General features: G+C 34.8%; 6 protein-coding genes and 2 pseudogenes across 7 annotated transcripts; 4 read left to right on the forward strand and 4 right to left on the reverse strand.

Moving 5' to 3' along the window:
• Positions 1-7,276: 7,276 nt before the first annotated feature.
• On the forward strand, positions 7,277-19,835 carry LOC143559272 (wall-associated receptor kinase 2-like; annotated as a pseudogene).
• Positions 19,836-22,069: 2,234 nt separating this feature from the next.
• LOC143559282 (laccase-13-like) lies at positions 22,070-24,243 on the reverse strand (annotated as a pseudogene). Its single transcript, XR_013139907.1, has 5 exons — positions 24,151-24,243; positions 23,606-24,072; positions 23,326-23,454; positions 22,301-23,249; positions 22,070-22,200 (listed from the first exon to the last, which is right to left on the reverse strand). The product of XR_013139907.1 is annotated as a laccase-13-like (transcript).
• Positions 24,244-26,004: 1,761 nt separating this feature from the next.
• LOC143559281 (laccase-3-like) lies at positions 26,005-28,342 on the forward strand. Its single transcript, XM_077047910.1, has 6 exons — positions 26,005-26,106; positions 26,197-26,348; positions 26,429-26,673; positions 27,023-27,151; positions 27,224-28,150; positions 28,212-28,342. The coding sequence occupies exons 1-6, from the start codon at positions 26,017-26,019 to the stop codon at positions 28,340-28,342; spliced, it is 1,674 nt and encodes a 557-aa protein (XP_076904025.1). The 5' UTR covers positions 26,005-26,016.
• A 2,256-nt stretch (positions 28,343-30,598) lies between these two features.
• LOC143559256 (laccase-3-like) lies at positions 30,599-32,731 on the reverse strand. Its single transcript, XM_077047892.1, has 4 exons — positions 32,645-32,731; positions 32,407-32,558; positions 31,020-32,320; positions 30,599-30,909 (listed from the first exon to the last, which is right to left on the reverse strand). Exons 1-4 carry the CDS (start codon positions 32,729-32,731, stop codon positions 30,779-30,781), a joined length of 1,671 nt encoding a protein of 556 aa, XP_076904007.1. The 3' UTR covers positions 30,599-30,778.
• Positions 32,732-35,067: 2,336 nt separating this feature from the next.
• LOC143559257 (N-terminal acetyltransferase B complex auxiliary subunit NAA25-like) lies at positions 35,068-42,044 on the reverse strand. Its single transcript, XM_077047893.1, has 18 exons — positions 41,883-42,044; positions 39,792-39,948; positions 39,577-39,695; positions 39,409-39,483; positions 39,215-39,308; positions 39,009-39,127; positions 38,841-38,911; positions 38,594-38,708; positions 38,330-38,505; positions 38,047-38,249; positions 37,408-37,538; positions 37,240-37,316; positions 37,078-37,152; positions 36,819-37,011; positions 36,626-36,745; positions 36,359-36,538; positions 35,994-36,248; positions 35,068-35,905 (listed from the first exon to the last, which is right to left on the reverse strand). Exons 1-18 carry the CDS (start codon positions 42,027-42,029, stop codon positions 35,207-35,209), a joined length of 3,006 nt encoding a protein of 1,001 aa, XP_076904008.1. The 5' UTR covers positions 42,030-42,044; the 3' UTR covers positions 35,068-35,206.
• Positions 42,045-51,915: 9,871 nt separating this feature from the next.
• LOC143559283 (exocyst complex component EXO70B1-like) lies at positions 51,916-54,005 on the forward strand. The gene has a single exon (XM_077047911.1). It carries the CDS (start codon positions 51,917-51,919, stop codon positions 53,792-53,794), a length of 1,878 nt encoding a protein of 625 aa, XP_076904026.1. The 5' UTR covers position 51,916; the 3' UTR covers positions 53,795-54,005.
• A 72-nt stretch (positions 54,006-54,077) lies between these two features.
• Positions 54,078-55,243, reverse strand: LOC143559258 (GDSL esterase/lipase At2g30310-like). Its single transcript, XM_077047894.1, has 3 exons — positions 54,653-55,243; positions 54,304-54,562; positions 54,078-54,232 (listed from the first exon to the last, which is right to left on the reverse strand). Exons 1-3 carry the CDS (start codon positions 55,241-55,243, stop codon positions 54,078-54,080), a joined length of 1,005 nt encoding a protein of 334 aa, XP_076904009.1.
• Positions 55,244-70,446: 15,203 nt separating this feature from the next.
• LOC143559273 (uncharacterized) lies at positions 70,447-70,923 on the forward strand. Its single transcript, XM_077047903.1, has one exon. It carries the CDS (start codon positions 70,447-70,449, stop codon positions 70,921-70,923), a length of 477 nt encoding a protein of 158 aa, XP_076904018.1.
• The last annotated feature ends 1,166 nt before the right edge of the window (positions 70,924-72,089 follow it).

The following is a 72,089-nucleotide window of genomic DNA, read 5'->3' on the forward strand; positions in this document are numbered from 1 at the left end:
TATTAGATCTCCCATTATCAGGTTTAATATTAGTAAAATAACACATGGTTCTTTTGTTTTACTGAGCTTTTCAGGTGCAATTTCTACGAGTCGCTCCAACTTCACGAGGTGCATTTGTTGTTGTTCGATTTAAAGGCACGACTAATCATAAATGTCGTTGTTTAGTTATGTTTTATAGTTTTCGGATATATATAATATAATGCAATTTGTATATCACTGAATGCTAATTTTTTAACTTATTATAATTTTGTTTGTATGTAGGGTGCCGTTGCATACATTATGAATGATAGTAAAGATAATCGTGGTAGTGGTGGTGCTGATGGTGATGGTAATGGTTTTTGTGGTGCACGTGGCGAACAGATTGTGGTGTTGAGTCTCAGGAGCCAATCCTAGTAGAGCTGCACATGATAAAGAGCGGAGTTGGAATGAAAAGATAGATGACTTGGAATAAGAATAAAGAGCGGGTTGGAACGAAAAGAAGAAAAAAAATGTAACGTTGGAGAAAATTACAGAAAATAAGAGATCATGTACTCAAATTAATGAGAAAGTTTAACTATTGTCATGAAACCAGCTAGAAAAATTTTCATCAAGCTAAGATATATGGGTTTATATTGTAAAACTAAATTTCAGTTTTTATTTTAGTACTGTTGGATATCTTATGCTATTTGGTTTGGATTTTTATCTTTGGTATGTGTAAGGCCCCGAACCCGGTAGCCCTACTTTAACGTCGGATTTACTCATAAACACAGTTCTTGCAATCAGAGTTAATTAAAACTTCCGCGGAAACGTTTACTTGAAGCATTCGATACAAAACATTCAATCTCTTCTTTGATACTATAAAACAAATCATTATATTTAAAACATCTTTTCTTCCATCTTAAGATGCCAGCCGTTCAATCCATGCCATGTGCCATCCTCATGCTAGTTCTTTGGTCTGATCACCTGCGTGCATACTAAAAGTCAGCTACGCTGAGTGAGTTCTAGTTAATCAAGCAACTTATCATACAACCACTACATGCATCATATACGTATCCGCAGACACGTAGTCCACTATCTAACCTGCTTACATTACCACTTAACCTCTTATTTACGCCTACCACTTTGCCACCTTGCCACTTTAATAACGTATAACGTTATGCCACTTTGCCACTTTAATAACGTAAAACGTTATGCCACTTTGCCACTTTAATAACGTATAACGTTATGCCACTTTGCCACTTTAATAACGAAGGAACGTATAGGCTTACCCTACCACGTACTATCGTTATGCCACTAACACTCTTACTAGACTCTTGCCACTTCTAACACGCTCTACCTCTACCTGTCTACAACACGCTTCATATCATTTACATAATAAGCAGTTCACATCAACAATCATACACACATAATAACTACGGCACGTACAGGCTTTCCCTATCACGCGCTCACGTTATGCCACTAACACCCTTACTAGACTCTTGCCACTTCTAACACACTCTACCTCTACTTGCCTATATCACACTTCATATCAGTTCAGTATTTACGTAATAAACAAGTCACATCATAACATTCATACACGCTATCAACCACTTGGAATTTACTATCCTTGGCGATACGTGCAATATCCGAAGATCGTTCACGTACCGACAAGCATTATAAAATATATACCTCGTATAACATCTATAGCATACACTTACCACTTAAGGTAAGTGTATTCACACTTCACATCGAGTATGCACACAGCCCCGAAAACATAACAAGGAAATGGGGCTAGAAACTCACCTGAACTCTGCTTCTTCCTCCGATAGTTGTAAATCCCTTCTTTAACTGAGCTCGGCTGACTGTATAAGTTACACGTATCAATACTCGCCTGATTTAATCTGGTGGCCTGGTATTAGATTACTTTTACTTATCGTTTTAATTTATTTTCTAATCGAACTTGACTCTAGGCAAAGTTAAACCTTAGGCGAACTTAGCTTTAGGCGAAGTTAAACCTTAGGCGAACTTAGCTTTAGGCGAAGTTGTCATCAGGCGAACTTAGCTTTCAGGCGAAGTTGTCATCAGGCTAACTTAGCTTTCAGGCGAAGTTGTCATCAGGCGAACTTAGCTTTGCAGGCGAAGTTCATTAGGCGAACTTAGCTTGCAGGCGAAGTTGTCGGCTACAGCTACTGTTCGTTCTTAAATCCTTCGTTTCTTAACCAAATAACTCGATTTAGGTATCCACGGAATCGTCTGACCAGCGCCTACAAACCCCAACCATCAAATCGACCTAACATCGATGTTTAAAGGGTGCGATTTAGGCATATAGGTTACGGGTTCTTTTATCAATCGATTAACCCATCAAATCATAACCATTTTCAGTAAGTTTAGCTTTGTAGGATTCGTTTTTACCATACAAACGCCGATCTATCATTTCTATACTAATCCAAACCTAAACGAACATGTTCTCGATATAAACGTACCGTAAATGAGTCGAACTACGAACATGAGCTGGTCTTGTTGCTTTGGTTCGTCACGACGATCCAGCACCAACGAGCTCGGGTCCTTGCCTTTGGATCTTGGTTCGGGTCGTGTGTGTTTTGGAGTGTGTAGAGATTAGGATGGATAAATGGATGGAATGGAAAGGATTGGGGTTTAAGGGGGTATTTATACTCCCTTAAGCCCATGGACCGAAGGCCCATATTTCCTTTTGGTCCATATCTAATCCCATCTAATTATCCTACTAAGTCTTCATATTTTGCTATTATTATTATTATCATTCCACTAACTCGTTTATTTCACCCGACAAAATAATATATTAAATATTACTTTAGAAATTTCGGGATGTTACAGTATGATATTTTATAAACTTTGAATATATTGTTTATAGGGAAAAGTGGAAAAGAATATAAAAAAAATATTGAAAATTCTATACAAAATCTATAGCCAAATCCGTAGCTAAAACCTTGATCAATCCGTAGCGAAAGCATGTGAATTTCTGTAGCTACATTTGTAGCAAAACTCATTCAAAATTTGTAGCTAAATTTCATAGCAAAAAGCATAGCCAATTCCCGTAGCCAAAGTTGTTGCTGAAAGTTGGTAGCAAACTTCGTAGCTAAAAAATTTATGTAGCAAAATTACGTAGTTATATTTCGTAGCAAAATTTAGTAGCTAAAAGTTCGTAGCCAAAAAAACGTAGCAAAATTTTGTAGGTAATAATTTGTAGCTAACAATCCGTAGTCAACAGTTTTTTAGCAAAAATCTGTAGTTAATGTAACTAAAATAACGACGTCTCTTTTGGTATCTAAGATCGTTGCAAAATTCTAATTCCGTAGCAAATAAGTTAGCTACGAGACTTGTACCTATGGACCAAGTCCGTTGCGTTTAGCTACAGATTTGGCCGTAGCAAATACCTCTTTAGTCTAGATGATAAATAAAAGTAAATAAACTAAACTTGGGTTTCAAATTTAGGGTTTAGTTCATAAGCGTAAAGGAATTATTACGCATAAAATCTTAAAAGCAAAAAACCAAGAAAATACGGCGCTAATTATTTAGTCTAGATGGTTTCATTTGATATTTATAACTCTAATTGAGTATTGGGCTCAGTTCTTTGCATGCTGCCGAAATCCGAAAGAGAAACCACTAACTTTATAAGTTAAGAGAGTTTTCAGTTTAATCGGTCTGACACTCGATATTAGATCGAGTTCGGTTCTGATTTATCCATGTCTTAACCGAATACAACTTAGTGTAGACGTCAAAACGGGTTTAAACGAGTGTTCGGTCCCGTCGGACTTGGAACATGATATTTGACCAGGTTCGTTGCAATCTGCCTTTAATATGAAAAATAATTATGAAATTTTAGCTAAGAATGGTTAAGCAAACAATATACCATATCTAAGCTGTGAAAACAAGTAAAAGTATTTTAATCAATTTTGGACAGAACTTGTCCTTGCTTTGAATAACACTAAAAAATATAAATAAATTTCTAAAAGTAATAAAAATCTCCACTCTATTGAATTAGGATGTTATGAACATCTTTCATTTATAAACTTTCCCCAAATTAGGACTCGAGATTGGCTGAAGCACCCATTTTCTTAATCGGTTCAGATCTATGTACTAAAACTAAAACAATGATTGTGAAGCCAAAAGAACGAATTAAACAAAAATTAAATAGCCATTGGCACCACAACTCAAGGAAGTTTATCATATGCTTTGGCCTTGCACCATTTCAGTTTGTTATGACAAAGTTATGGTCGAATCTTTGACAACCAAACTTCTGTCCAGAATTGAAATACCATTAGAACCTAAGTTCTTGGTGTTTTTGGAATGGTTTTTTATGATGAAAAATTATGCCACTCGTTGTGTGATGTTAGTACATGTTTACCATATTATTACACAAATCCTCATGGTCCAATAATCAACAAAAAAGTCAAATAAAAATCAGCAACTTTAAATGAGTAAAAATTCCAAATTTGACCAAAATAGTCTTGTAACACTAAAATGTGTAAATGGAAGGTGAAACCCCCTAATCAAATGAAGTTGAAGAAAGAAAATCATTCCAAAAATGTTATAAGAAGTCAATAAACAGAAAACACAATAAAAATCTACCTGAATCATAATGAAAAGTAAGCAAAGAATCTGTTTAACTTTTAAAGTCAACTTAGGCAAGAGCACTCTAATTTGCTTCCACAAATCCAAATATTAGAGAGAAGGGAAGAGATGAGCTGCTAAAAAATGTTGAGAAGTGTTGGTATTTATAGGCAAAAAGAAGGGGACAAGTTTGAGAGAGTGACAAGGCACCACCAATAGAATCTCATGCAAAAATGTCTATTGGTTGCTTTTAAATTAAAGTAAAACCTTTAATTTAAATAACATAAATAACAAGAAATATGGAGAAAAATATGTTTTATAGTTGATAAAATGTTTATGGGATAAATCTTGGTTGGTTTGGATGGAAAAGACTCAAAGTTTGGATGCTTAAACGATCAAAACAAACTGATTTTGTTGATCTGAGCCATGGCTCTCGCCACGCGGCCGGCGTGAAGCTTACCCTTGCACTGTGCAGGGTATTGGGTTCGGTCAGACTTTGGTTTTTGGCAACTTTGGTCCATGCGGTTCGTTTTAGGTCGTTTCTAGCATAAGATAAGTGGATTTAAACACCGTTAAAGATATTAAAACAACACAGCAAGTATGGGACATGATTATCACATGAAAAACATTCCTTTAAAGGATTCAAAATATAACAAAGTTAACAGGTCGGGTTTTCGGGTTTAGAAAATGATGAATGTCACAATGAAAGACAAGATTTAGATTTTAAATTTTGAATTCATACGGATAGCGGGTTTTGAGTTTTGAACGATCGGTGTGTTGAAGAAGTTGGGGATTGGGGCTTGTACATGCTGCATCTGGGTTGTAACATATGCAAAACCATTTGTACAACTCTTAAATTTCAACATCTCCCCTGTCTCTCTCTTATCTCTATTATATATGGTAATAGATAATAGATGTAGGATTTGAATACTATGAGAAATTTTTTAAAATTAGAAACATTTGATAACTATTTTGGACCACTCAAAAAACCCTTTAAAAAATTTATATAAAAAGGGTTAAAAATAAAAATAGTAAAAAATACCTAAATGTTTATCTACCATCCCTCGTTTCGGGTATAGTTTAGCTTAGCTTTTAGTTTAAATTTTTGGAGGGTTTAGGGTATTTTTAAGGTGGCGGAGGGGTGTTTCCTGTTTAGGCTTTTGGGAGGTGGTGGATGGGTATAGTTTTTAGGGACATATTTAGAAGGATCCTACTAAGTATATATGAAATTTTGAAAACTTGTAAAAGATAATTAGAAACAATTAAATATTCTTCTAAATGTTTGATTCTTCTCGAGGAAAATGGATTTTAATAATCCCAACTTTCTGTTATTGGCCGATAATAATCTCAACTTAGTTTATTATCACCAGTGATCCCAAATATAAAAAAGTTGGCTCTCAATAGTCCTCCGTTAAAAAATAACCTAACGGTGTTAAATTTTTCCCGAATTTCAAACTGATTTTTTAGGGCTTTTGATCGGAAGGAGGATACGAGTCGATTAGCGTAAAACTTAGCTCGAAATGATGCTTCAAATGGCTTGATTAGTTTTCAAATCGGGTGTTTGAACTTCAAATCAACAAAAATTAAGTTGTTTGGAGTATCGTTTCAAGCTAAGTTTTACATCAATCGACTCGTATCCTTCTTCCAATCAAAAGTCCTAAAAAATCAGTTTGAAATTTGGAATAAACTTAACCCCGTTAGGTTTTTTTTAACGGGGGACCATTGAGAGCCAGTTTTTTTTAAATTTGGGACCACTGGTTGGAATAAACTAGGTTGGGATTATTATCGGCCAATAACATAAAATTGAGATTATTAAATTCCAATTTTGCTCTTCTCAATTCCATCTTTTGAAAAATCTTTGTTTGATTTTTGCTTTGATAAATGTCTATAACCCGTCTCTTATAGGATAAGCTTAGGGTTCTCAAAGTGATTTTAAGTTTGCCAATAACCGGTGTTTATTACAAAAGCTTGATTTGGGATAGAGTGAAAAATGATTCTCCCCTAATCACTAAGGTTTGTGGTGCGTGCGGTCAAGTGGTCGATGACCTGGCCCAATATTACAAAAAAATATTACAATAACCTGACCGGTAAAAAGTGATTCAAATTGATAAAAGATAAAAGCATGAACCGAAAATTATTTTAGTAAACAGTGAAAAAATAACTTAGCTCCGTCAGTAGAGTCAACCTTATTTAAGAATTGGAACTAAAAGACGTTTTATCTCAATGACATCATCTTTGCCTTGAAAATCATTGTTAATAAAATTTCCAAATTATGATTTCAGTAGTTGATATACCTACCGTAGGTATATCAACTGCGTAACGTACTACCCATTGATCCCCTGATAGAAATTTATTTGGAATTAATCAACTGGAATCTTCTCAGGAAATTTTAAATTTTGATAGTCTTATATAGACGACAAGGTCAACCAAAGTCTAATCTGTATTCTATACCATGAAATCTTAAACCATAACACAAGTTCCTTGATAGAGAATTATTTGGACAAACAGGAATCTTTTTTCGTTATTATTCTCACAGCATTTTAATAGTCTACTCTAGAGGACAAGATCAACTTTGGTCTTTCTTCGACGTATCTCATTCAATCAAATCAACCAATGCTATTCGACCATGAGTGACACAGCTTATAGTCAAGACCTTGGATTAGCTCCAACTCTGTAAATTGATATGATAATTGTGTTAGTAAGTCACACACACACACAAAAAGGAAGCATGCTTCGTTATTTCCTTATTTTTCTTTTTATCTTTCCTCTTACAATGGCCCTCCATGGTGCTATCGAAAACAACACAGCAAAACCAAACTGTCCAATCCAGTGCGGGAACATTACAGTGCGGTACCCTTTTGGTATTGGCACAGATTGTTCCCTAGACCAATCGTTTAACCTGACATGCAACACTTCTGATCATGAAAACCCAAAGCTCTTTCTTGGAAAAACGAACTTCAGAATATACAACATTTCAGATTCAGAGTTGCGTGTCTTTACTAAAGTCACTTACAGATGCTACAACAAAAGTGGGTTTGTACGCTTGGCGGTCCAACACAACCGGCCTTTTTCCTTTCTCAACAAAGAACAAGTTCACAGTCATTGGTTGTGACGATTATGCTTTGATAGAAGGGACAGAGGGAAGCGACTTTACTAGTGGTTGTTTTGGGCTATGTCGCCATGCACATAATGCGCATGATGGGCAATGCTCTGGAATCGGTTGTTGTCAAATATCTATACCCAAGGGTCTCTCATTTTACCGTGTTAGACTTCACACCACGCAATTTCACTCAGATGTTTGGTCTTTAATAAATGTGGATATGGCTTTCTTGTTGAGGAAGGCAGTTTTCGGTTTGGCGGTGCCACTGATTTAACCTTAAATCACTCGGACTTTGTGAATAGGATAGAGTCGACTATGCCCCGTGTTCTTGACTGGGCAATCGCACCTAATAAAACTTATGCTTGTAAGACTAACGAATGCAAAGGAAACAGTTCATGCTATGACGTACACGGTGGTGGCTGTCGTTGTAAATGCAATAAAGGTTACGAGGGTAACCCTTATCTTCATCCAGGTTGCCAAGGTATGACATTCACTCAATTTTTATTATTCAAAAATCATTTTCTATTGAAACCTAACAATCCGCATCTCGTGTAACAGTTCTGTAAGCCCACCTTATTTCATCTCTTCGTCATGTATAGACTTTATAGCTTGTAAATTGAAGAAAATTGATTTTAACTTAGAATACGGGTTTCTTTTATTTAACTTCCACAATATACTTGTTTCTGACATATTTAAAGTATACAATAATATAACACCCCGATCTTGGGCAGAATACGTCGGAGTGATGCTTACAGATGCTCAAAACTCGTAAAACTATTTAAAGTGACAACAATTATATTTATTTCATTTCAAATATTAGTTAGTGCACAATTGTTATAAAAACAAATACATTGATATAAAAATAACGACTTATTTAAATAATCTTAAAGTCCAAACTAGTTATCTTCCTTCCACATCATCGTATCATGTAGCATGTTGAAAATAAAATAATAATTTTGTCAACAATAATGTTGGTGAGAATTCATAAAGTTTTGCATATGTATATAATACGAAAAGTAGAAAATTCACAAGTCAAAGTGTAGGGTCTCGATCATAAAGTAAAAGAAAAGCAAATGCATGATATTCTCGTTCGCTTAATCAACAATTTTGGAAACCTCAGGAACGAATGTCTTTGGTTTTGGTACATGCCTAATTCCATGGACCATTTCGTCTTCTGGATGGGCATTGAAACTAAAATGGGGTAGGCTAGTATAGTTGTCATTGAACAGTGGAGGGACTGCAGCATAATCATAATCTAATGCCATCTTTTGTTTCACCCCAATTTGTGCCCCAATGATCCCATTCAGTTTATCATACGCCATTTCAAACCTATCTACGGTTATTTTTCTTTGCGCAAGATCTAATTCTAGTTCCTCAATCTTAGCGTTTAACTCAACTATGACGTTTCATGAAATTCAACTAGCTTATTAGACTGAAACAATTTTAGATGTAGGCTTGCCATGTCGTCGTGATGAGTAGTGAATACCTTTTTAGCATTTTTGTATTCATTATTCTGACTTTTAATGTCTAAATTTTCATTGATCAAAGCGGCATTATGAGTTCTATAACTCTACCTTATTAATACATGCTTGAGAGCACAAGTGTGTGTACCTTGGGAGGGATAGGACTTGCTTGACTGCTTCCACATGCAGCAATTGTCTAAACTTTATTTTCTTTGGAATGATTGTTCATTCGGAGTTTGTCATCTATTTCCAAATACTTGATGGTAGAAGTCAACTCTAGTATTTAGGTCTATGGTTCTCTTGATGGTAGCCACATTGTTGTATCATGTGTAAGGCAGTGAATCCAACAGCTTCTTGTTGATCTCAGACAGATTATTGATAATACCGACACATCTCATTTTAGTGATAAGTAACTCAAATTTGTTGATGAGAGGGGAAACCGATTCTACTTGAATTTGTTTAAACATGTCGAATTCTCCTTTTAGAATTTCCTTTTGGTTTTCCCCCATATCATTTCCTTCAAGCTCGGGAAAGTGAGACATTTTTTTAATTTAAAAAAAAATTGATTTAAATCTAATCGAGTCGGTTTTTTTTAAATCAATTTAAAAATTCGATTTAAATTTAATCGAGTCGATTTTTTTTTTAAATTCGAGTTGGATGTTTTTTTTTTGCTACCATAACGCTACAATAATTTGCTATAGTAGTGATGCAGTAATTTGACTCAAGTTGCTACAGTAACTCGACTCGACTCGATTTGCTACGTTACTCGAGTCGACTTCTACAGGACTCGACTTGATTTGCTAGTCTTTTTTTTTAAGATAACACATAAACCAACAATAAAGTAAAAAAGAATTTAGTCTAAAAACCACTAAATTGGGGCCTAAATATGAGTTTTTCAACCGAATCTGAACCTGGACATAAAAACTCAAAACACCAAAAACATAGATTTGATGATTTTCGTGTATTTCTAAGTTGTAAAATACCCCAAAAGAAGTTGATAACACGAAAAACGACATCAAATCCAACAAAAAACTAAGATCAAAATCCAAAAAGTTTGATCCGAAAACCACAAAACGTCAAGCCAAAAGCTCTTATACCACTTGTAGGTCCTCTAGATGGATCTCACAACTTAACTCGGATCAATCCGTGTTGTTAGTTAGCGGAAATCACCAACAACACTCGGATCTTGGATCTTAGTTTGTAAATAAAGCGAGAGGTTTTGTAGAGAGAAGTTTTATTTCCAAGGGAGTTGTGAATTTTGACTTGTGTGGAGAAATGGGTAAAGTGACCCTTTTATAGGGTCCTCATTTCTCCAAGACTTATAAAATAAACATATTGAGTACGTAATACACCGACTAAAAGCAAAACAGAAAGACATACACAATCCTAATACTAATATAGAATAACCCTACACGGGTATTGGCATACCCAATCGGGTTCGAGTCTGGGTATGGTCTCTAAAAACCATACCTTATCATCAGGCTCGGGTCGGGTATATATCCAGGCATTCTAAACCGGGTATTTGAATACCCTATTTCTGAGTATTGAAAAAAACCCTATTTTCGGGTTTTTTTGGGCTTTTTTTGGGGATATTTTTCAGGTATAGATTGGAATTTTTAAGTGGTTGCACTTTTTAGGGATATTTTCAAAAATTTTTCAGGTATTTTTGGGTAATTTCGGATATAGATCAGGTATTTGAAAAAGCCGGTTCCGGGTATTGGAGAAACCCGATTCCGGGTATGGAACCAGTTCTAGTTTTCTCCAGTACCAAAACTCGTACCCGGAATCGGGTCCGGTTCCGGGTACGAGTTTTGGTACTGAAATGCATACCCTATATGTACCCTACGGGTAGGTCGGTACGGGTTCGGGTATTAAAAACCCCGGCACCAAAAAAACCTGTTCCAGGTATTTTTTCGGGATCGGGTTTTTTTTCACCTCTAACATCATGCATTAATCCATTAATTATTACCCAAACGAAATTTTAGAACCAAACCTTGGATAATTGGCTAACGAATGAGCACACTTGTTTTCTTCATTTAGTTACGTTTTTTGTATGTATTTTAATTGTTGTACACTAACATTCATGTATATGCTTCATTTACGTTTGTTTATGTTCATTTAGTATAACAAAGTAACATAACACACACGGGCACTCTCATTTACGTTTGTTCGTGTTCTTGTTAGACATCGATGAATGCAAATATAAAGGAACCAGCCCTTGCCACGGTATTTGCACTAATACCATAGGGAGTTACAATTATACCTGTGAGAAAGGATTCATTGGTGATGCAAAGATGCTCAATGGTTGTCAACCTGTTGTTGCTAAAGATTCAAATTTTTCATCGACCATATTCGTTATAGGTAATTCTTTTCATACGTATTTAAGTATGTCTAAATCCCCTATAACCAGGCCTTGAAAATCCGTAAGTTCAACATGTTTGCTTTCAGTTACGTACCTTGTTCATTCATTGAAAAAAGAAAGAACGAAAACAAAACATTGATCCAAAATTAACTTTTTTTCTCATTTCCATGCACATATGTAGTAATGGTATCTGGCATGTTAGCAATACTATCTGGAATAGCGGGGATTTGCTGTTGTATAAATTGCGTACCTGGATGATGAATTCAATCAATGATGCAAACCTGTAAACTTGATTTCAATCTTGGTTTCTTGAACAATTGCCTGGATTAATCTCTGAATCATGAATCACTTTCAGATAAACCTATTTGCGGGTTACACGCAATGATTTATCGGATAAGACAGAGATTTCTGTTGATGGAATTTGATTTTGATTGTTCTTGATAAAGATCCAAAGAGAACCAAGTAACCGTCGTTCTTTTTGTTCTATCTTTTTGCGATCGAGAGTTATCAGGAAATATCGATCAATTTATTTGATCAATTATCACATGAGCCCAAACATTAATTAAGCCCACTTCACATACCACTTAAGCCCAAGTGAATAAATAACAAACCCAATACATTATAAAGCCCAAATAACCTATAGGATTAAATCGAGCCCGCACTCCCGCGTCACCTAACTTGTTTAATCTCTAAAGTTATTTCCTCGATCGACAAGTTAATCCAATAACACTAAAATAACCAACAATCCTCCCCCATTTCAGTGATATCCATGATTAACTTAACCGTCCTCACATAAACACAAACACTATGCATAAATGAAAATGTCCTATGGATTGAATTTTCATCTTAGTATTTACACGTTACAAATATTAGAATATCTTGGGTGTCGCTATGGATTGAACCCAAGTTATCCATTTTTAATACTTGTAGGTAAATACACATGTGTTTCAAATCCAAATTCCACTTGACACTATATTTTACTAGCCTGTGTCCCAATCCTTCAAAGAATATATCAAAGCTCAAGTCCAAAGCTTCTTGAAGCGGCTAAACTTCATATTCTTATAGGTAGTTCATTATTCTCGCACCCGCAATGCAATTTATCAATGAACTATTAAGAAGCTATACTTCAACCTACTTTATTTTGCGGTCCGAACACATACCTTGGGATGATTATAATAATGTGTTCCAATATCGTTATGACAAGCTTGCCACATTGAATTCAGCATCTAACGTTGTATTAGATGGGAATTGGGTGTCTTGACATAGGATATTAAAGTATCACTACTACAATAACAAGTATTAGGTACAAATTTTTTGCTAGGAAAAATATTCGTTGCAACTTTGCAACATATTAGCTACGGATTAGCTACGAACATATTTTGATACGATTTAGCTACGGATATTTCGTTGCAAATTAGAGTCATAGCAAAATAATCCGTAGCAAAATCAAGAAAAATAAAAATTATAAAAGCAATATAATAAGATCCGTAGCAAGTCCACAGCAAAACTAGGTAATAATTTTTAGAAAAAAAGTAACTAAATGTACTCTAGCAAATTCCGTAGCAATTTCGTAGCAACATGAAAGAAAAAGAAATATCAAAAATACAGTCTGATAAAAACCATAGCTAATCCGTAGCAAAATCAAGAAAACTAAAAATTATACAAATAATTTAATTAAAGTCCTAGCGAGTTTGTTGCAAAATCTTAAATAAATATATATAACGCATTAAAAAAAGAAGTAAAAATAATGTAGCAAAATCATAAAACAAGTACTAATTTTTTTTCCCGTGAATTGCGAGTGAAATATCTTGCAAATTAAAAACATACAAATTTGAAAACAACTTTTTTTGAAAATAATTTAATAAGCCCACAGCTAGTAAATTTCGTGGTTATCTCAGAATTCAAATGTATATTAAAATCTAGATTTATGATAAAATAATAAGTTTGATTTTTCTAAGAAGGCTAGGAAGGAAGATATTTTTGTCTTAATACTTTTATTTTAAAACCCACTTACTTTAATCTCAAAACCCACTTACATAAAACCCAAGTACATATTCACTCATCTCCTACATCCACCACCACTCCACCGCCCACCGCCACCACACCCGTCATCCACCGCCACCACCTCGCCGGAAAAGTCCGAAAAAACACTATGAAAAACATAATGCAAAAAACATAATGGAAAAAAACACAATAAAAAGCACAATTGTATGACACAATGTAAAAAACACAATAAAAAAAACACAATGAAAAATACTATTGTATAACACAATTTGGTAAAACACAATTTGTAAAAATCCCACTAATTTTTTTAAAAAATTTTATATTACAATATGGTAGTCATATTAAAGATAAAAAGACACTCGTTATTATGATGAATTTGATTTTCAATAAAAAGTAGTAAAAAAAAAGTTATGGACGTTTTAAAATGATGGAAGAATTTGGCATGTGCCTTGCATGTGGAGAGAGAAAGTCAACAAATGTGTTATTTCTTTTATGTCTTCCCCCTTCTTTCACACTTGATTTCCCCCTGAACTAATCTCAACTCTCCATATTCAAAATCAATGGACAAGATTACTTCTTATCCTTCCTACAAAAACTATACTTCTTATTATAACCTAACCCTTCAAATCTAACTAAAAATATTTTAATATAATGAAAAGCAAAACTAGAAAAAAAATATTTAAAATAGTTGAACCATACTTTAATTAAAATATGTAGGCAAGTGACACGAAACCAAAAAACAAAATATTTTAAATAAAATATTTTAATTTAATAAAAAATAACATAGTGCAAACGGAAATATATACATTAGACCAGTTGGTTATTGCAATGAAAATAAAACTAGTTTCACTTCGGAAGGTCGGCAGTTCAAATTACTGTCACAAACAAGGGTTTTATCCCGCCTTTGTTATGTCAAAGGGCTTAGATTCTTGTGGCATCCCAACTTGTATCAGGTGACATCAGAGGAGAGGATGAGAGGAGGACGCGGGAACCAGAGGTTATGCCATTCGAAAGAAACTCTACGGGGTTCCAAACTAGGTTGGTCATAGAAGTTGCGACCCCTTGTCATAACGTAGACAGTACCATTCTAAAAAAATAATAAATAAATAAAATTTGTGCATATCCGAATATAATATAATATACATATTTAATAAATCTCGTAATAAAATTCTCGTTGGCGTAATTTACCAAATCCAATACACTAATACCAAATCTGTCAATACAACTCATCAAGATATGTATGACTGGTTTTAAACTTTGGCACAAATGATCAATCAATAACAGTTATGGATGTAGATTATCAAATATGACTTACTAAATCTAGTATGACTTATCGGTGTCTATCTTGTTCTATAAATATGAACTATTATGACTCTTAATATTCACAATATGACGCATTAAGATATGCATTATTTTGTATGTTACTATGACCTATCTTCGTTAGTGATAGCCAAAAGGTTAATCAAAGTCAAACTTGATCATATAAGCATAGTTTTAGTCATTCGCGGTTAACCATGGATATATCTGATCAAATCTAACACATTAAGACATGTACTGTCCACTAAATTTACAACGATCTAATATTACCCTTTACAACATGTTTATACCTATTAAGGCACATTGATAAGAGTTATCATAACTCTTAAGACCCAATATAATCGTTAATTGTTATGACATGTATAGCCAGTAGACATGATATATTAATAGTAAGCGATTAGAATTCTTCAATAGCTAATATGACTAGTTGTAAACTAGTATAACCCACCCATCATGCCTATTAAGAGATTTCATGGCTCGTAAGACTCAATTTGGCCTATTAAGATGAATATGACACGTTATAATATTACACCATAATTTTATAGTTCAATTAAATTAATAACTGCTAGGAGAAATGACTAATTAAAGTTTATATTGTAACTTGTATATATGAAAGATTCATGATTAAGATATAAACGGAGTGGTTGCTAGGTGGGTTTGGTACTTGCGGTAACACCTCCCACCCATCTTGTCACCGAAAAATTTTATTCCCGAGCGGCTTAGAGAACCCAATGAGAAGACATGGTTACACTAAATATTTGTTGTGCATAACTCTTATACTAAATATTTTTTAGCTTATTTTAACAAAAAGTTATGATCTTGTATTTTGTATAATTTTTAAAAAACTAAAAGTACCTGTTCCCTCCGCTTCTAACCCAAATTATCAATTCCCTCTTCCCCTCAAATTATCAATTTTCCTAACAATTAAATTATTTTGGTTGTCAAAACACTAATTTCCCGCTGTTACCCCCAATTTTTCATGCTTATTCGAGCCGTCAGATCCCTCTTTTGTGTTCTTTTTCATCGCCGCTGCCAATTATCACCTGATGGAGGTCAACTTATCATCGACCGGAATCCATAACCACTTTGGAGTACCACAAAAATCGTCAGCCATCAATGGGTTTCGAGTTTAGTCAAATTGAGGGTAAACTAATTCCTTGTTCAATATTAATTATGTATGTAGGATATATCGATTTGCTAAGTTTTAAGTATATACTTATCACCATCACTGATTTGTATGAGAGTGCAGCCTGTGCGTTAGCTGGAAACACTCGTGAGAAGTATATTAGGGCTCCAACGGATTGAAAGCTGGTGAGTTTTTTTTTTCTGAGTTCAATTTGGTCTATATGCATATTTTGTATCTTAAGGCATTTTTATCACTCTTGATTTGAGCATATTAACATGTATTCTCAGTTAGATTGTGATGAGAAGTTGTTAGTAAAAAGCAATATGCTGCTACAACGAAGGTAATTTTCTTTTTCCCCTTCTATGATTCACTTTTTTTATGTAAATTTCATTTTTATTTACTAGATTTGTGATTATATCATACCACATTTTGATGTCCTTTGTGAAAGTAGTGATGGTATTTGTTTTAGTAGGGCCGGACAGCTCTATGTCCAGTTGGAAAATGGTTAAATTGGGCCACTTTAGCAAATTCCTACAACTATATTTGATGATTATATTAATATATATGTTGAAATCAAGTTTATGCCATTAATGGTGAAAAAAAGCAGGAACCAATTTAATTAACTGCTGGTGAAATTTTTTGGTCATGGTGTGATATTTGTTGATTATTTTTGCAGTTTGGTTTGGGCTAGACAATTCATATGACTTTTCTATATTTACAATATTTCATCACTTACCAGCCATTGAATTGTATACTTGATCATTCAAGAAAATTTGACATGTTTTGGTTTATATTGTACACAATTAGTCTTACACACTGAGATTGAAAAGTTAAATTCTTTTATACACGGGCTCCACATCATTGTGTTTTAGGTGACGTGGTTGACTTAATCAAAGGAGTAGCAATGTGTTTGCTATAATCTTGGATTTTTAATATGTTTTAGTGTCCTCACATTATTCAATCAATAACTTAGTTGAGTATGCTATGGTATGATTGCAGATTTGCAGCTGCTAGATACATCAATGCAACGCAAAATTTGCTAAATCATCAGTATGAGTTGATCTGGGGTAAGTTCACCATTATATATATATATATATATACTTATTAGCATAACAATACATGAAATCTTATTTTTTATTTTGAATTTATGATCTGCATTAGTTAGTAAACTGGTACAATACTACAAATTTGATTTTTAGTTCGTGTAGAAGTCGCCCATTAGCTTTTTATGGTTTGGATTTTTTTTCTTTATTATATGTAACTAGAATACCATCTCTCACTTAATGCTTAACATGATTTAATGATTAAATTAAATATTCTTGTTAGGTGATTATTTTGAGTGTTTGAAAGATCTATAATTGTTAGAAAGCATGTGGATCTTTGGGGACAATTTTGATGTGTGTCTTATATTGAGTTATTGTTTGTAATTTGTTAACATATAGTATTAAGAGTTGATAATGTATCTGATATTCATGCATTATTAACAGTCCAAGGACAAATAGCAAAGTTGGAACAAGATAAACTAAAGAAGCATGATATGATATTACGATGGAGAAATTTGAAGACATTGTGCGGGCTTTACACAAATGATTGAAAGATTTCAATTGTTGTTAAAGTCAAGTAAACTACGAGTTTATGTTAGTTAACATAATAATTTGAATATTTATGTATCGTTTTTCTGGATAATTTGGAACTTTATTGTGTTGCATGTGAATAAGCAAGGTATTTTGTTCAATTTGGTTGTGTATCTATATTTGGTGTGATTTGTATGTATTTATTGAAATATGAATGTAGTGTTTTAAAAAATAAAAAATAAAAAATAAAAACAAAAATTGTGAAAATAAAAACGAAACTGGTAGCAAAAATATGTAGCGAAAACCTCTCAAAACGCGTAGCTAGATTTGTAGCAAAATCCGTAGCCTAATAGGTAGCAAAAACCATAGCAAAACCAAAGCTCTATAACAAATGCTTTTGTAGCAAAATCCATAGCAAACGTTTTCGTAGCTAAAATCCATAGCAAACATTTCTGTAGCTAAAATCGGTAGCAAATATTTCTGTAGCAAAAAATTCGTAGCAAACATTTTCATAACTTAAAACCCGTAGCAAACACTTCCCTATCAACATTCATAGCTAAAATAGCAATGGTTTTTTTAGTAGCTAAATTCGTTGCAAAATAAAATTCCGTAACAAAAGTCATAGCAATGTAAATTAGCTACGAGACTTGTAAGTACGGACCAGGTCTGTAGCAAATTCTTAGCAAAACATGTATTTGCTACGAATTTGCTACGGATATGACCGTAGCAAATACCTATTTTTGTAGTAGTGTATGGACTTTAAATCCATCCCCATGACTGATATGTTCTCGAGATCTCTTCCTAACTCTTTAGTTAGATCATCAGCCAAATTATACTCGTATATTACAAACTCAACAGATATCACATCTTGCATGATGAGCTCATGAATCATGCTACGTATAATATATAACCATCTAGACCTTTCATTATACATCTAACTATAGCCCATAGTCAGCACTATCCCATATGATAGATTTTGATGATATCGGTTTGACCACAATGGAATTTTGTACTAACAGTTTCTTAGTCATTCAACCATTTTTATGAGTTATTGCACATGCTAGAAACTTACATTCCATTTTCAAGTGATGCAAATTCATTCCTTAATTACCCAAGAAAGGAAACCTCCCCGTAAGAGATAATACACATCCACTTAGTTATATAACTTGTATCAGAATACTCCTAAAACTGAAGTAAAATTTGAATAACACGAATATCTAAATTCAAAAGATTCATGTCGAGATAAGATAAACTTATCCGTCTCAATAACCTGTTTAAAGCCATAACTAGTTAAAACAAAATCCCAAACACGAGACTCTTTCAAATCCTTGGAACATACAACACATAATCCAAAACAAATGTTTTACAGGATTAAATACAAGTTTAACTTTTACATTTCCCATCCTAAGTACAGATCTATTTGCGGATTACACGCAATTATTTATCGGATAAGACAGAGATTTCTGTTGATGGAATTTGATTTTGATTGTTCTTGATAAAGATCCAAAGAGAACCAAGTAACCGTCGTTCTTTTTGTTCTATCTTTTTGCGATCGAGAGTTATAAGGAAACATCGATCAATTTATTTGATCAATTATCACATGAGCCCAAACATTAATTAAGCCCACTTCACATACCACTTAAGCCCAAGTGAATAAATAACAAACCCAATACATTATAAAGCCCAAATAACCTATAGGATTAAATCGAGCCCGCACTCCCGCGTCACCTAACTCGTTTAATCTCTAATGTTATTTCCTCGATTGACAAGTTAATCCAATAACACTAAAATAACCAACATTTGCTTGGGTGTAAGGAGAAGGAAGCTAATAAGGCTCCGAGAAAAGTTCTTTGAGCAAAATGGGGGTGTGCTACTAAAACAAAAGATTAAATCACAAGGATCTCATGATGCAATGACTTTGTTTAGCACTGAACAATTTCGAAAGGCCACTGGTAATTATTCTCAAGAGAAAATTATTGGTAAAGGTGCATATGGTGTAGTGTACAAGGGAGTTTTGTCGGATAAACGTGTAGTTGCAATAAAGAAGTCTAAACTAGTGGATGCAACACAAGCAGAGCAATTCATCAATGAAGTCATGATCCTTACACAAGTTATACATCAAAATGTGGTAAAGCTTTTGGGTTGTTGCTTGGAAGAGGAAGTTCCGGTACTAGTTTATGAATTCATCTCCAATAACAATCTTTTCCATCACATTCATCATAGACTTGGTGGAATGAATTGGTTATCTTGGGAGAATCGGTTGAGAATAGCCTCTGAAGCTGCGAGTGCACTTGGGTACCTTCATTCGGACATTACAATGCCAATTGTACACAGAGGTTGAAATTGTGGAACCTAGGCTTTTACATGAAGGGAATTTTGAGCAGTTACAAACAGTAGGTGACCTAGTGAAAAGATGTCTTAGTTTAGTAGGTTGTGATAGACCTACAATGAAAGAGGTTGCAATAGAGCTAGATGGCTTGAGGAAGTTCACAACTCACCCTTGGGCTCAGCAACAAACATGTAGCGAGACTAAAAGTTTAGTATTAGAAGTTGAACAATCTGATCTTTACGAAGTCCCATTAATGAATGGTACAAATGAATGGGAATCATTTTCTGGTATTACAGATATGACGCTTGAAGAAAACAATCCACGTTAGCTTTGTTGGTGCTTCTTGTAGTACTATCCATTGTGTGAGCGTCACCACCATGCTTCCATTACTTTGTTATGAACGGTACTGTTGTTGTGTTTTATGTTTCGTATGATGTTATTTGTTTGGTTATGAGATCACTTATTATATTTTAGCTTCCTTGTAGTTGAAGATATGTACTGCAATATGGCATGACATTCTTGTAATCACTTGTTAAAGATCTTTTTTGGCCATTATAATGAATATGAGTTTCGTTCCGACCCGACACTGTTCTAATCTGAAACATGTTCTGACATGTCCCCTTTCGACTCAAAACCGTAATGACACGAACCGAACTGGGTTACCCATTTTTGTATCGACTTGGTCTTACACATTGCCAGAGCTCGCCTAATTCGACTTGTTGTTTAGGGATTAGTGTTTAGGGTTTAGGGTTTGTCGATCCTAACCGGTAATCACGAAATATGTTAATTTTTTAAGTTAAAGAAGTATAGCAATATTATACGAAAATTAAAGAATATAAAATGCTCGTTTTTATGATGTAAATTTAAAAAAATATATATATTAACGTGCGAAAAAATTATGGCCTCTTAAAAATCGTGGGGTAGTTGGTTTTGAATAAGGGTTAACTAAGTAGCTATTATATGTTCAAGTACCAAACTTATAAAATTACAAATATAAAAGTTACAAGCTTTTTCTCAAACGCCTAATAGTTGGAGCTTTTAGCTTTTAAGTTTTTTCCCCTAAACAAAAAACTTCAAGCTACTTCAGCCAAACAAGAAGAGGCATATTTTTTTCTAACTCGGCCAGGGCACTTGAATTCCCTGGGACACCATTGCTTAGACAGGACGAGGTGCATGCAATCCATTAACCACTAGCTAGGAAATAGGATTCAAGCAGAGGAATCATACCGGTGATCCCTCTTCGGCGACAAGCAACATAATTCCATGATTTACTTAGTTTATTCGATCACTTATTGAAAGAAACATGTCTTATATATCCGCCGGACCGTTCTTTCTTTTGATAAGGTGTTCACCTTATAAAATATTTATATTAAAATTTCGAAACTCATGGGTCCCATGAACCCGTGAGAATAACAATGTATGTAGCTTCCGCCCCTGCCTGAGTTTGATCCCCCATCCTCAGCAGTTTTAAGTGTTTTCTGTTCCTTGATCTCTTTTATTTTCCTAACTATTTTTTGTTGTTTTAGTTCTTCTTTTATATTTGTATCCCAGTGACATGTTTATTTTTACTTAAGTTTCACTGTTAATTTTATTCAAAATCGATTATCAGCAACTAGAGGTGAGCAACAACTAAATTAACCGGCTTAGCCGAAGAATTAACCGATTCGGTTAACCCATAACTGATTGACCGAAAGTTATGGTCCGGTTTCTGTAATTTTGTGTGTGGCGTAACCGAATTAACAGAACCGATTATACGTATAACTAATTAAAATAGGGGATGCTCATCAAAAATAATTGCAAGCAGCGTTTGTTAAGAAATTCTGGAAGTGTGGTAGTTGTGCTTGAATGTGTTAGAATGCGAAGCCAACTTCATTCCAAGATGTATAGTCAAAGTTATTCCATTGAATCCGCTACTGAGTATATATCATGAACAGTACAAAACTAGGTAGGGAAAGGATTAAAGGATATTTACATTATATGTTAAAATCTGAACTTAATAATTTAGTTAATTAGCTAGCTGCTAGTATTTTGTTGCCTTATAAGTTGATGATAAAATGAAGTTGTTGGGGCCTAAACACCATAGAAAACAATTTGGATTTGACACTTCAGCCTAAAATCTTGAGCTTAACACAACCAAAAATTGCATGTTTAGATTGAATAACGTCATCTAATCATTCATTATGAATCTGAGATCACTATACTTAAGATATATATTAACCATTGATCAGTTTTCGGTCTCATATGCATCAACATGGAGGTAGATCTAACGGTGGGGCTCGGACTGACTGTTGTATTTCGGGCCCATTCTCGACCAAGAAGCTCATAGCAAAACCCCAAGTGAGATGTGAATCTATGTGACAGTGCATTAACCAGACACCTGTTGTAAACCATATAACTTAGCTTAGAATTAATTAATAATCTAGATCATATATCAACTGAGTTAAAATATATATATAAGTTTTTTATCCACATAATACCTGGATTATCCGCAACGAATCGAAGCACAGACCATCCACCAACGGGCACATTAACTGTGTTTCTTTGTGGTGGATCATAGAGGTTAAAAACCCGAGTGTCTGTTTCTGGATCAAGTTACCAAAGCCCTCACCAATAAGGTAAAATTGGTACCCGTGAAGATGAACCGGGTGGTTTTCAGTTGACACGATCGCGGTATCTTGTAACACGATTTGCACTTGAGCACCGAATTTAAGTTTATACAGTTTAGTCCGGAAATCGGCTGCCAAAGTGCACGAGGAACGTTCCCAGTGTAGTCAAATGGCGTTATTGGAACCGGAGGGAAGTCAGTGGTGAAAACATTTGGTATGTTTTGGTAATAAGCTTGCAATAGTGAGGTTGTTTGAGGTAACACGAACGATACGTTGTTCATGCTAGCCGTGAAGCGTGTGTTATTCGGGCCTTGACAAGTTGGTCCAGGGCTGCAGTTTATTAGACCTAACCCGATTGTAAAAAACAAGTCATCGGTTATATCAGTTGGAACCGAGACCTTACTAGGACTTCTTAGTTGACTTGTGAAGGTGGTTACAGTAGCTGTATCGTTGTAGTTTGGTAACTGTGGTAATATGGGTTTTAACCGCAGCCCTGTTTGGCCACTGCACGGTGCATATTTATATGCAAGGATTGCAGTGGTGGTGGTGTTGTCGAATGGTGCATTTTGGGCACTTTCATATGCACGGGCTGCAATGTAGTAGTAGCCTGGAGCCTGGTCCGCCACTAGAATAACATCGCTTGTTTGACCGGGGCCAAGCATTAGTGTTGTGGTTGTAAATGGCTTCGTGTAGAGTGCATCGACTGCAACGACGATTAGTTTGTGGTTTGCGATTGTGAGGAAAAGTTGCTGAAGGAGGGCCGAGTTGATTATCCTCAAGAGAATCCTATCTCCGCTTTCTACATAGAATTTCATCGTATCTGTGATCATAAATATTATGTGGTTATAGGTTAGACTAATGATGTTTGAATAATATCAAGACATGAACTTTGTAACCTTTGCTCGAGCATCTGTAGAGGTCGCCTGGTTGCCCGTTGATGGTATATGCATCAGAAACGTTCGGGGCGCCACCAGAAAACAATGCCTGGTTCATGATATTGATAATATTGCCATTCCACCATTGGCCTGTACGTATATCGATCAAAGCAAGATTTTAGAATTGCAACCGGCCAATTACTTGATTTTGTTTCTAAAAACATGCGTTCGTGTTGTGGGCTCGTTGGCATATATACTTCAGTGACGTTATATGATCTTAGCTTTTGTGCGGTTTAATTACCAAGTAGAATTGGTATTTCTAGTTTAGGCAGCTCAAACGGGTAAGCAGATCCAAGTTTCGGGCGAATAATTAGAGCTCCATAAACTGTAGCTCGTAGCCATCCGCTATGAGCGTGCCACCACAATGTCCCCTCCTGATCCATTATAGTAAACCGGTACGTATAACTATTCCCTGGTTGGATCGAGCATTGAGTAATCTGGTCTGGACCATCTGTCCATGGCGTCCCAAGCTGCCGAATCCCATGCCTAACTAATAAAAAGGTCATCACAAGTTCACAACTAGTAAAACATAAAGCATCTTGTAGAAATCACTCACCAATGGATTGTGACATTGTAACGCGCACTATTCAAGACATTAATAACAAGCGTGTCTCCATTCCGAACCTCTAATGTTGGGCCCGGAAACTGCCCGTTAACTGTAATAATGTTATTCGTTTTGCAAAGTCTCTTTACGGGTGTTTCTTGAACCTGTTTTCGCAATTGTATTAACGAAATCAAGACTAAATTAAAATCGTCACAAAGGTGATAAAATACAAGATTACTTACAACAAAATCATGATACTGAGTTTCTGCATTAGCAGTTAAAGATAGAACATAAAGAATGCTAGTGAGAAGAGCTAATAAAGATGTACCCATTGGGTCCAAACTCATTGTGAGTGTTCATAAGTCTTGATATATAGGTAAGATTAAGTGTAACTTGCTAAAAATGGTCTAACCAAAATAATATTTGGTGCACCCACGGCCCACCTTCTCACGTGGATTTAAGAAAATAATATATTCGATTATGCATAGTCCAATCTACTTGAACTAACTTTAATAATATTACTGAAAAGTATATACAAAATGTAGATCGGATAATCATCTAAGACGGCGAATCCATTAGTATATGGCGGGTGATAGTCTCCCACAAGTTGATAAAAAGTTTTTATGTAGTTAACGAACTTTCTAGATAGTTATTAATTATTATTATTATTTTTTGAACGGCGTTTAAAACTACCCGCAATACGCGAGTGATCTTTCCTGATCTCAACACATTAAACTGAAAAAAACAGTTAATGTAAAAACGCTATGTGCAAAATAACTATAATTAGTTTAAAATAGGGGTGAGCAACTTAACCGTCATAACCGTTTAACAGAATCATAACCAACATAACCGAACCGATTTTAACCGATAGCCGACGTAACCGGTGGGTCGGTTTAGTGAATTTTTAAAAACCCAACAAATACGGTTCGCTTTTGTTTAAAGATAATTCCAAATCCACCATAACCGAACCGACCCATTTATTTAACCAACAATATGTTCAAGACTAACTTCCACCAAACATATGGTCGAATTATACCATTTTATAGTTTTAGTTCAACATTTGTTATTGAATTAACTTGGATTATATGTTGCGTTTTTTTTTTATATTTGCTATTAGTATTATGGAATATTATATATATTTTTCGACTATGTAAAGTCAATTTTTTTGTGATATTTGGTAGCAAACTTTTAGGCGCAAATATATTGTTTTGGTTACGGTTAACCGACCCAAACCAATTCATTATAATCGTCAAAACCGATTAACCGAAACTACCATAATGAATCTGTTATGGTTATGTAAATCCATTAACCGACATATCGGTTATGGTTATTGTTATGGGTTTGGTTCAAAACCACCCCAAACTAACCCTTGCACACCTCTAATTTAAAGGTATTATAGTAAAATGTACTTACAAAACCATGATTTGTAAAATAAATAAAACTAAATATAAAACGTTACTCATAAAATAAAAATAATATAATTAATATAAAATGTTATTTGTAAAATAAAAAAACTAATATATACGTTATTTGTAAAATTCAAATTATTAAATAACACGGTTATTTGTAAAGTAAAAATAGTTAATATAAAATAAAAACAAACTAATATAAAAATATCACATGTAAATGAAATAATTAATTTAAAAAGATTATTTGTAAACTTTAAATAATTATTAGCAAGAAAACGTATTTGTGGTTCCAACAAAGTCAACTGGTCAAACAAAATGCCCGTTTTGATGAATTTTCAATAACAAAAAAATAACTCTCATTTTGTCAAGTTTCTCCTGTCAATATGGGTAATTTTTCTTTTGTAAATATTTTGGTCAACGCATCATTTTGAAATTCTGAAGTCAATATTGCCATGCATGACTCCAAAAATAAGCCTCCAAAGTGGTTTACATGCACCATTAGGTAACAGTTGTTGCACCAAAATCATCTTTGTAGTTGGTTTAAATTATGTTTCCTGCATTCATTCTTATAACTTAATTCACTACTGACTTATAACCTAATCCCCCATGCATATACATACTACATATCTATATAAACCAACTCATTATCACCATCTAAACACACAACAAACCTTTACACATCTTTACATAACAAGCGTGATGAACACCGTCACTTGGGGTCTCTTTCTAAGCCTTCTGCTTTCCATTGTGTTTACTGCATTTGCAGAAACGCACCATCACGAGTTTAAGGTATGTCAAATGTTGCTATATATGATCATGCATATATGTATATTGTATTTGTTTAGTTATAAGGTTATTGAAGTACTATTGTGGCTGAAGGTTCAAGAAATAGCAGCAAGGAGGCTATGTAGAAACCATAGAATCGTTGCGGTTAACGGGCAATTCCCAGGCCCGACCCTAGAAGTGCGAAATGGGGATAGCCTTGTTATCAAAGTCACTAATGCTGCTCCTTACAATGTCACAATACATTGGTACTTTAAGCTATATTATATGCTACACATTAATAATTGTTGCTATTGATATAATGGTTTTCTGTTTTGTTTTTTTACAGGCATGGATTACGCCAACTGCGAAACCCGTGGACTGATGGGCCTGAATATGTGACCCAATGCCCAATCCGGCCCGGAGGAAGTTACACATACAGGTTTACCATAACAGACCAGGAAGGAACATTGTGGTGGCATGCTCATACCCGATGGCTACGCGCTACAGTCTATGGCGCGCTTGTTATTCGTCCTAAGTTGGGTTCCTCATACCCCTTTCCAAAGCCCAAAATTGAGTTCCCTGTTATTCTAGGTACATTACTCAAGTGATTACACACAACTAAGTTTTATTTTTTGATTTATTTCTGATTTAATGAGAATTAAAAGAAAATTGCCATTTTGACCGAATAAACTGACTAATTAGCCTTGACTTTTTTTAAAAGGAAAATAGCTCACTCATGTCCTAAGTTCATAACATGTTATGTCAGCCACTGCTCTGTGGATTAAGTCTGTTGTTTAATTTTTAATACAAATAATGTTATTGTATTAGTAAATTTTATTTTACAAGTCGCATTAACTATTTTTATTTTAGAAATAATATGTTTTTATTAACTATTTTTTATATTAATGAATCAACATTTTCATTTCTTACTATGAAACAGGTGAATGGTGGGACAGAAAAGTGATCAGTGTTCAAAGACAGGCATTATTCAGTGGTGCAGCTCCAAATATATCAGATGCTATCACTATTAACGCGCAACCTGGTGATCTTTTCAGATGCTCCAGCCAAGGTTAATAAAAATTATCTTAATTACAAATTCACAACAAATACTCAGTTCAAATATTCAAAATGTGGTATGCAGGTACAACAAAACTCACAGTTAATAAAGGCGATACGGTTCTTTTAAGGGTCATCAATGCAGCACTCAATCAACAGCTCTTTTTCAGTGTGGCTAACCACAAACTAACCGTGGTCGCCACGGACGCTATCTACACCAAGCAATTTACAACCAATGTCATCATGGTGGGGCCCGGTCAAACAACGGACGTCCTCCTGACCGCAGACCAGCAGCCCGGGCGCTACTACATGGCTGCACGCGCTTATGAAAGTGCTAGAAACGCGCCTTTTGACAACACCACCGCCACAGCTATCTTAGAATACAAAACCGCATCGTCAAGGCCAATTTTACCACAACTTCCAGCCTATAATGATACAAACACGGTTATCGCGTTCGCAAACCAAATAAAGAGTCTCGGTAAAATAACTGTCCCGACTAAAATAGACGAGAACCTGTTTTTCACAATTGGGCTTGGGTTCTTTAACTGCACTCCCGGGCCTAGATGCCAAGGACCTAACAACACGCGGTTTGGTGCTAGCATGAACAATGTATCCTTTGTGCTTCCAAAACGCGTGTCTTTACTTCAAGCTTACACACAAAAGATTCCTAATGTCTACACATCAGACTTTCCGCCTATTCCACCTGTCAAGTTTGATTACACGGGCAATGTCCCTCGTGGGCTGTGGCAGCCCGTTAAGGGGACAAAGCTTTATAAGCTAAAGTTTGGTTCTAGTGTGCAGATTGTGTTGCAAGATACATCCATCTTCTCAACTGAAGATCATCCTGTTCATCTCCATGGATACCATTTCTATATTGTTGGTCAGGGTTTTGGTAACTTTAATCCTTCAAGAGACACTGCTAACTTCAATCTTGTTGATCCGCCACAAAGGAATACAATCGACGTCCCAGTTGGAGGATGGGCAGCTATCAGATTTGTAGCAGATAATCCAGGTATACACCCATATGAATTTATTTATTATAAGCATGAAACTAATAAAGGGTCATGTTACAGGAGTTTGGTTTATGCATTGTCACGTTGATGCCCATTTGGCTTGGGGTTTTGCAATGGCATTCATCGTTGAAAATGGAGTTGGGGAATCTGAAACATTACTACCTCCTCCTTCTGATCTTCCTCAATGTTAAGATATTGCAGACAGCAAATAAAATATATATGTTCGTGTGATTCGGTCAATTATTTATGTTTTTTTTTTTCGGTTTTCACTTGGGTTATTAAAGCAGAATACGTAGCACTATTGAAATATACGGATCAATCTCCGGAGTGTGTATTCTAGTGTGTAATTTTATTTGCTAAAGAAGCAAGTGTAATGTTTAAATTCTTTAATAATTAAAGAACTTATCAAAATGTAATCAGTATTTTGTTTTGTATTATGTTTCTATCACATTACAAAGAAGCCTTGGCATGAGTATAAGAATGATGAGTCCAAACCATCCAATAACTCTAACATATACTCAAGCCACGCTTGAACTGAAAAGTGTCAAATCGAGCACATGATAAACCTTGGTCAAAGTATCAGCAATTTGATTATCATAAGTGCGTATCAAAATGATAAAACGTTGTGTTGACATCATGGCTGAAATGAAAGACATAATAATCTCAAAGTGTTTCATACAATGATAAAACATTAGGACTGAAAAAATATTCTCTTCGAGGTTGAATAAGCATGATTTTTTATTGTGGGCGAAATCGTAATGTTTTATTTCTTATGGTATTATAGAGGATACTTAAAAGCTAGAATATATAGGATTCGCGGAGTGGTTAAAAACTCGCTATTATTGGTTATGTAATGTTGGTGTGTATGCCCTTTAGCTCCTTGCTGATTTGGGTTTTATAATATTTTTATCCGTTTAAAAAAAATGTATGTAGTACCAATATTGCCGCACCATAATGGAGGTGGACTAGCAGGAAGAATGTCACACTCCGCCTTAAGGCCTGGCTTGTGACCTATTGATACCGATTTCTTACGCAAAGGAAAGTAATACTAGGGTGAGCGTAATAGCCTTAAGGCTAAAGACATAGGAATTTGAACCTTCTAAGTAAGCATCTAAAATGTCCTTCCAATGCTCTGTCATGAATCTAGTATATCACTTATAACATACTTGAAAAAATATACACCAGTTAATGTCATGTGAGTCGTAGTGTCAGAATCATGAATCCACGACCCATATCCGAGAGAAAACTGTCCCGGGTTTCAAAATACAAGCACTTCGGTTGCTGGGAGTCCAAGTTGTGAAGTATTTTGTTTGTCTGAATCTATTTTCTAATCTTGAACCCGACATTCATATATGGAATAAAGGCATGAGACCCAATCATACCAATGTGGTAAGTTAAATGTCCAGCCATATCCACGATTCAAATCTCGGAGCAGACCCAGGACACGGGTTAAATATATACAATCTGCGGTTCAAATCCACTAAAGCGGGTATGCTTTTGAAAAATAGGGCTAAATCTTATATCTAGTCTTATTAAGTCATGACCAGATTTGACCCATTGCAACTTAAGATGAATCATTATTAAAACACAGTATAATATGTGACAATCCATTACAACCTAATATGAATCATGATTGATGTTATTTGGGGGGTGTTTGGCCTAGCTTTTTTAACAAAGTTTCTAGCTTTTCTTTACAAAATAAGCTTAACTTGGTGTTTGGTTTAGCTTTTCAAGCTTATGTTTATAAGCTTATATAAGCTAATTTGAAGAAGCTTATTTGAAGATGATTTTTAGCTTATTGAAGAAGCTTATTTGTGTAAGGATGTAAGTTACTCATTTGCCCTCAAATGGTGGTGGATTAATAATTATTGAAGCAACTTATTACTATAGCAAATTAAAGAATGGTGGATTTAACAACTTATTATCAACTTGTAGAATATAAGCTAATCCAAACACTTAAAAAGAGCTTATCAAATAATAAAAAATAAGCTATAAGCTACTTTAAAATATAAGCATAAGTCAAAAAATAAAAGGTACTCATGGGTCATATTGGGTTCTAATTGATCACATAAGATCTTAATGGGTTATGTTCAATTGTAATGGTATGCTATCACTCATTACATCTAGTTAGACTCATCAACACCATGACCAAATAAGACCTGACCCATTATGTCACATCAAAACCAAGCATTTTTTTCTGTATTGAAGAGATAACTGTTTTCATTACTAAACTCAAAAACTATAATAAAGTGGCAGGTAAGCAAACAACAAGCAGCGACCTAACATGGCATGTTATTTACAACATATTATGACTCACTGGTTATTAAAGTCATAATATGATCCAATAAGGCTGTATATGACCTAGTAAGTTGACACATAGGATCTCAAAAAATAACAGCAAAGAACAAGAATTCAAATAACTATAACAATTAGTGTACAAAGTACAAACAGCACTTGGATGAATCACTCTACATGGTTTTTGTAAAACAAAAGGACTTGCACACAACTACTCAAGAATACATGGATTAAACAAGTATGATGAATTGAAACCTATGGCCACTACTATGCACTTTGCTCAACTAATCAAGCAAAGTCACACAAACATAAACCGAAACCGCATGATGATCTTAACATTGAGGAAGATCAGAAGGAGGCGGTAGCAACGTCTCTGATTCCCCGACTCCATTTTCAACTATGAAAGCCATTGCGAAACCCCAAGCAAGGTGAGTATCTATGTGACAGTGCATAAACCAAACTCCTGTAAAGATTCAAGAAACAGCTTCATGTTTGGTATGATCATATGCATTCAAGTATATTTAATAGAAAATATTGTATCTTTTCTCATCTTTTCTATTAATGTTGGTTTACCTGGATTATCAGCTACAAATCTGATAGCTGCCCATCCTCCAACCGGGACGTCGATTGTATTCCTTTGTGGCGGATCAACAAGATTGAAGTTAGCAATGTCTCTTGAAGGATTAAAGTTACCAAAACCCTGACCAACAATATAGAAATGATATCCATGGAGATGAACAGGATGATCTTCCGTCGAGAAGATGGATGTATCTTGCAACACAATCTGCACACTTGAACCAAAATTTAGCTTATACAGCTTTGTCCCCTTAACGGGCTGCCACAGCCCGCGGGGGACATTGCCCGTGTAATCAAACTGCAGAGGCGGAACAGGTGGAAAGTCGGTCGTGTAGACGTTAGGAATCTTTTGTGTGTAAGCTTGAAGTAAAGACACGCGGTTTGGAAGCACAAAGGATACGTTGTTCATGCTAGCACCAAACCGCGTGTTGTTGGGCCCTTGACATCTAGGCCCGGGTGTACAGTTAAAGAACCCGAACCCCATTGTGAAAAACAGGTTCTCGTCTATTTTAGTCGGGACTGTGATTTTACCGAGACTCTTTATTTGGTTTGAGAACGCGGTAAATGTGTTTGTGTCATTATAGAATGGAAGTTGTGGTAAAATTGGCTGTGAAGTTGCGGTTTTGTACTCTAAGATTGCTGTGGCTGTTGTGTTGTCAAATGGCGCGTTTCTAGCGGTTGCATAAGCGCGTGCAGCCATGTAATAGCGCCCGGGCTGCTGGTCAGCGGTCAAGAGGACGTCTGTGGTTTGACCGGGCCCGACCATGATGACATTGGTGGTAAATGGCTTGGTGTAGATAGCATCAGTGGCAACTACAGTTAGTTTGTGGTTAGCCACACTGAAAAAGAGCTGTTGATTGAGTGCAGCATTGATGACCCTTAAAAGAACCGTATCGCCTTTATTAACAGAAAGTCTCGTGGTGCCTTGGCTCGAGCATCTAAAAAGATCACCGGGTTGCCCGTTAATGGTGATAGCATCGGATATATTTGGGGCTGCACCAGTGAACAAGGCTTGTCGTAGAACACTAATCACTTTTCGGTCCCACCACTCGCCTAGAATAACTGGAAACTCGATTGTGGGCTTTGGAAACGGGTATGTAGTACCGGTCTTAGGACGGATAACGAGCGCACCATAGACCGTGGCCCGTAGCCATCGGCTATGAGCATGCCACCACAATGTCCCCTCCTGGTCAGTTATTGTGAACCTGTATGTGTAACTTCCTCCGGGCCGGATTGGGCATTGGGTAACAAATTCAGTCCCATCGGCCCATGGGTTTCGTAGTTGGCGTAATCCATGCCTAAAAAATACAACGAATCGTTATTGCATTAATAGCAATGACTTATTAAATCAGTAGGCAATGCAGCGTTAATGATAAAACTATACCAATGGATTGTGAGATTGTAAGGAGCAGCATTTGTGACTTTAACGAAAAGGGTATCCCCGTTTTGTACGTTTATAGTGGGGCCCGGGAATTGCCCGTTAACGTTAACGATTCTATGGTTTCTACATAGTCTTGTTGCTGCTTGTTCTTGAACCTGTGGAATATAAAGTAGTATTATTCATTATTAGTTATTACCCATAGAAAAACATATAACTGATATGTCATGATGTGACAGCTTACTTTGAACTCGTAGTTGTGTATTTCCGCGAATGTAGTAAAAGCAAAGGAAATGAGAAGGCTCACGAATATGGCCCAGGAGATCGACATCTTGCGTGTCGTTTTTCGTGACCAACAGATATTGTTGTTAAAACACTTATGGTTAAAGAAGTGACAAGGTTTGTTGTGTGTATAAATGATGTGATAAGGGGCAGTTTATATAGATATAGTTTGTGTTGGGGTTAGGTTTTGAGTCAATAGTGAAGTTAGAGGGAGAGAAAACTTGGTTGATTTTGGTGCAACCACTAGTCTTATTATTTTTTAATTATAATGTGAAGCAGGACACTAACTTTAAGTAATTATTTAAGTGATGCATGGAACTGGTACATAGGTGTCCTCTTAGTAGCATCAAAAGTAGTTATAGATAACATGCTAAAAGGAGTTCGGGTCAAATGTATAAAGTTATGGATTAATATGGCAAAGGCCTTTACTTTATAAGCCCGGATCAAATGGTAAATTAGTAAGACTAAGAGGATGAAGTGATGTGGACCGTTTGAGTCAACTCAGGTCATATTTTAGATTGAAGCGGGTCGGGTTAAACTTGGGGTATCTATTGTATCAGGTTGACGTTTGAGGCTTGACAAGTTGAAGTGTCTAACCCAGGCACAACCTATAGTTTTGTGTCAAAGATTTCAACTCTCACCTAGTTAAACATAAATCCATGCCAATCCGAAGATGGCCCGTTTTAACTCAAGAGTAGTTACGAGAAAGAAAAAAATTAAGTAATTAACTTCTGAAACCAAAAGAGGTTAGTGGGTCAACTCAATTGTTAACGGGTCAACTGGAACACAACTTTTCAAAGAGTTCAACCTAAACATGACTCGTTTTTTAAAACGAGTTACACAGGTCAACCCAAAATCTAACAATATCAGTGCTTTATTTTGGTTCGTGTCAGCCCTGAGGTGTGATCCATTTAGGGACCATCACTAATTAGTTAATGTTAAGTTTTAGTTAGGGTTGGTTTACTTGTCCTTCTCAACCATTTAAGGAAAAATTGTCATCTTTTACTATTTATAAACAAAAAAGTCAGCATCGTCCAATAAATTGTAATAATTGATCTGTTTTCAAACAATGTTGTTCAGCTACAAAATTTGACTTGTTATTGTTATAAGTTATAAGTTATAAGTTATTATTTATTACTGTTAGACCGTTATTACAACAGGTTGAAATCTACAAAAACTATTGTAAAACTGAAACGTGCATTTATTAATTATTCAAATAAAATAAAATAAAACAGAATCTTAATTAGGCAACCTGGTCCAACTGAACCAAAAGAGGGTTTGGTGTAGCAACTAACCGTAAATCATTTCTTTTGCCATTTTAAACGACGTATGTAGACTTTGTCTACAACACCAAGGGTCGGGACCTAGGTGGTCGTACTTATAACTTATTTGTATGCAAAATCGAGTGACTTTCTATATTTTCGGACAATGACACCTATAAGAAAGTTGGTTATGGTAAAGTAACAAAAATGGTAACGCCAGATGGTTGCTTATACATGTGCTAGCGGTCATGAGTCCAAACATGCCCGGAATATTAGAGTTGCACATAAAACCCAGTTCTGGGCCTGACCCGCAACCAGACCCAGTGTGCCCGACCCACGGATACAAACCAGGTTTCAGTACTTGGAAACAAACCAGACCCACCAAAACCGGTTCCACCTCTACCCGGTTCCAGTTCTAGAAAAGAAAAAACTCGGTTTGTGCACCTCAAAGGTATATGTATATCATCATCATCATCATCATCATCATCATCATCGTACTCAGTATATCCCACCAATAGCAATGCTATGGTAGGGTCTGAGGAGGGTAAGATGTAGACAGCCTTACCTCTATCCCATAGGGATAGAGAGGCTGCTTCCGGTGAGACCCCCGGCTCGATAGTAGTTTTGAATCAAGCCTTGGACATAAGACACATAACACTCAATCATCGGGACACCGGCAGATTGGTGCATGTGCCCTTGTCTTTCGGCTATCAACGCCACCACATGATGCCTGATTAACCTTCCGCCACTTTTAACGTTATTTTCACGTGATTAGTAAAATAACGTCAAAATTAGTGCAATTTTACTTTTGCCCACCCAAGGGTTCACACATATATACATTATATGTGCGCACCGCAAGCAGGGCGTCAAAGGTATATGTATATGCCAGTCATAAATCGTTTAACTAGAATAAAGCTGTTTAGATTCATCTTTAACCGTGACATTAATATTGTGAGCCATTGATAGCCTGAACCCGTTCAGCGGCTAAACACTTACCCGTTTGACTGTTTAGGGGTCATGTCAAAAATTGTCACAACTCTCATCTAAAAGTGAAACAAACATGTTTGAAATGCAATCAATATACAACACCATCAAGACATCTTTTGTATCCAAAATTTCCTGATACAAAACAAAAACCTGTGAAAGAACCTTAGAAAGTTGAATTTTAAACCTCTCAAAAAACAAAACTCAACAAAATGTAACATCTAGTGTACAAGAATCTCATAAAGTAACCAGCCATAGAATCTACCTAATCATATCTTCTAGACTTGTATTTGACTTTTTAGCAATTGCAAAACCTTCATTTTCGACTCACAGATATTAGAAAACTCGGTCAAAGCAGTTCCTTGTGCGGCTACCATCTTCCGTGCAACATCGACGGGCTTCCAAGACCTTATTGCCCGATTAACCCGCTCACCAACCTCCAAATCATCAACCAATTCAACCAAAGTTCCAAGAATCTTGATTACTTTCCCGGGTCTGTCATCGTTCTCTTCCCCACGAACTGAAAACAACAAAAAGTCAACATCAGCATCCACGGGTCTATCGATTTGCTCTTTCAACCATTTAGCAACTTTATCGATAGTGCTAAATAATGATGATATTGAATCCTTAACCGCGTTGGACAGTTGACTATTTGACGGGTCAGAAGGGCCGCCTTTTTTCTTCTTTTTTCCAGATGGAAGAGATGACCGGACACATGATTGGATTATGAGCCCGAGCCACGATAACGGCTCAGTTACTAATTGGATTAAGATGGAAAGATCAGTTCCCGGAGAAGATAATAGCGGTTTTGTGGAGTTTAGTTTTTCGGAAATGCATTCCTCTAACAGACAACATAAGACTTGCCAATTTATAGGAAATGTGTGTCGGTCTGTGCCGTTTGTTTCGTGAGAGTTCAAGTTCCAGGCGTTTAAAAACACAGCAAAGTTCATCCAGTCGATCAGCTTAGAAGAAAAAACCTGTTTCATATAAAAGATTTTAACTACGTTTATGAATAAATATTTAACAGAAGAGCAGTTAAACTACTAGTTCGTTTTCAGTTCTTACCTCAAAGGATTTCTGACCATTAGAAACAGAAATAACTAACTCCGCTGCATCCGGGAGAGAGAACCCTAAAAATTTTCCATATGATTCAAGCAAGGCTTTGAGTTCTGTGAAATCTTTAGAATCAAAACCATTAATATTGGAATTTCCCTTTATTGATGATGAAACACATTGTATTGACAAATAAATCATGCGTGGAAGTAGTGATCTCTTTTCAATACTTGTCACCTTTGCTTCGGTTTGTTTAGCTTCATCCTGCTATAACAGATTAAAATGATATTAAAATTAAATTTCCATAATTCACAAAATGTTAAAAAAATAATTAAAAAAATATGTAAACATAGAGCAATAGGGATCATCGCTTATACCAGGTTTTGTCTAGGATTACATGAAATATCTTCATACGGTCCCGAAAGATAATTTTTGTCTAAGGATGGGGTCCACCAAGGTCTTAGCTTTAAATCTTCATTAAAAGTCAACTTCTTGGAACAAATCTCACTTGAAATGTCAAGAAAGTCACTTCCATTATTCAGGCTTTCAAGTACAGACTAGAAAAGATATAAACAAAGGTCATTTCAATATTGCTACATTAAAGCTGAATAGAACACGTTTACTGTGGGTAAAATGGTATATACCTCTGCTTCTTCAAAGCTATTTGCTTTTCGCTTTAGTTGTAAAATCGACCCTTCAATCTTTGTTGTTAGGTACTGACTGGACCGTTGCAATCTCTCGTTGAATCGAACAAATTCAATTACCTATAAAATGTTTATAGCTTACATTAATCTTGACAATAAATGGCATTAAGATATAAATGTGTAATTTTCTTACTTTTGAGTAATTTCGATGACGATATGCAAGGAAAGTAAGGTCTGCAGATTCCTTAAAATGATCATCCATGAACCGTAAGTAACCCTTCAAAAGGTCACTAATATCTACCAACAGTGAAGATGTTAGCATTTGTGGGAATATATGATGTGACACGGTTTCAAGGAGTATGTTCTTGACATCCAATGATTTGTACCTAAATATTTTAGCAAAAAATAAATAAATAAATAATCATACAAGCAGTGAAATACAATGGCATTACCATTCATACGCTAATGGAAGAGCATTCCAATAAGAATACAAGTGTAACAACAGAATCTTGTACTGCCAAACATATCTGCAAAATAAAAGTAAACTGTTTAGTGAGTATGGAGGTTTCTGATATGGAGATGAAAATAATCAAAATAGTAGAAGAAACTATAACCTTCTAACAGTTAAACCGAGCTCCAACACCATTATAGCTTCCAACAAATAACCTACACGTTGTGTACGCCAAAACAACTACAACAAGTAATCAAGAAATTATGCTATAGCAGACTGAAAATAGGATGTATGTGATTAATATTTAACAAATTTGAAAACAAGTCGATACCTGAACAAGCACATTGCATGTCATAGATAGAAGTTCTTCACCATACATACTCTCTTGTACATCCAAGTCCCTTGAAAGTGGGAGATTTTGACAATACATTTCTGTCATTTTGACAGCAAATCCCACAAGATCTGTGAAAAGAAGGGCAGCCATATAAGTTTTAGAAAAAACATAAAAATGTAACCAGTAAAAAAAGGAACTTTTGTAAATTGTAATTTAAAGAATAAATAATATAGATGTCTTTGTGGTATGACAGATTATGGTTTTGGTCCGTATGTTTAAAAAGTTGCAAGTTTAGACCAGTGGTTTGCACAAGCGTAACACATTTGGTTCCTGAAATAGATAGAGGTATAGCTTTTCAGTTAAAACTTTTACATTACAATAATATCATTAGACGAAAACTTTTAGCTTTATTATTAATATTAATAGGCCCCAAAATTTTAACTTTGATTTTTTAATATAAGGGTAATTTTTGTCATTTTGAAAAGGTTCAAAAGAATACATCTCTTTCAAGGACCATATGTTTTACGTTTCAGCAATCTATTGGCCTAAGCCTATAATTTTCCAAATTTGGGGACCAAAGCCATAACCCGTGCTTACCACATAGAACATACGTGTAATTAAAGTTAAACGATTTACCTTCAACAGGAAGTGAGAACGTATCACCAATCAGTTCTCTTATCTTAAAAAATGTTATATGTTGACCAAGAACATTTCTTGATGGTGTTGAGGAAGAGTCAATGCATTTAGCCAACTTTTCTAATAACTGTTTTTTCATGTCACCAGGTAGAATTTGTAAAAAGACCTCCACATCAGCAGTAAAGCTAGCTAAATGCCCAAACCTGTTGTAAAGAAATCTAAAGATTTAGAAAATATATACTCGCTTTATTTGCAATTCATAAACACGATTATTAAATTATACCTGGAGAAATATACGATTAGATCATCCATGAGTTTTTCAGCATTACCCTTTCCATACATTATTTTCCACCTTTCAATTTCAAGATTTGCTAATCCCGGGCCTCTTATAGAATCATTACCTACTTCTGTCATTAGACTTTCTACAAACTCAGAGGCCTTTGATATGCAAGAATCAAACTGCACATAAGATTTATTAAAAAACATAAACTTCAGGACTAGTTAGAAAAATAAATATATGAGACCGGTGAAGGTAATAAGAACATGCCTTGTTATCTGCCAACTGTCCATGCTGGCAGTCGGTCAATTTTGACACCTTCAAACTGCAATCGTCTTCCAGCAAGCAACCGAGATAATGATGGAAACATTCCCAGTCATCAGGGCTGCAAATGAAAAGAGAGAATTAGCGATAATGTGGCAGTTGTGGATTAAAAAATATCTTATTCTTTTAGATTTTTCATTTTTTATTGTATTTATATAAACATAAGCATCCATAGAAGATGATGATGGCGTACCATAATTTTAATACTTTCTGAAATATATCTGCAGCTCCATCAAAATCACCTGCCCGGGCAAGAAGTCTCCCCTGTCAACTTGTAAGTTAAAGAGCACATGTATATAAAGATAATAAGACATCTATATAATAACAAATATAATAAAAACGATAAAGGAGCAGATAGTACCTGTATTCGTAGTTTATCAACTTCGATCATTATAAGTGATCCTAAGTTCCCAGATAGAATTTCTGAAGCATCCCCATATTTGGCTTGTTGTTCCAATAGAGAAATATATACACTAAGAGCTGCAACCAATGCCATTCATTTAATACTATCAACAAAATGTATTTCTAAAGATAATAATAATTCAAAAAGACTAAAAAAAATCGCACCTTCAGGCTCATGCAAGCTATGAGAAGCAATGTGTTTTTTAAGTAAACCTTCAGCTAACTGCAAAAGTTTCTCATCTCCATTTCCACACAGCACCTATAAAGCATATAAAACCAAATATCTAATAAGTTAAAACAAAAACAATTTATAAAATAATGGTATAACTTTATCATTTCATAAAGTTTAGAATATGAACCTGTAACTGAATGCTACAGACCGCCCATAGCAAGAATCGCTCTTCACCAGCAACTTTATACATTTTAATAGCTATCTACAACAACAATAAAAATCTATCATTCAAAGCTACATAAATAATGGAAGAATGTATAAATCTGAAAATATTTTGAGATAGCATAACATCCACCTGTTGCTGCTTCACAAAAGAATACTCACGAACATAGCAGTTAAAGAGTCCCATCATAAGTTCCAAGTTGTTTGGAAACTTTCCGCATGCATACTCATAACAACTAGTAGCCATGTCAACTGATGATGTATAGTTATATATAAAATAAGTACGTAACTTGGAAAAAAATTATGAAATTAAGTAAATAAAATGGAGTGTAAGTTAAGAATACAAACGATGATCTAGCCGTTGGAAAACGATCTGCAATGTGCTTAATGTGAGGTCATCGATTAAGAACAAATCGTTCTTATACAAAAGATCTTTAGCATTGACACAGACAGATAACGCTTCCTCCATTTTACCCATTCTCTCCAAAATAAGAGCCTTAAGTGCCTGCATTACATTTAAACAAGTAAGATAACAAATTTAACCAGTTCTAGTTTTTGCAGCCCATTGATTGTAATACTTCATAATAAGGAACAAAATAAAGGTATTTTCTAATGCTAGCAAACATGATGTCGAATCCAATAACTGAATAAGACAAACGATACTTAAACCCCAACAACTTCAGTTAGAGCAACTACCAAGTGGTGAACAGGTGACATTTCTTATCACAGTAATAACGGTTGTCTACATCATTTACTTAATTTCCTTCATTTTATCAGACAACCAAACCAATCTGGTATATAAATATATATTTAGCATTTACCTGTGTTAGATAAACTACACAAAAGGATAATCTTTTTGGGATTTAAAGTTATTTATGATATCCATACACTCTTTCCGCGTGTTGAAATATTGATATTCTTATTATATGTCGCTCATTAATATCCTTAGCAGTCATTGCCAATCTTTTACAAAGGTATCTAAACACTTTTTCTTGTGAGACAAACAGAACTGAGTCCGCAGAAATGTGGGAGCGTACACCAAGATGTGAAAACTATAGCCATGGAATTTAACCATGACTACAGTTTTCACATCTTGGTATACACTCCCACTTTTCTACATACTCAATTCTGTTAGATACCTTTAGTAAAAGATTGGCAACAACCACTAAGGATGTTTTATGAGCATATTATCAATATTTCATCACACGGAAAGAGTGTATGTCTTATGGATATCATAAATAACCCTAAAATTTCAAGAAACATAAAATTTCGTAAACTTTCTCAAACACATGTAAAGGTCATATATACCAGATTGGCCCAGTTCTTATCACTGGAATGAATGAAATTTGGATAAATGATATAGACATCAATTGTTATGATGATCAGGAATGTCATTTGTTCACCATTTGGTAATTGCTTCAACTGAACTTGCTAGGTTTAGAGTATCGTTTGTCTTATTCAGTTATTGGGTCCATGTTTGATAGTATTAGAAAATGCTTGTCATGATTGACTGGGTACCCCAAGGATGTCAGGGTTTTTAGAGTAATGACAGAAACACAAGATGTAAAATCCTTAAAAGTATTATTTATGATACATCTCTGATCTCATAGAGATGAAATGAGTAGATCTCAAAACCAGAAAAAACAATGGAAATAGGCCTATAAGACTATAACTCAAGAAAAGGTTCAAACTCAAAACATTTTAAAATAACAATTTAACACTATCTAGTTTACTTACTTCCATTAGATTCATCAACATATGTGATTAAAAAATATCAATACAACAAGATCTATTTGCAGAAAAAAAAAACATCCATGAGAACATAATCCACCTTTATAAAGGCAACAATCAAATATCCTAAATTCTCCGTTTCTCTATCATAAGTCCCTGTTTTCACAAGAACTCTTACATAAGAGTTGTTCAATTGTTCAATTTGTGTGGTTATCATCTCTTGTAGGTCCCGATACGGATCCGAATAACAAACCGATTCTACGTATACGCAGTAACGCTCGAATCCATTTACAGTCCTAATCAACGATTAACAACGAACACACACATTCCATACATATGAGCTGAGAGAGAGTTTGTTACAAGCATATGAGAGTGTTTTAGATCCAGAACCTAATCAGAGCTACAACAAGTTAATATCTGCATCGCCTGTTCGTTATCGATTGTCGATTAGCACTGTAAACGAAAGGTAACCTCATGATTGTACATCTAGACTCCTAATTCCTTTAATTAGTCACATTTCATCTTCAAAACTCACGCTCACTGTATCAACACTACCAAAATCCAATTGAATCTCAACAAACAGCAAACAATAACAGTTTGTAGAGCTTAAGTGCAAAATCAGGCATAAGACGTAAACAATTTGCGTATTAAATGTTATAAAAATACAGTCGCATACTGAATAATAACGGAATTAGCGAGTGGACTTACGAGAGCGTATGAAGAATTAGGATATTTAGAGAGCAAAGCGGTTGAGAGCTTGAGTGCATTTTTGAACTGCCGAGAGTCGATTGCGTCCCAAACCGGACGGACTCGGCGTTCCGGTATGCCGCCGGCCATCCCGAATTTCGACGCCATTGTAAAAGTTAGGGTTCGTTTGTTTCTTTTAGACGACGGCGACTGTGAAGAGGTTGTTTTGTTAATGAGATGTAAATGTAACGGAGTTTAAACGGGATAGAAGGAAACCGTTTGTTTTGTTTACAACCCTAAACTTATTACTAATCACTTTTATACTTAGAAAGTTGGGCACTTTCAATGTATTGTTCACTTAAAGGTTGTTTTACTATTATGGCAATCTTCGAACCGTTTAGATTTGTTTTTAAATGAACTAAACACGCTCTATTTCTAACTGATTTAGAGGTAGCCTTTTAATAATATGATATCATTAAGAGACTATCAAACAACCTCTTAGACGTTTAGTCGAAGTCAACCATCGTGATTTGTCTTCACTTGCTTCATCAATCGACTCTAGTATTAGTCGGGTGTCATCTTTACTCGAATGTTCTCATTTCAAATAATGTAATTAGCAGCAAATTATGTGTTAACGGAATTATGAAGAAACTTTATGATTGAGCTCAAGTAAAGTTGCGAATAATCAAAAGGGATTCAAAAAGTTTATAAAGGTGATTAAATCAACATTGAAAATATAATTTTCCGTGTAAGAACAAGCATGGCGTCAATGCTTCGGATTCTCGTTATTACGAATTTCTATGTTCACAACCAAACCTCTGGCACGTTTAGCGAGTCGTCTAATCCACGATTAGACTAATATGCTTAATGTTTAATTATGATCGTCAGATTTTGAATACACAGGCCTCTACCCGAGGCCTGAGTGGGCGGGTCAGGCCAATAGATCTATCATCAGACTACCACGGGCTTAACAAGTTAGTGGTTGTCAATGCGAATATGTATACACTTATAATGATCACACATAAAGAATATTATGAAATAAAGCTTGAATCAAATAACATGTAAAACAAATTGATTATGCATGTTTTTCATCCCAAAGTATAAAACGTTTGAAAGCATGTAAAAGGGGCTATGAACTCACATTTGTTGTTAATGAATTGAGACTTGCAACACTTTGGCTTATAGCCCTAAATATCAAGAAAGTTGTTATTAGGATGTTACATTATTTCGGTGGAATAAAATATCCGATCTCGGGTTCCCAATAAAAGGTAAGTGGATCCATTCACGCTCGGACACACCACTTGGATTTTCATTCGGACGTAGCCTTGGTGACAGAACCCTAGGTTGAATATCTACAGATCTGGTGTTTTATTGGAAGCACAATTGGATTTTAGGGTTTCAAGTGATAACTTTATGGTTTAGTGTTTTAGACTTATCTTTTCTAGAAAAAATAGGTTGCTTGCTGTTCAATACACGAATTTAAAAAAATAGTAAACCTTTTATTTAGGTCACAAAGATTTTATACATTGTAACCGTATGAGTTTGTACCTTATATAATTGTTATGAGATTTAAATATTTATTAAAAAAATAGAAAATTCGTGGATTATCGATGGGTCTGATTCGAAGTCAGTTTAGTAGAAAAACACTAAAAATCGATACTTTAACGAATTAAGGAGATTCCAATTGGTTAATTTTTATAATTCATTGGTTTACAATATTTCCAAAGATTGGGGCATGATTCATAAACATGGGTGAGTTATGACATTAGTTTTGAGGCCAAAGTTATCTGTCAGGATTTTCAGCAAGACCCTTTGTTAAAGAAAAATAATAAAAACTTTTTAAAATTTTATAAAACTTTACACCAAAAATTACAAATATATTAGACACATAAAGAACCAACTTAGGCTTTTGAAATTCATTATTTAGATATATTATGACCGAGATCTAAGCGTTGAAATAAAATGTTTTTCTGCAGAATGAAAGAACAAAACATTAAACGAAAATCAGAACTTACGAGGAAGGAAACCACTTGTGAATATTTGAGAAGATGAGGATCATGAATTTGCAACTGCTTTGGATTATGCAGGTTTGGAATGAATTTTGAGGGTGCTGGGGATTTATAGGGGTGTTTAGAGAAGAGATTATGATGAATTAGAAATAGAATTTGACTATGACTTGAATTTTCAAAATTTGGATAAGGCAAACTTGAAGAACAAAAATTAATTTTAGGATAATTTGGATAAGTTTCTTTTTAATTTGAATTAAGAATATAAATAAGATTATTTTAGGATAAACTAATAATGACAAATATTACATGTTATAAAAAAAATTAAGCTAGACATTCCTAGTTCAACGTGTCACGCTAACGATTAAGCATGTATATGATAAAATGAACATAGAATTATGTAATTGTGCATGTGATAATAATGTTACCAACTAGTAATAAATAATAGGGTTAGGTTATAATATGAAGTATAATTTTTATAGGAATGATAAAAAGTAATCTTGTCCATTGATTCTGAGTATGGAGGGTTGAGATTAGTTTATGGATGAAATCATGTGTTATTTAAAAGGAAGGGTATAATAGGAAAAACACATTTGTTAACTTTCTCTTTCCACATGCAAAGCACATGTTCATTACCCCCATCATTTTAAAATGTCCATAATTTTTTTATATATCATTTATAAAAAAAAGAAAATCATCATAATAATGAGGGTTTTTTTATCTTTAATATGAATATCATACTGTAATAAAAAAATAAAAAAAAACTAGCGGGTTTTTTATACATTGTGTTATAAGTTTTTGTTATTGTGTTTTACTTATTTCATTATTGTGTTTTAATCAATTTTATAATGTTTTTTGTTTTTAGTCCATTGTATTTTAGTCAATTGTGTTTTAAGAAAATGATTTCCATTATGTTTTTCAAATTCTGGTAATCTTATCTCACACCACATGGTTATCTCAAACCTCATGAACACCACTGGACACAGCCACTATCGTTTCATCACCAACCCACCATTCCACCATTCACCGCCATCGTCATCGCTACAGGTCAACGCCGGCGAGTACGTTTTTCCGGCAGCGGAACCACCATCAAAACAATCGGAGCTCGTTGCAGGTCTTTTTTCCGGCGAGCATGAGGCGGATAAAGATGGTGGATATTAGTGGTTGGTGCAGAGAGCGAGAGGTGGGTGTGGCGGTGGTTGGGTGTTTTTTTCCGGCGACAATGTCCGTTTTTCCGGCGAGCGGAATTGCGACGGTGGTTGTGTGCGTTTTTCCAGCGAGTAGGACGTGGGTGCGGGCGGCGATGGCGAAACACATGGTGGTGGTGGCGGCAGATAGTTGAGTGGTGGCTGTGGATGGTGGTGTTTTGTTGATATATGGGTTTTGGGTTTTTAGTAAGTAGGTGGTTGAAGAAGATTAAGTGGGTTTTTAAGATGTAAGTAATGGACCAAAATGCCCTCCTTCCTATCCTTTCTAGGAAAATAAAACTTCTTATTTGAACCTAACCCATAAATAATATATGTTTTCATAATATTACAAATGCTGAACAAATACACGAACTTAATTACGTACGAGTATAAAAGACTAGCGATCGCATGCATGAAAATACATAGTTGTTACAGTGTAGGATGGGAAGAGATAACCCAGTTCATAGAGATTTAAGTTAATATTGTTAACCACTCAATTATATGTCATCTTGTTGATTCATCAATCAAGAGGTGCTTCACTGGTAGTTTCTTTAAATGGTAGGGTCACCTTGCAAACGTCTCAACAAGATGGTGATCACCATTGTCTCGTGTCACTAACTAAGGTGTCAATCGCCTTAATGCAATATTTTATAAGTAAGAAAGTGTAAGTATTGAAGTTATTCTTTTATTAGCCTTTATTATCCCCATCGTATATGCAAAATATATAGAAGAATGAGAGAGAGAACAAAAAATAATAATGTCTTTGAAGTTTTAGCTTAGCAAGATGTGATTTTAGGTGTGGAATAAGTGTCCTATTTATAGTCAAGTTTTAGAAAAACAGTTTTATACCGGACGCAAGAGTGACATTCGTCAATTTCGGGTCTTGTTTGTATTTGTTTTTGTATTTGTTTATTATGTAAACCGACCCGATTTGTAAACCGAAGCTTATGTTATAATCAAAATGATGGATTTATGTTACAATATTGTTTCACACTTGTTAGGTCTTGAAAATATCCTATTTTTATTTTTATTTTTATTTATTATTTATTTATTTATTTATTGTTGTTTTGTGTTTTTGTCTTGATCCATTTTGCATTAAAACTTTTGTGTCTCACACCCATATTTGACCACCAACATTACCCTATATATACACCATCTTTCCTCTTCGTTTTCCCTTGCTACAACTCCAAAAAAAAAAAAAAAAAAAAAAACTCTCTCAAACATCAAAGATTCAAGGTTATCTTCTTAAGTGTTCTTGAAGGTTTTTAGTCTTTCATCTTAATTAGTTTATGTAGCCTTATTAATACTTGTTTATGGTTGTGCAACATATATATAATATACACCCCTTGTTTACCTTTGGTAGTTACTTCTCCGATTTCGGTCGGTGAGGTTTCGGACCTCATAAGGCAAGGCTTCATGGAGGACTTCGTGTCCTTCATATATATACATCTATATAACGTGTTCATACATATTAATCTTGCTTATTTTAGTTTGTTGGTCATGTTTACAAGTTCCATGGTTATGGGTCTTTAAGAGTCTATGCTTCGGTTTAACCGTAAATAGCTCTAAACCGTAAACCGAACTTTGTTACTAGTTTTGTTAAATAATTGTTTAAACATACTTATTGTTAGATCTAAGTTTCTAAAATCATTTTTACAAATTTTATGGTTATGGGTTTGTAGAATCTTACCTCGGTCTTAACCCGAAACACGAACCGAAAACCGACAACCAAACTTTTGTTTAAAGACTTTATTGTTAACTTTTGGTTGTAAAACTTAAAGTATTTTTATTTGTACATTATTATACAAGTTCTTTAGTGTTTGGATATGTGGAAACCATCTATGAACTTGTTGTGAGATGGAAACCGAATCAAACTGATTCTTACTCGCTTAAGACACACAAGTGTGTTTTTTTTAAGCCATCAAGACTTGTATATTTCTTTAAAAATAGTTACAAATTGATTTTTAAATATTTTCTTAAGTACTTGGAAATGTTGGATCCAACTTGATCTCATAACAAAGTTTGAACCGACAAAACCGAACACTCGCTTAACGTGCGTTGTTAGTTCTAAAACAACGGAACTACATATTTGGTTAAGTCTTATTAAATTTTATTGAGTTATCTCATAACATTCAATATTTTGGAAAGTTGACTTTGGGTTTGACCAATTATCAAGACCCGAACCGACAACCCGAACACTCGATAAAAAAAACCGTTTTAGTATCTTTATTCCAAAGGGATTTGCATTCTTGCATTTTACCCACCTTATTACTTAACATAGGTTGAGTAAATATTAAGGTTAGATACCTTAACCCGGTTTCGAGCAAACTTACATTTTTAAAGGGTTATTATTATAAATTCTTAAATAGTCACATTTTAAACCTTGAACTTTAATCATTTACGTTTCTCAACATTTATTTTGTTTAAAGACCTTCAAGACAACCTTTCTAAATTCAAGACTTCTTTTCTTTTTAGGCATTGTGCGTTAAACTCGTCGTTCCGACAAATCTCCAAATTATCTTCTTTCAAGTTTACTACTTGAAGGTGAGTACTTCATACCCCATTTTCCATCTTTTATTTTGGGGGTGACATTTCATACTTATTCAACAAAATGCTTTATATTTGAATCGTAAACCACAAACGTAGTTGTATACTTTACCTAAATAATTGCTCGATTTGGTGTTCTATGCTTATATGCTTATGTGTTTATCGCTTTTGGTTGGTGGAACTATAAAATCCTAGACTATTTGGCATCCCCTTATAGCAAAGTGTCGTTAACGTAATGCAATTAACGATAACTATAAAATCCTAGACTATTTGGCATCCCCTTATAGCTAGGTGTCGCTAATGTGTTTAGCGATATCTATTTATCCAAATTACCACTTTTATTTATCGTTTCGTATGCAAGTTTTGTGCCTATCTTTATTATATACCAATATGATTAAACTTATGAATTGCTCACCAACCTTTGTGTTGACAAACTTTATTTTATGAAATGTTGCAGGTTTGCATCTTGGTTGATTTATGATTGTGAAGAAAACGACATCAAAGACCTTAGGATATTAGTAAAAATGAATAATATCAAGTTTGCCATATTTTGTGATATCTTGTTTATGGTTATTTTATGGATAATTGTTATGTGACATTTTCGATGTCGTGAAATGAAATGAGTTTATTAAATACTGTCACTTAAATTAGTGTCATGTGCTTATGGACAATCGTTACACCTCGGCATGTTCCGCCGCTTTTAGTCGGGGTGTGATAGCAAGCTTCACAGTTGACTACGGATCTAGCAGATTCTGCCTACCCACATCAAATTTTCAAAATTCAATTGTGGTCTTGGCAATTTTTTTTTAAAGATTTCCAACTTATATAAACTTTGTCAAGCTTTCCAAAAAAAAAGGTTAAGGAAATGGCTTTATTTTTATATATATCCAACTTATTTTATAAAATGTTTTTTCCAGCAAACATTCATAACAAGTTAATTATGTTAATAATAATATAAATTATGATAGAATTACAAAATAAAAAAAAACCGAATTTGAAAGATAAAGATAGAAACTTTGACCACATATTATTTAAAGTCCTCATCATCACCAACACGCTCTAATAAATCATTATCATTAAACGTAACCTAGATAGTAGTTTTGTGATAATAAAAACAATCTAGCATAAAACCAATGTTTTGCGCTTAACTCAAAACTGTTTGCCTACTTGCATCGAAACCCCTCCACCCTAAATAAATACAATGGTCAACATTTTAACACAATATGATACAAAGAAAAATAACACAAACAAAGATTACCAAGAGTCTCATAGGTCAAGGCAAATCTATAACCAAACAAGAATTTGAAGAGAAAAACAACAATTCAAGATTCTAGTTATACTCTCGGGTTATTTAGTTTGAACTTTGAACCCACCCATTTCAGCTTTGTGTCGATCCTTTATTTATACGCTTGGTAATATAAGATAATTGTTTACTTTATTGACATAAATTGTTTATGCATCATTACTTATTACAAGTTATCAACAACTGAACGCATATTTATAGTGTTTTGAACAAATTTAACAATAGTACAAATTTAGATACGTTAAAAGAATCAAATATTATCTTAATGCCATGAAACATCTTTAGAAACCTCACATCGCATTATAAACACTGTTTTTCTAGAGATGTCGTGATGGTCATGACTACATATTGATTTTTCCTAATTGATTGATTTGAAAAGTCGTAACAAACGATAGTTTGAAATGTTTGATAACATTTAATGGTCAAAGGATTTGTTGTAGTCATGTACTAAAAATAGTAACTACAATCGTGTTGACATCATACTGGGCTTTGTGTTAGGTTGTTAGAAAAATTAAAGTTAAGCCGACGATGGGACCATTATACCTATGATGAAGCGGTCCAACTAGTTGACAACATGCCTTCATGGTTGTTTTTTACAATTAACCAAGCATGTGTAAAGTGTGAAACAATTATTCGTAATATAAACCGGAGAGAACTGTGGTTTTGGTCCTTGCTGTTTGACCAAATGCATGGTTTTAGTTAAATAATTTCAAATTTGGGGTTTTCGTTGAATAGTTTTGTTTTCACTTGCAATTAAACCAACTAACCCGTTAACTCTGATCGTTAAACCCATTAGCGTGCTCCTCACATGAGGGACAATTTTGTCATTTTTCTCCCCAAATAAACCCTAACCCTAATTCTCAAATCCATTTTCATCTTCATCGTTATTTCCTTCGTCTTCCACAAACACTACACGAACAAATGAGGATTATGGTTCATCTCCGGTGGCTTCAATAATGACACATTTGGTAGATAAACAGGTCAGAAACCCAAATTCTTTACTTGATCCACGATATCTGATGTATAAACGATTACACAACCAATTAAGGACAAAATGCCCCTCACGTGAGGGGCACGCTAATGGGTTTAACGAACAGAGTTAGCGTGGTTAGTTGAGTCGGGTTTAATTGCAAGTGAAAAACAAACTATTCAACGAAAACCACAAATTTAAAACTCCTGGATTATAACCACATATTTGGTCAAACCACAAGGACTAAAACCGCATTTATCTCATTAAACTATATGAACCAGGAGCAAAACCCTAGATTGTAAAAGATATTGGATCATTGAGAATATGTATGTTACATATGTATGTATCAATGAGAAGATATGCCAACTAAGAAGGAAAAAAAATGTAAAACTTTCAACCACATCTATTGTTGGAATCAAATGCGTGACATAACTTATGTCATTATTATTATTTGATTAAATAGATATCCAATTAAAAGCGTAGCAACAGTATATTAATATTATTAATATTATTATTATTATTATTATGACCCAATTACAAATTTTGTCCTTTAAAAAAAGCCAAATTACGGTTCGTGTCCTTTCCTTGCAGGCGGTGTCCTTTAAACTTTTTTTTTCTACACGTTATGTCCTTTACGCTAACTGGGTTAGAAAAACTCAGTTAAATGCCCTCACGTGAGACGCATGTGAGGGCATTTTTGTCTTTTTGCCTACCCTTCTTCTTCTTCTTCTTCTTCTTCTGTATCTATTAACACACAGATCCGGTAACAATTACGGTATTCCCATGACCTCCACTCTTTATCCCCATCTCTTTCTCTCATCTCTCTCTCTCCTAGCCACCATGACCTCCACCTGCCACCGTTACTAACACCACCACCATCAGGGCAGCCACAAAACCGGTGTATACTAACATGGTTTGGGCATCACGAGGTTGCTTGTTTGCGACGACAGTAGAGGGTACAAGCCTTCTCGTTTCCGGCGACCAAAAGAAGCTCCCTTTGTAGCGATTGGTGGTGATTGAAGCATTAGACGATGATTAGAAGTCCAATCGGACTAGTGACCAAATGAATAAAGGGACGGTAAGTGTACCAAGACCTCGATTAGTGTTCCGCCGGAAACCCTTATTTTAGATCTTAACGGCGATGTGGTTGTTGTCCGTCGGAAACCCTAATTTCATACCTAATAAGCTATTTAGAACACTAATTTTAGATATTAAGTGCGATGGTGTTATTATGGTTGTTTGGTGGTATGGTGTGCAAGTGGCTGCTTCGATTATGTTGAATTGTTGTTGTAGGTTAATTAGGTTTTGTGGTTTTGTGGCTGCCCTGATGTTGGATCTGGAAGAGATGGGGATGAGAGAAAGAGAGATGAGAGAAAGAGATGGGGATAAAAAGTGGAATCTGGGTTTGTGTCTTCTCCGGAGATGGGTTTGTGTCTTCTCCGGCGAGTTTGACCGGAATCTGGGTTTATGGGTTCTCCGGCGGTGGCTGGTGGCGGAGCTATGGTGGCGGTGGTGATCCCTTGGCGAGTTTGACCGGAATCTGGGTTTATTTAGAGGTGTTCATATCTGAAGAAGAAGAAGAAGAAGAAGGGTAGGCAAAAAGACAAAAATGCCCTCACATGCGTCTCACGTGAGGGCATTTAACTGAGTTTTTCTAACCCAGTTAGCGTAAAGGACATAACGTGTAGAAAAAAAAAGTTTAAAGGACACCGCCTGCAAGGAAACTTAGAAAAGGACACGAACCGGTTTTTGGCTTTTTTTAAAGGACAAAATTTGTAATTCTGTCTATTATTATAATAAATTATTTAGTTAACTGTCAGGTCTTCTTCCTCCCTCATCTGCTTTCTTTATTACAATAACAATTTTATTATTATTCGATTCACAGAATCCGCGTCTTCTCTGCACTTTCCCGTGATCTCAACCAAACCCATCTCTCTTCAATTCAATTCTCACCCACATAATAATAATTAACCCATCTCAATCTCAATCTGAATCAAAACCTAACCCTAACACTTCAATTCCAGCACACAACTTATTCAATCATGGCAGAAAACGGTGAGGAGAAGCTAATCGCCGTGGCCCGTCACATAGCCAAAACCCTAGGCCACACCGACAACGCCATGGCCGACGACATCCTCCAAATCTTCTCCAACTTCGACGGCCGCTTACGCGAGAAGCTCACCGAAACCCTACCCGACGAACCCGCCGTATCCGTCCTCGATCAAACCCTAAAGTCTCTCGACCGCCAGATCTCCAGATACGTCACCGTTGACCAACCTATCTGGTCCGACTCAGCCGACGCCGCCACTTTCCTAGACGCCGTTGACGAGCTTGTGGCCGCCATACGCGAGTGGACGCCGATGGCAGCCGATAAAGCCGTCACGGCTTGCCTTGACCGAGCTGAGGATCTGCTTCAGCAGTGTATGTTTCGGCTTGAAGAGGAGTTTAAGCTGTTGATGGAACGCGGCGGTGTCGATTCGTTTGATAGCGTTGGGAGAGGCTCCGGTAACGATTTGGATTCGGATGATGATGAGGAGAATGACGGGTACGATGACGTGGAGGTGCCCGTGGCGCATCCGGTGTCGGATTATAATATTATTATCGACGCGTTGCCTTCGGGTACGGTTAATGATTTACACGAGATCTCGAAACGGATGGTGGGGGCCGGGTACGGGAAGGAGTGTTCGCTCGCGTATAGTTTGTGCAGGAGGGAGTTTTTGGAAGAGAGCTTGTCGAGGTTGGGGTTTTTAGGGTTGCAGAAGTCGAGTTCGGCTCTTAGAGATGATGATGACGAGGTGGAGATTGATAAGTGGATTAAAGCGATTAATATGGCGGTTAGAGTGTTTTACCCGAGCGAACGGAGGCTTTGTGATCGTGTGTTTGGGTACTCGTCAGCCACGGCTGCTGCGGCGGATCTTTCGTTTATGGAGGCGTGCAGGGTTTCGTCGGTGGAGCTGCTTAAGTTCGCTAATGGAGTTGCGATGGGCAGCCGTGCGCCGGATCGGTTGTTTAAGATACTTGATGTTTATGAAGCCGTGAAGGATTTGATGCCGGAAATTGAGGTACTATTTGCTGATCAGTACTGTCTGTTTATTAGAAATGAAGCCCTAGGAGTTTGGAAAAGATTAGGGGAGTCAATTAGAGGTATATTTATGGAATTAGAGAATTTAATCCGTCGTGATCCTGTCAAAGCCGCGGTTCCTGGTGGGGGGCTCCATCCTATAACCCGTTATGTTATGAACTACCTTCGTGCAGCCTGTTCTAGACCGACTCTAGAACAGGTTTTTGATGAAAACGCTGTGCCTCCTGTGGTTGTCGATAGATCCCTATCACCGTCGTCTCCGTTAGCCGTACAAATGGCTTGGATTATGGAGGTTTTAGAGGGTAATCTAGAAGCAAAATCCAAGATTTACAGGGACCCTGCTTTGTCGTCTGTGTTCATGATGAACAATGGAAGGTACATTGTTAAAAAGGTTAAAGATGATGAATTGGGTTCACTTTTAGGAGACGACTGGGTGAGAAAACATACAGCAAAAGTGAGACAGTATCATGTGACTTACCAAAGAAGTTCATGGAATAAGATACTTAACGCTTTGAAATTGGATAATAGTAACTTATCTCCCAATGTTGCTTCAAAGGCCATGAAAGAAAAGCTTAAACTATTCAACTCTCAGTTTGAGGAGATTTGTAGAACTCAATCCTCGTGGGCTATATTTGATGAGCAATTAAAAGAGGAATTGAAGAACTCAATTGCTGCAGCTTTGGTCCCTGCTTACACAAGTTTTCTTGACAGGTTAAATAATATTCAAGATATTGCAAAGTATGCAGAGAAACATGTTAAATTTGTGGTTGAAGATGTTGAGGCTTGGATTGATGGTTTGTTTCAAGGAACTGCAGTATCGGGAAGTGGTCGGAAATGATACGATGCCAAGTAAGCCTCTTTTGTTTTCATGTTTCATTAATACAAGTTATGTTATGTATGCTTACTTTTCTAGCATAGTTTATGTGGATGTTGTTGTATGCCATGGAACATTTGTTACATTTTGGCCATTGTACGTGGTTAATGTTGATCCATCAATGCCCAGTTATACAAATGTAATGGAAACTAGTGCAATCTTTATGTTTTGTTAATGACATATTAGCTTTGTGACATTAAAAATTATGTCCTTTTTACAACTTATCAAGGATTTCTTTCATAAGGTATTAGGTAACAATAAGATAAGCTCTTTCACTAGGATGAATGCTATCAAAAAACAAATATTCAGACGCGTTATGACACACTGGAGTGAGTGGGTTGCATATGGGTCCCGCTTCCAACAAAAATGTTCCACAGCAGCCAATTATGGTTTCACTAAAACCTGAAACATATATCGAGTCAGAAACTGTGCAGTACGGGCTGAAATGGGCTTAAGATATTATACACACGTACCGTATGTTTCTGGACTTCTAATCATTTCTATTATCGGCTTGTATATGTCTGCATAGAAGATTTTGCTTTCTTTAAGAGATGTCTGCATATGAAACAGAAGTTGTAGAAGCTTCTTGTTATAAGCTCGAGCTTCAACATTCTGTTGCTCTATGCATCTTCTATGTTGTTCTTTAAACTTAGCTGTAATTTGTATTGGTAGACAACCGATAGGTGGAAGCCCGGCTATTATTATTGTTCTGCAACCAAGTTTACAAAGCTCCTGCAATCATACAAGTTTCAGTTTTCACACACTTATAAACACATGAATGCACATATATATACTCGTCCACACGCGCGAGTGCACACACACCTTAACAAAGTCATGAAGTCTTTCTAGGATGAATTCTTGGTAATTGTGTATATTAAACTCGGCTCGTCTTATTGGGATATCATAAAAGTTGATGACAAAGTCGTTAGTACCCGCACTAACAATAACCAAAGCATGGTTTATTAATCTCTGAGCTTCTTTTTCACCAATAATCTTCTTCAACCTTTCACTATAGCTTTTGAAATAATCAAGTTGCTCAGACATTGGTAAAGCTCTAGTAATATCAGAAGTGAGGGTATCATAGCCAGTTCCAACTGATGCAAAACTGACACCTGTAAGTAGGTCATCGGGGGAAAGATTGGGGTGTAGGAATGGAGGAACTGACTGTTTTACTCCTAGCATAGATGCCAAGATAGATAACTTCCCGTTTGAAAACCGGCCTGTTGTAACATGGGTCGGGAAGTCTTTTCCATAAGGGTAATGGTTAGCTTTAGCAGCGGTAGTTATGTAGTTATTATTGCCCGTATCCACCGTTGAATCGCCAAATATGAGAATGGAAGGAAACATGGTGGTGTTTTTGAGATTACTTTCGACCTGCTGTAGTAACAGGAAGAAAAAACAAAGACGAAGCATTTGTGAAACTTTTCATTTGTGAATGAAAATAAGAATTGGTTTTATAGGGGGTCCTTTGGTTGGCTGCTAAGTGATGGTATTTAATGCTTTGGAGTAGAAGTAAAACAGTGAAAAACCTTGAAGAAAGTGGAATCATTCTTTCATAGAAATGATGATGCTTTGTTGACTTGTACTTTGGTAAAAAATATGACCTTGATGCCATAATGAGTTGTACTTTGCTTGGGTTTTTGTGTGTTTAAAGTTTATAGTTTAAACAAAGATATCCACATGGGTCTGCACTTGTGAACTCTGCAACTCCAACTGCCTTTGTGATTGCCTCCCATTCTCATTAATTTTTGACATTAAGTGACTGCTATTTCTTTTTTGATGTTTTCAAGTAGATTTTGTTGGACCTAACCTGTACCAATTCGATCATTCTTATGGGTTTCGGGTTTTAGGTATTTTCGGGTCGATGCTAATGGTTCAAGTGGTATTGTACAACATTTTTACCGGGTTGATTCTAGGTCTGACAAACTGCAAGAGTCGGGGTAGGTTTGGATTACAGGTTAGAGTGGGTTTGGTTCAGAACGAGTTGTAAGCAAAACGAGTTCGGGACGCCAAATGAATTCTAAACTTCACTATGGGTAATTGGGTATGTATCTGTTATCTACCTGATTCTAATGTGGGAATAATATGGTGTTAGTAATCCATGGATATGGTGTTTGAATGTGTTTACATGTCCCGAGTAGAGGTGTAAAAAAACCGGTTTGAGACCAGTTCATGGCAAACCGTCCCGAACCGGTTTGACAAGCAAACCGGTTTCAACCAAACCGGTTCATGAACCGACCAAACTGTCAGTTTTGGTATCGTTTCCTCTTTTGAACAACCAAATTGGTTTTAAAACCGAACCAGTTCTAAACCGAACTGACCTGGACAAGGTCGACATTTCTTGCTCCTAAACCGGTTTCTAAACCGAACCGGTTTGGGTCAATCCGGTTTTGACCAGGACTTGACCAAAACCGGTTTTGTACACCTCTAGTCCTGAGGGACCTACCCCTTATGGCTTTAGATGAAACATCTATGAAAAGCAATGCAACAACTTATTTTTGGATGAAACATCTATGACTTAGGCAGTTAGGCAATTGTGTCAGGTGATAATTAAACGAAGTATTGTGACAAGAATAGATTCAAATCATCATGTCCTTTTACAGGACTTGGGCATGCTTGATTTTAATTAAATGCCGGATCTAGAAAAAAAAAAACTCTCTCTAGCTCGGTTGACATTAGTTGTCAGTCTAGATCTAGATGGTAGAATGGTATTGTTTGGTAGAGGTGGCCAAAAAAACACGGTTCCGGAATCAACCCAGTGTAACCGACCCTAGGGAATGAATCGAGTTTCAGTTCCTTATAAAACTCTACCCAGAAGTCCGAAACGGGACCCGACCCAGACCTACCGAAACCGATTCCACCTCTACCCAGTCAAAACCAGGACCGAATCGACCCGAAACCCAATAAAAACCTGGCAAATACGGTCAAATACCCGACCATACCCGGAACCGATTCTTACCCGACCCGGTTCTTGACTTTTGTTGACCATACCCGGAACCGATTCCTTATTCGTCCACATGTTTGTAATGCTTCATAGTATGGGATGTTGTTAGGCCCAACCAATCCACAAATAATATGTAACTATTTAAAGTCATTTGAATTTTGATGAAGCATAATACAACACCAAAATATCAATTATTTCCAAATTCCTTCATTTACTCATGAACCTAACTGCCTAACGGTTATAACCGTTTCCAGCCCTTGTTCTCCTCACAAGACACGAGGGCAGGATTTATGCGTTACTCATCCATTCGCCGCTTGAACACCATCGTTTGACTTGCATTTGTTAAAGCATGGCCCCAAAGTTTTTTTGAAGATTCTTGAGAACAAAGGATTGCAAATTGATTCACCAATAATTTTTTTGGGAGGAAATTAACGATTTCTCATCTTCAACTACAATTTTAATAACAAAGACGCATATTCTCATGTCGTGATTTCCCATCTTCAACTACACTCCAAGTTTGGGAGAAACGCGCTTGCTCATTTGTAGGTTATGGCATCAACCTACTCAAAAGCTCATGCATTTCATCTCCCTTGTTTTTAAGGGCTCTTTCTCTTCGGATCATATGATTATTTATGCAATTCATTTAATTATGGTATACAAATTTTTGTCTTGCATTAAGAAGCGTAGCGTCTCGTTTAGATTTGATTTTTATTGGTGTTAAACTTGGAGAAGACTAATGAGCTAAAAGACCAAACAAATTATCTAACATCAAATGAGTTGATCTCCACTCAAAACAATAAAGAAATAAAAAATCTAATCCCGAAGTACGGATATGCCAACAACGAATCAACAACTTTCTGAAGACTCTAAAGAACAATGAAGACCAAAGTACCGAATCAGCTGTTCAGAATGATTACATTTTAATTTTTATCAATAGTTTGTAACTCATATGCCGCTTTCATCTCTTAGTTCATTAGCATTTTACACATGTATATAATGAACAAGAGAACTCTTGTTCATTAACACTTGACACACCAAATTCTATGTAAAAAGTACGATGCAATAAAAACCAAAGAATTTGATGAGCTAAGGGTGAAGGGAGGCGTATCTTGAAAGATTGTAATCATTTGATACGGGTAATGAAATGCTTCTTCACATGAACTCTTAGTTTGCTTAGTTATTGTAATCTTCATTGCATTACTCAGTTTGATTAATTCACACAAGAATGAATTCAATCAATATGTATCTAATCATTAGAGGTTAGAATAGTTAAATTATTTTTCAAGTTGTTAAGTGTTCATATCTGATCATACACTTGTGGCTTTTGAAAATCGTATATTTTTCTAGTGCAATGGAGTTGAATCTGGCTGTCTGGTCTCAAAAAGGAAAAAAATTAACTATAAATAACTTTGATGGCTTGTTCGTATATGGTTTGATGACTTTTTGTAACAACTCAGGGCCGAACCGGTGGTGCTAGCTCCTTGACTTACGCAGTTAGGCAATTGTGTCAGGTAGTAATCAGACAAGGTATTGTGAGGACGCTGGACCCCTAAGGGGTTGGATTGTGACATCCCACATAGGTTGGGGAGGAGAACCAAATCTTTTTATAAGGAGGTGGATACCTTCCCCGTCATAACGCGTTTTGAGCGCTTAATGGTAGTGAATTAGAGGAGAACTCACAGTTAAGCGTGCTCAAGTGGAAGTATTATCAGAATGGGTGACCTCATGGAAAATCTTCACCTGGTCAACCAAAAGCAGATCCGTGAGGCGATGGTTTTTAAGATTATTGTACAAACTACAAAGTTAAAACATGTTATAAATGGAATTTAAGATTTTAAGTAAATGGTTTTTCTACCAAAGGACTTCTAGTCCAATGGTATCTTGGTGGTGAGATAAGACTTAGTGACCATAAGGTCCTGGGTTCGAATCTCACAAGAGGGGGTTTTTCTTAAATATTGAGTTTCTTCTTAAATTGGTGGCTTGGTGGTGGATATGATCGCGTGGTACCACTGGTGGCACGATGATACTCCAGTGGTCCGTGAGTGATCCAAATTAATTGTTAAAAAAAAATTATTACTTTATTTAGTTAACTTTTCTTAATTTTAATGTCTAAACTCTTAAATAATATAATAAAAAATCTATCATTAATTGCCACTTCAAAGTGATTGTATTCGACACCACCAATGTGCAAGTACTGGATGACAGGTACGGTTCTACACGGCTCACGGGTGCTCGATCTATTACACATACGACTTATTATTTTATTAAAAATAAATAATAAAATATACAATCTTCCAAAATACAATTATTACTAATTTGGTGGAAATAATTAAATAAAAGAAATTCGTACCTTGGAATGGGGTGAAGACAGAGTTTCACACGCTATTCGATGATTATTATTTTTGTCTTTTTTTTTTTATAAAATTCTATAATTTGTAGCACAAACTTTCATGCAAAGTTGGTAGTATTTATAAATAAATATTTTATGCATCTGTACAGAATTAAAGATCTAGTAAACCATTTATTATTAACTGGCTATCGATCTATAGTTGTTGATTTGTTGAAAAACAATGGCATATGGTCATATTTGCATTGTTAAATTTTTAGAGATTTAGTCGGTGGTGCCAGCTTACTGTCTTTGAAATACATTTTTAACAATAAAAAAAAGTTAAGCAAATTAAAACGTTTAATTGTATAACCTTTTTTTTTTATTTTGATTATTGTATATAGTTTGATTTTTGAATGGCTTATGTCAAAGTTGTAAGAATGTAAGTTAATACTACACACTTACAAAGAATTGTTGTCTAAAATACAAAATAAGAAGTGATTCAAGTGAATATCAGTTAGCTTGAAATTTACCACATAAATATAAAATTAAATTAAACTTGAAAAAGGCATAGGTTTATAACTTTATATTTCGATGTGGTCGGTGGGGGGAAAATGTACCCTCAACGAAGCTTCCTCGTAACCTAAATACACGATTGAAACCCATGTACAAACTGTATGTTTTAATTAATTAATGAATCTAAGTCGTCCCATGTGCCTAATAAGCGCAGATACACCTATCAACAGAAGTTTAAAGCAACTTACCATTTATAATATGGATTTAGTATTTATGGCTTATAATATTAACTAGTTTTAGAATTCTCTAGATAGCAGTCTTTTACATTAAAAAAATAAAAATACTAACTACCTTATTTTTTATCTTAAAAAATGTTATACATAATTTGACCCACTGTCAATATAACAGACACGCCAAACAATTAAGGAACAATAAATATAAACAAAACACAATGTGACTCAAAGTTTTCTTGATCTTTTATTTAGTTTCAAGAATTACCAATGATAATTTAGACAACGGTCTATCTTAAACATTATTTGGAACGTATAACAAAATTAGCTAGGATGGTAATTCATGTTTTTTTTTTCACATTACTTCGCAGAAAATGAACACAAATTTTGCTACATCCTAGAAATGTGGTGAAAACTAACCTAAACATGCACAGAACTAACACAGTAATGTGTGTTTTAGATTTAACAAGGAACACCAACATAATTTTACATCGTGAAACATCATGAAGTCTATTGCCAAAATATAGAAGTTGTAACAAACTTCAATCCTCACATGCAAATTGTAACCGACTACCTTTGCATTTGCTTTCGTATAGAGGTGGAAACGATGGATGCGAGAGTTTAGGAACAATAAAGGTCAATGCGCGCCGGATGGAGTTGTGATGGTGATGTGGCTGATCGGTATCAATGGGACCATCACCCCACCCCATTCCCGGTTGGTACTTAAACTTTTCATCCTGAATGGTGTACGTTATAGTCTTGCGATATCCTTCTTTTCAATAGTCACTTGACCTTGTAATAATTTATTAGGTTTTGACATGTCAACCCATGTTTTTTTACACAAACCTTTTCGTCAAAATGCCAACTCACAATTATACAGTGGATCTATATAATAATTTATTAGGTAAGAATTTTTTTTTTCCTAGGGATCGTGAAGCCATGCGAAAACGTCTCATGCACAATTACTTTTATTTCAACGACAATTCTGTATATGGTGATGAGATGCTATAAGAAGGTTTCGCATTTGAAGCTAAATAACGAACTTCAAATATTTTCAACTTGCTTGGCATGTTGGATTGAAAAAATAGTTTTACATTATTACGTAATTAGTGAACATGACAGTACATTAACTAACATATGAGAATGCTATGAATGTGTATGTTGAGTATTTGAGTATGTCTATAAAAACCTCATGTGAATTAATACAATACTTTAGTGAAGGTGTTATTCGAGTGTATGGAAAATAATATTTCTTATAGGGCGCCAACCTCCAAGTACAGTCAACTTTTGTATGCTATGAAATAGACATGCATTTTATAGAATGGTAGAGAGTTGATAGTACATTGGGATTGGATGAACTTCCCAACTGCACAACGATGCTACGACTATATATTATGGGGTTTGGTTGGAGGGCTATAGTGAGAAAAAAGTGCTGCCATCTAGGCGACATGTAAGCACATTTTTTTGACACCAATATCACATAAAAGAGATATAATGGAAGGGGCTTGATTGGGGCTTCGTTGTCGATTATATAATCATTATTTAATTATTGTTTTCTATTATTTATATATTAACAAGTGTAATTAAAATCATTAAATACTTTTAAAATTAAAAAAAACATCACAAATATAAATAAGATAAACATAACTAAGTCGAATCCTCCACTGAATCCGAGCCCACTTCATGAGAATACTCGTCCATAGTAAAGTTGTAAACATCAAAGTCACTTTCTCCGCTCTTCTGGTTCGGCCAATTTTTATTATAAACATTACCAAACAAACCGACTTTTCGACGGATTTTGTCCCAATGACTCGAAATCATGTCGGCGGTATGATCTTCATTCCCCACACTTTTCCAAAACAACTCCCGAATCCGACTCGAAAATATTGTTTTAGTTTGGTTGTTTCCTACATGCACACAAGAAAAATGAATTATTTTATTTAAAAAAAAATTAAATGACTAGTCTAAATACGAAAAACTTACCGACACGTTGATCTTCCGATACGTCAACCCAAGCTCGCGCTAACGCACATTCTTCATGGACTGTCCAACGCTTAGCCCTTCGTTGTTGGGGTCCTGATGACTCACCGACTTGTTTTTTCTTGTGCGAGCGTTTTTTGGTTGTGGTTCGGGTTCACGTAGGGGTTCGTGTTCGGGTTGGGTAAATGGGAATAACGGTTGTAGCGGGGTTTGTGTTTCGGGTGCCCATGTCATTTATGAATCGGGTAAATCCCACCCGCCGGCCCGTATTGTTCGTATGTGTTGAACTCGAACATGGGTCAGTAATCACCATATTGATCCATAATTTTTATAAAATATGAAGATAAGGAATAGAAAAAAAAATATCTTGAAGTGGTGAGGTTTAATTTATAAAATATGAGGGTTTAAATAGTGTTTAAAATTATTGTTCTTATTTTTATTTTCCTATTTTATTATCTTGAATGGTAAGTTTTTGTGTGGTTCCATAAAAAATGGATGGATTAATTAACTTGTTTCTCTTTTCCAATATAATCCTACGGTTGCAATTTAAAGAAATATATCCAAGGGATAAGATTAGGTCAAACACTCCCCAATCACCGAGTTAATGGCCATTTTCGTCCCTGTGGTTTGCTACTTTCGTCACTTCAATCCAAAATTTGTATTTTTGTCAATTTAGTCCTCATAGTTTTAAATATTAGCCAATTACGTCCTATCCGTCTAACGGCATCCAGCTATGCCGTTAGTTTAAGGGTATTTTTGTCTTTCTCCTTTTTATTTTGAGTTATTGGTCATTTTCGTCCCTGTGGTTTGATACTTTTGCCAATTAAGTCTAAAGTTTGAAATTTTGTCAATTTAAGTCAGTTTTTTTTTCTATAACCCTAGAGAGCATTATCCAAGCCCAAACAAGTCTGCATTTACTCTGTCGACAATAGTAATCATACCCCCTCCTCTCGTATTTAGTTTCTAGACGGTTCCTAAAATCTCCCCCATGGTGGAATTCAATGGTAAAGTGGTCAAAGCAATTCCGTGAAACCGAATTGTACGGAAAAACTAAAAATCGTTTCTTTGATGAATGCATAATATTTAGGGTTTAGAGATTAAAATATCATAACGAAAATCTGGGTCGTAATAAACTATTATACATTAATCAACAAAACAATTTTTAGTTTTTTCTGTATAATTCGATTTCAGGGAATTACCTTGACCACTTTACCATTGAATTCCATCATGGAGAAGATTTTAGGAAATGTCTAGAAACTAAATATAGGGGGGGTGTGATTACTGTTATCAACAGAGTAAATGCATACCAGTATTTGAGGTTGCTCGATGGTATTGGGCTTGAATTATACTCTTCAGGGTTATAAAAAATAAAAAATAAAAAAACTGAATTAAACTGAACATTAAATTGACAAATTTTCAAACTTTGGACTGAATTGGCAAAAATATAAAACCACAGGGACTAAAATGATCATTAAATCAAAATTAAAAGGAGAAAGACAAAAATACCCTTAAACTAACGGCATAGCTGGATGCCGTTAGACGGATGGGACGTAATTGGCTAATATTTAAAACTATGAGGACTAAACTGACAAAATTAAAAATTGTGGACTGAAGTGGCGAAAGTAGCAAACCACATAGACGAAAATGGCCATTAGCCTCATTAATTCTTTCTTCTTCCATCAAATTTTTAATTTCTTCTTCCATGTTCCTTCCCTCGCGCCGTAGCTAGACATCCGGGCACCGCCCCACGCCGTCGACCGCGCCCGCCTGTTATGGTTGTTCACGACGCCCATTGCTGATTTGGCAACCAATTCACGCCAAAGGCTTGATGATAACACATAGCCTAATACATGAGAGGTGACTATGATTACCTAAGGATTATACTACTTGAAGCTCTATCCTCCTAAGATTCATGGTTTTGGCATGTTATCTTTAGTGTTATCGATTCCAACAACGACCTCGGCATACTCAATTTACCATTGTTATTCATTGAGGTTATAGATAGATAAGTGTCAATTTGAAGTAAACAGTGTACAATACAAGCATGTGTATTATTTTGCTACTCGGACCCCAGTGGTGCAACTTTTTTGTGAAATCATTAGGTTATCCAATTTCACAAGACGATAAACAAGTAATTCACAGTAGCACAAGAAGCTTCAAGAAAGGACATGGAATGGGCTTTTGGTGTTATAAAAGCTTGATGGGCTATAGTTCGACATCTAGCAAGGACAATGCGTTTGTCCAGAATTAGAAATATGATGTATGATTACATTATATTACATAATATGATCTTTAAAAATAAGATGCACTGATATGAACTTAACATAAAATCAGGTCCCCAATCAATGAAGAAGTAAATGATGAAATTTTAATGAAACTCGGTGTCAAGAAATCCATCACGCACTTTGATCATGCATCATGGAACGTATTGCAAACACCCACGTATAAGCGACTAGTTGTATTTTAATTTTTTATGTTTTGGTTTAGTCTTGCATATTTTTAATCAATGGACTAATTTTTATATTAGTTTCTATATTTTAAAACTAACTTTGTAATTTTACTATTACATCTTTATATATTTGAGTTAATTATTCAAAAAATGGTTTAGCGATATGTTAGATTAAAAGGATATTCATTTCCATAGTTTTGGGATGAAAAAGAGCGGGATTGAAAAAATCTCACATGTCGATATATTGCTTATGTAATTTGAAACAAGAATTGCTACTAATGACATGTAGTTATCGGGACTTTCATTATATATAACGTATATAAAGATGTTTCACTGTCATGTGGTGATGAAGGTTTTGAGTGGAGAAGAATTGTTCTTTCATCGTAAGTAGAGCATTTGGTAGCGCTTGTCAGTAGACCTTATAGAAAGAGATAGAAAGATGCCATAAGATCATGTGTTGGAAGCATGAAAAGATATCTTGATTTTTTAGACTTATCTTGGATAAGATATTCGCTAATATCGACAAGGAATCATATACGATGGTTTTTATAGTAAAAGTATCGAACAATAATGTCATGTATTTACACACAAAACCCATCATTCACCTAAAGTGATTAGTGACAAGTCGTATAAACATTACGTTGCATTGGCCACACTAAATAATCATGCTATCATCTACAAACTAGTGGCGAGAAAAAAAAATTGTAATAAGTAAATAACTTTATCCGTCACGTGTTTTTTTTCTATAAGGTCAATTCTTATTTTTTTTTTCTGCTCGTTTGAGATTATAATCTCTTCCAACTTACAGACATTTCATGTTTAATATGTTAATTTCCTATTATATATACTTCCCTTAATCGTTTTAATTTGAAATTTTTGCACACATTGTTCTTAGGACTTATTATCAGTGGCAAAAACATAAAAATCTACACTGCTGAGCAAAAGAACCGTACATGTGTGTGAGAGGGGGGGGGGGTCTCCTATGCTTCGCCCTTGCCTATCATCATTTGATCCCTAGTAAGTTTGCTTTAATTTCTTTGTTTTATTTTTCCAAAAAACACTTCAACTTGAAACTGAAAATACCCATTTTTCGAGGTAACTCAATGGCAAAGAAAACCCCATATGCTCGCGATCGCAGATGACACTGAGTAGCCCACTATAGTAAAACAAGATTATGATCAGACTCAAATTTGAGACCTCACGGTCTCAATCTCAAAAATACACTTTCCTTCCAATAACATTTGAACTAAAGCTCGATGACATAGTACAAACGTGAATTAAAATGATAAATGGCGAGTTGCGATATAAAAATGAATAAAAAATATAAATAAACAGTTAACTGAGTTGGTTAAAGCATAATGAGGCAGACCCGGGATTCGGGGTGCCGAGAACCCGGTTCTATTTTAAACTTAATTTCAGTGTACTTGATGGATGAATGAATGAATGAATGAATGAATGTAGTCCAATTATAAATTTACAATTTCTCGGCCAGCTGTTCATTTACTTTTATATTGTGGTCAATTGAAAATGAAAGATTCAACACAAAGATCAAGAGAAAAATGATTGTTCCGAAGATTATATATATATATATATATATATATATATATATATATATATATATATATATATATACTTAATAATATCGTTTTATACGTAGGTCAAACGCTATTCAAAGTTCTAACTAAATTTATGTAAATGTCATAATAATATTATAGATTGCAACTATCACCTTTACTATATTTTAGATATTCTAGAGCTAACTCTAATTTCCTGTCACGGTTTGCAAAAATTGCTATTTATATTCAAATGTTTAAATCTTGGTTGTGACACAGTGTGGTTTGTTATTTTTATCATTTGAGTCCACTTGACTAACATCATTAATACTATCTGTTAATTTATTGTAAATAGGCCATTGTCACCTCCACAATGTCTCACATGTTTCCGTCTTTGTGATGGTGGCATGGTGTATTTACTATTTAGTAACTCTATCTACTTAAGTCTCCTATACAACAAAAGTTTCAAAACTATACCGTTATATACATATTAAAAACAAAATGAAACTAAACAATTTATAAAATAGTCACTTTTAACAAATACCGATGATTATATATAATGTAGGGCTGAGATCTTATCTCTCTTAGTCTCGTAAAAAGTTGTCTTATGCATATACAAAACCTTTACCATATGCAATTTAGCACCTAAAAAATAATTGTTGTGTCATGTGTTACAATTCTAAACCATATTCTTTTTCCGTATTTTTTTTAGCTTCACGTTATTGCATTTATGTTAATAAAACATAATACACCAGATATATTAAACTAAATATAATATATTATGTGAGATATTTGAGTTTAAATATATCAAATTAAGTTAGTAAGTTTTCTTTGTAAGTTCAGTCGCACATCATCTCCAATATCATTAAATAATTTGTAATTACTAATTATTTAATATTTTCTTTATTCAACTCGTATAAATACAGTTTGTGTTGGTCACACATACCATAGCCTTGGGTATAGAATACATCCTCATTTTTTATTTTCGAACGACCAAATATAGAATACATCCTCATATATAAACAATATTTGTTTATGTTTACAATATTTTTTTCAATCCCCTTGTATACAACCATATGAATAATTATGAGCGCACATAAAAAAGTATGGAATAAGAATAATTACATGCGTGTATAAGGTGAAATAATTATGTGGAAATTATTGGCGACGACCTCTTTTTTTTTCTTTTTAAATTATCATTTGGACATTTAGCATATGCAATTATTTACAATAACTGTTCATTTTTTTTGATAAATTTATAGTCAAACAACCTTGATTTTTATTATGAATACATCTTGTAAAGTTGCACTATGCTCGAATTAATTTACTCAGTCTTGTCAAAATTAAAAATCAAATTCAAAAGTTCGATTTTTGTCAAGGTGAGGAAACATGTGATTAAATATCAATGCGTTTTGATTTCTCGATTTTCTTTTATGCCAATTTAGATTTTGGTTTCTCAAGTCGTCTAAAGATTTCTTAAGACTGGATTTTCATGTTTAGTGTTTTGTGTTTATTATTGAATAATTACTAATATTTTGAGCATGAGTTATTCAACGCTATCAGCTATCGTTTATAACCACAAAAATATTATGCTCACGAATACAATAGTTTGAATGATGAGGATTCTCATAGTTGTATAATGGAGAGTTGAGAATGATTTGACGCCGAAGTGATCTAAATATAGTTAGTAAAGAATGAAAAGTATAATGGGTTACCTTACAAATTGAAATTAGTTTGATGGATTTCAATTATATAATATTCTATATTCAAATAATTTGGGCAAATTTCAATTCATTTAAATTCTAAATTCTTTAATAAATTTAATTCCTTCAAAATAAATTTACGAACCGAATATGTTCTAAGTGATTTTGAAGAATGAACAGAAATCAGATACAACTATTGAAAACGTACGGTTTAAAATGATTTATGAACCAAACATGTTCTAAGTAATTTTAAAAAATGAATATTGAAATCGGTTTAAATGTCTTTTATTAAATTGACATGTTACTACGAGTACATTTGGAGAATCATTTTGGCATTGTACCTTTTGAAATTTAATAAAATGCCACAACTATATAAGATCCTTTCACGTGTTTCTAGCTTCAACATGGGAAAAAGAAACGTAGAAGGCAACGTTACTTGGTAATTACTTTCCAAGGACAACCAAGTGGTACTTGCAGTTACACTGTGTCCGTACATGAATTAAATTTGTAAGTTTTTTTTTAAATACTATGATGTTTATAATTTAATGAGTTTGAATTTAATATTACTTTACTCCCGTTACCATCCATTTATAACAAAATGTTATAAGTTTAAATTTGTGGCTTTGAATCAATTAAGTGTATACTTGTAATACCCATTCAATCTTTCATGCTTGTAAAGATCTCGTCTACGTGTCGATCAATCAATTCTTGATTATATTTGTATATTTGAAAAAACACGTAATATTCTAATCCGACCGATCTCGATTAATCTCTTATAATCGTGTTTAATCGCTACTCTCTACCGCACTAGCGCCTAGCGATTTACACAACACCGCCCCCTCTTGAAACAAAATGTACGTTGAGCATTATCTTCTAAGGGAATTCTCAAAAAGTGTTGACATCGGTTAATCTTCTAATTCTATTCATTTTAAACAATTTTCTTTTAAACCTATCTTATATAGAAATATATGTTTAACATGCATAAAATACTTATTGGTTTTGTTATAGAAGGAAGGTGAAGCATATATAGAACAAGTAGTTGATTGTGCAACAGCTGAGTTATGAAAATTTATGTGACAAGTCCAAACAAAAGTGTAAGTTATATCATGAGTTGGTCAAGACAAGAAAAGGGTTGACGCCACAAATTTTGAGAGGTCATGCCTGGTTTGATATTGGGTAATAAATCATTTTTTTTTTGTTTATAAAACATATAAGATGTAAATACAGGTCTACGACAAATTTATGATATATTTTGATTTAAAAAATCAGTTTTTTTAAACAAAGTTCTCTAGGTATATATAAAAAGGGTATCGTGTCTCTTGTATTCCATCTCCTTTGTCTTCTTAGGAACCGAAATCGTTGGCCTATCTTTTTGGCGATGGTGGTATATATTATACTAAGAGGATTTGGGCTGCTGTTTCGAATGGTTGGAGTTGTAACCGTTGAGCGTTAGCTATCTTAATGTGATTTTGGTTTTGACCAATTCTATCAAATTGAAGCCTTTTTTTTGTAAAGAATCAGCTCGAGGATATTTCTTTAACAATATGATGGGTGATTTGGAGACACATGAACGAGGTGACATTTCGAAAGATCAAGGGCGGAAAGGAGACGATGATATGTCTTGGATAGAGTGGCTAGCTTATATGTAATTTTTCAAGGCTAGTTTCTTGCACAAGTCATGGTTTGTAAATTTGATTAATATAAGGGTAATATGTAACACAAATATTTCTACAATTTAACAACATTATAAAAGTTCAAAAACAATGTTGGTCCGTGTATCCAAAAACAATGAGCACATGCTCAATCGTGAAGATTACAATTAAATGAAAAGAGTTCCTTTGGCTTTAATCTAACACTTCGTTTTATATTTATAAATTAATGTCATAATATTAATTTGAAATATGATTATTTCCCCTATGTACTGATCATTTGAAATATACTACAATGAGCTGTTCATGGCCCAACGTTAGGCATAACACGTGATATATTTCTCTTTTGAAAAACACTTCGAGTGAAACATATTTTGTAAAGATATGTGATTATCAATCGAATAATCACAACACATTATAATAGGAACAACGTGAAAGTATGAATATTCCAAAACTTTTGGATTCTGGAGTAACCACTTAACCAACAGGGCAAAGGGTGTGGGGGTCATGAACTATGTTATTCTGAATTATCTACCTTTCAAAATATTTTTTTTGTAGTAAGTCTCAAATTAACTATAATCTAAATCATTGATTTCTTCCATACATTAATTTTAAAAAATATGACAACTAATTTGTGAATCTTTTTATATAAGTGTGTATAAAAATCAAGATGTTGCATGAATCAACTAACAATATAAAGCTTTTACGAACTGACTGGTGTTTCGTTAACAAAAGCAAAATCTTTAAAATACCAAGGATTGAGAGGTATTTGGTTCAAGGTTTTTTAGAAAACATGAATTCTTCACTAAAAAACAAATATATAAAAAACTTTGTATTTTAAATTTAATATCCATCTTAAAATAAAAACAAAATAACACACCAACCATTGTATTAAAATAAAAAAATAAACACATGAAGTGTTTCCAATAACCAAATTTACCATAAATATGTATATAATCTAAGCCCCTAACATAATTGAAACCAATCATAACCACAACTAATCATACAAACCATACTTAAACATTGAAACACTAAAAATTTCAAAATTCCATTTCAAGGGCATCAATAATGTAAGATCCAAGAAACTTTAACCACCAATCCAGGGGCATTTTCGTCAATTCCCACTTTTTCACTATAATAACACTCACCCAACCCTAACATCACCTGTACGGTCTTCCATCTATATATACCATCATCTCCTCCATCACCTTCTCACAACCAACAACAAGAATATTATTAATCATTCATCATTAAACCTAAACCACCATGGGCAACAGTCTAAGGTGTTGTTTGGCTTGTGTTCTTCCATGTGGAGCTCTGGATCTGATCAGAATCGTGCATTTAAACGGCTACGTTGAAGAGATCACACGTCCAGTCACAGCCGGTGAGGTTTTGAAGAACTACCCTAATCATGTATTAAGCAAACCATGCTCTCAAGGTGTTGTACGGAAGATATTAATATTGTCAAACATTTCGGAGTTAAAGCGTGGGAGTATTTATTTCTTGATTCCGGCGTCATCCGTGCCGGAAAATAAACGAAACCCGGAAACAAAAGACCGGAAAAAAGCCAAGAGAGTTGCCACGGTGGCAGTTTCCGATGTGTCTGGTTTAAACGACGGCGTTTCGGTGTGTTCTGATGTGGTGGTGGTGTCGGAGAAGAAGAAGGCGGGTCACCGGAGAGCTCGCCGGACGGTGCAGGCCGGAGAATGGAAGCCTCATCTTGAGAGCATCTTTGAGGAATAATAATAAAAATATAATATAAAAGTTTTTTTTTTTTTTTTGGGTGGGGTGTATTTATTTTCTTGTTTAATTTCTTGTGGATAGATTTGACATTTTTTTTAAAAGTTGATGGCCTGTGTTTATGGTTTCTATGTAAACGAGGTAAATGTCTGATTTGCCCCGAGAAAATCACATCAAGAAGAGAGAAACGAGAGGAAATATGCCCCGAGTGAGTCCATGCATGTAATTTCATGTTCCAAGTTGTAATTATAAATTATAAATATTTTTGCCTTTTTTTAATGAGTTTACTGGCTTATTTTACTTTTAAAGTTTGTTTCCTATGTACATATAATTATTTTATATATTTTGAGCATTGGGTTAGTTCATAATCAATTTTAAACAGAAGACACAAATACATGTATATCTTGTTTTAATTACAATACATAAGAATCTAAAATTTCACTAGGAGCAGTTTCTTTTGTATGTATTTTAACAATTAATATATATATAATTTTTTTTTAAAAATCAACTCAAATCAAATCAAACCAAATTCAAACTTATTGATTTGGAACCGAATTTGAAATCCAGTTCAAATTCGAATTGGTTATCAGAAATCTAGTTTAAAATTAGTTCAATTCGTTAAACACCCACACTTTACTTGTTAACATCATTCTTTACATAAAATCTGTTTAGTTGGCAAGAAAGTGGTAAAAACGAAACTTTTATAACTAAGTTTTAATTGAACTAAAAGTTAACGAACTTTACACAAATTATTATTGTATATATGTAACAATGTTTAAGTTTAGCACAGAGGTTTTCATCCTCGGAAATTGCCATTATTTAGTTTCTATATACTTTATGTATCTTATATATATCTGGACTTTTGTTTCTAAAATGACTAATGCAAGGACGTACGACATGCTATAATATCATCCAAGTTGATCGTATGAGTTAGTCAATATATTATATATAAGTAGAGAAAGTACTTTATGTAAAGCTATGTAATGATTCCGATCCTGAACATACCATACAAGTTTTTGATAAGTTACGCATAGTATATCCAAATAATGTTATTCAATAATTCGTGAACAATTATGAGTCTTAGGTGAAAGTAACCATGTGCATATTCAAATCGATATAACAATCAATCAAATCAAGTACACAAACAAAATAATGTCATTCCGTTCATG

Source organism: Bidens hawaiensis, unplaced genomic scaffold (assembly GCF_021521415.1).
Source record: "Bidens hawaiensis isolate Kalapana, Puna unplaced genomic scaffold, B.hawaiensis_p1.1 tig00019799_1, whole genome shotgun sequence".
In the NCBI taxonomy this organism is placed as follows: Eukaryota; Viridiplantae; Streptophyta; class Magnoliopsida; order Asterales; family Asteraceae; genus Bidens; species Bidens hawaiensis.

What these genes read in the sequence shown, in the direction of transcription:
- LOC143559281 (XM_077047910.1), top strand. Translation starts at nt 26,017, where the DNA reads ATGAACACCGTCACTTGGGGTCTCTTTCTAAGCCTTCTGCTTTCCATT. An exon ending in CGCACCATCACGAGTTTAAG is followed by an intron (nt 26,107 to 26,196) that starts GTATGTCAAATG and finishes TTGTGGCTGAAG; the next exon opens with GTTCAAGAAATAGCAGCAAG. An exon ending in TGAGTTCCCTGTTATTCTAG is followed by an intron (nt 26,674 to 27,022) that starts GTACATTACTCA and finishes ACTATGAAACAG; the next exon opens with GTGAATGGTGGGACAGAAAA.
- LOC143559256 (XM_077047892.1), bottom strand. Translation starts at nt 32,731, where the DNA reads ATGTCGATCTCCTGGGCCATATTCGTGAGCCTTCTCATTTCCTTTGCT. An exon ending in TACACAACTACGAGTTCAAA is followed by an intron (nt 32,559 to 32,644) that starts GTAAGCTGTCAC and finishes TATATTCCACAG; the next exon opens with GTTCAAGAACAAGCAGCAAC. An exon ending in ATTTGTAGCTGATAATCCAG is followed by an intron (nt 30,910 to 31,019) that starts GTAAACCAACAT and finishes GAATCTTTACAG; the next exon opens with GAGTTTGGTTTATGCACTGT.
- LOC143559257 (XM_077047893.1), bottom strand. Translation starts at nt 42,029, where the DNA reads ATGGCGTCGAAATTCGGGATGGCCGGCGGCATACCGGAACGCCGAGTC. An exon ending in GACAGTTGGCAGATAACAAG is followed by an intron (nt 38,506 to 38,593) that starts GCATGTTCTTAT and finishes TCTTATGTGCAG; the next exon opens with TTTGATTCTTGCATATCAAA. An exon ending in CTTCCATTAGCGTATGAATG is followed by an intron (nt 37,012 to 37,077) that starts GTAATGCCATTG and finishes TAAAATATTTAG; the next exon opens with GTACAAATCATTGGATGTCA.
- LOC143559283 (XM_077047911.1), top strand. Translation starts at nt 51,917, where the DNA reads ATGGCAGAAAACGGTGAGGAGAAGCTAATCGCCGTGGCCCGTCACATA.
- LOC143559258 (XM_077047894.1), bottom strand. Translation starts at nt 55,243, where the DNA reads ATGCTTCGTCTTTGTTTTTTCTTCCTGTTACTACAGCAGGTCGAAAGT. An exon ending in GACTTCATGACTTTGTTAAG is followed by an intron (nt 54,563 to 54,652) that starts GTGTGTGTGCAC and finishes GTATGATTGCAG; the next exon opens with GAGCTTTGTAAACTTGGTTG. An exon ending in TAGAAGTCCAGAAACATACG is followed by an intron (nt 54,233 to 54,303) that starts GTACGTGTGTAT and finishes TATATGTTTCAG; the next exon opens with GTTTTAGTGAAACCATAATT.
- LOC143559273 (XM_077047903.1), top strand. Translation starts at nt 70,447, where the DNA reads ATGGGCAACAGTCTAAGGTGTTGTTTGGCTTGTGTTCTTCCATGTGGA.